This window comes from Phyllobates terribilis, unplaced genomic scaffold (genome assembly GCF_046119375.1).
Source record: "Phyllobates terribilis strain yellow unplaced genomic scaffold, ASM4611937v1 Scaffold_12__6_contigs__length_324123572, whole genome shotgun sequence".
In the NCBI taxonomy this organism is placed as follows: domain Eukaryota; kingdom Metazoa; phylum Chordata; class Amphibia; order Anura; family Dendrobatidae; genus Phyllobates; species Phyllobates terribilis.
This window is the reverse complement of record NW_027362772.1, coordinates 89,012,417-89,084,505: the sequence shown is the minus strand read 5'-3', so window position 1 is coordinate 89,084,505 and position 72,089 is coordinate 89,012,417. Positions and strand designations below refer to the sequence as shown.

Genomic DNA, 72,089 nt, shown 5'->3' with positions numbered 1-72,089 from the left:
GTAACTCAGGATCAGTAATGTAATGTATGTACACAGTGACTACACCAGCAGAATAGTGAGTGCAGCTCTGGAGTATAATACAGGAGGTAACTCAGGATCAGTAATGTATGTACACAGTGACTGCACCAGCAGAATAGTGAGTGCAGCTCTGGAGTATAATACAGGAGGTAACTCAGGATCAGTAATGTAATGTATGTACACAGTGACTGTACCAGCAGAATAGTGAGCGCAGCTCTGGGGTATAATACAGGAGGTAACTCAGGATCAGTAATGTATGTACACAGTGACTGCACCAGCAGAATAGTGAGTGCAGCTCTGGGGTATAATACAGGAGGTAACTCAGGATCAGTAATGTATGTACACAGTGACTGCACCAGCAGAATAGTGAGTGCAGCTCTGGGGTATAATACAGGAGGTAACTCAGGATCAGTAATGTAATGTATGTACACAGTGACTCCACCAGCAGAATAGTGAGTGCAGCTCTGGAGTATAATACAGGATGTAACTCAGGATCAGTAATGTAATGTATGTACACAGTGACTGCACCAGCAGAATAGTGAGTGCAGCTCTGGAGTATAATACAGGAGGTAACTCAGGATCAGTAATGTAATGTATGTACACAGTGATTGCACCAGTAGAATAGTGAGTGCAGCTCTGGAGTATAATACAGGAGGTAACTCAGGATCAGTAATGTAATGTATGTACACAGTGATTGCACCAGCAGAATAGTGAGTGCAGCTCTGGGGTATAATACAGGATGTAACTCAGGATCAGTAATGTAATGTATGTACACAGTGACTGCACCAGCAGAATAGTGAGTGCAGCTCTGGAGTATAATACAGGAGGTAACTCAGGATCAGTAATGTAATGTATGTGCACAGTGACTGCACCAGCAGAATAGTGAGTGCAGCTCTGGAGTATAATACAGGAGGTAACTCAGGATCAGTAATGTAATGTATATACACAGTGACTGCACCAGCAGAATAGTGAGTGCAGCTCTGGAGTATAATACAGGATGTAACTCAGGATCAGTAATGTAATGTATGTACACAGTGACTGCACCAGCAGAATAGTGAGTGCAGCTCTGGAGTATAATACAGGGGGTAACTCAGGATCAGTTATGTAATGTATGTACACAGTGACTGCACCAGCAGAATAGTGAGTGCAGCTCTGGAGTATAATACAGGATGTAACTCAGGATCAGTAATGTAATGTATGTACACAGTGACTCCACCAGCAGAATAGTGAGTGCAGCTCTGGAGTATAATACAGGATGTAACTCAGGATCAGTAATGTAATGTATGTACACAGTGACTGCACCAGCAGAATAGTGAGTGCAGCTCTGGAGTATAATACAGGATGTAACTCAGGATCAGTAATGTAATGTATGTACACAGTGACTGCACCAGCAGAATAGTGAGTGCAGCTCTGGAGTATAATACAGGAGGTAACTCAGGATCAGTAATGTAATGTATGTACACAGTGACTGCACCAGCAGAATAGTGAGTGCAGCTCTGGAGTATAATACAGGATGTAACTCAGGATCAGTAATGTAATGTATGCACACAGTGACTGCACCAGCAGAATAGTGAGTGCAGCTCTGGGGTATAGTACAGGATGTAACTCAGGATCAGTAATGTAATGTATGTACACAGTGACTGCACCAGCAGAATAGTGAGTGCAGCTCTGGAGTATAATACAGGATGTAACTCAGGATCAGTAATGTAATGTATGTACACAGTGACTGCACCAGCAGAATAGTGAGTGCAGCTCTGGAGTATAATACAGGATGTAACTCAGGATCAGTAATGTAATGTATGTACACAGTGACTGCACCAGCAGAATAGTGAGTGCAGCTCTGGAGTATAATACAGGAGGTAACTCAGGATCAGTAATGTAATGTATGTACACAGTGACTGCACCAGCAGAATAGTGAGTGCAGCTCTGGAGTATAATACAGGGGGTAACTCAGGATCAGTAATGTAATGTATGTACACAGTGACTGCACCAGCAGAATAGTGAGTGCAGCTCTGGGGTATAGTACAGGATGTAACTCAGGATCAGTAATGTAATGTATGTACACATTGACTGCACCAGCAGAATAGTGAGTGCAGCTCTGGGGTATAATACAGGATGTAACTCAGGATCAGTAATGTATGTACACAGTGACTGCACCAGCAGAATAGTGAGTGCAGCTCTGGAGTATAATACAGGATGTAACTCAGGATCAGTAATGTAATGTATGTACACATTGACTGCACCAGCAGAATAGTGAGTGCAGCTCTGGAGTATAATACAGGATGTAACTCAGGATCAGTAATGTAATGTATGTACACAGTGACTGCACCAGCAGAATAGTGAGTGCAGCTCTGGGGTATAATACAGGAGGTAACTCAGGATCAGTAATGTATGTACACAGTGACTGCACCAGCAGAATAGTGAGTGCAGCTCTGGAGTATAATACAGGAGGTAACTCCGGATCAGTAATGTAATGTATGTATACAGTGACTGCACCAGCAGAATAGTGAGTGCAGCTCTGGGGTATAATACAGGAGGTAACTCAGGATCAGTAATGTATGTACACAGTGACTGCACCAGCAGAATAGTGAGTGCAGCTCTGGGGTATAATACAGGAGGTAACTCAGGATCAGTAATGTAATGTATGTACACAGTGACTCCACCAGCAGAATAGTGAGTGCAGCTCTGGAGTATAATACAGGATGTAACTCAGGATCAGTACTGTAATGTATGTACATAGTGACTGCACCAGCAGAATAGTGAGTGCAGCTCTGGGGTATAATACAGGAGGTAACTCAGGATCAGTAATGTAATGTATGTACACAGTGATTGCACCAGCAGAATAGTGAGTGCAGCTCTGGGGTATAATACAGGAGGTAACTCGGGATCAGTAATGTAATGTATGTACACAGTGACTGCACCAGCAGAATAGTGAGTGCAGCTCTGGAGTATAATACAGGAGGTAAATCAGGATCAGTAATGTATGTACACAGTGACTGCACCAGCAGAATAGTGAGTGCAGCTCTGGGGTATAATACAGGATGTTACTCAGGATCAGTAATGTATGTACACAGTGACTGCACCAGCAGAATAGTGAGTGCAGCTCTGGGGTATAATACAGGATGTAACTCAGGATCAGTAATGTAATGTATGTACACAGTGACTGCACCAGCAGAATAGTGAGTGCAGCTCTGGAGGATAATACAGGAAGTAACTCAGGATCAGTAATGTAATGTATGTACACAGTGACTGCACCAGCAGAATAGTGAGTGCAGCTCTGGAGTATAATACAGGATGTAACTCAGGATCAGTAATGTAATGTATGTACACAGTGACTGCACCAGCAGAATAGTGAGTGCAGCTCTGGAGTATAATACAGGAGGTAACTCAGGATCAGTAATGTAATGTATGTACACAGTGACCGCACCAGCAGAATAGTGAGTGCAGCTCTGGAGTATAATACAGGAGGTAACTCAGGATCAGTAATGTATGTACACAGTGACTCCACCAGCAGAATAGTGAGTACAGCTCTGGAGTATAATACAGAAGGTAACTCAGGATCAGTAATGTAATGTAGGTACACAGTGACTGCACCAGCAGAATAGTGAGTGCAGCTCTGGAGTATAATACAAGATGTAACTCAGGATCAGTAATGTAATGTATGTACACAGTGACTGCACCAGCAGAATAGTGAGCGCAGCTCTGGAGTATAATACAGGATGTAACTCAGGATCAGTAATGTAATGTATGTACACAGTGACTGCACCAGCAGAATAGTGAGTGCAGCTCTGGAGTATAATACAGGATGTAACTCAGGATCAGTAATGTAATGTAGGTACACAGTGACTGCACCAGCAGAATAGTGAGTGCAGCTCTGGAGTATAATACAGGATGTAACTCAGTATCAGTAATGTAATGTATGTACACAGTGACTCCACCAGCAGAATAGTGAGTGCAGCTCTGGAGTATAATACAGGATGTAACTCAGGATCAGTAATGTAATGTATGTACACAGTGACCGCACCAGCAGAATAGTGAGTGCAGCTCTGGAGTATAATACAGGAGGTAACTCAGGATCAGTAATGTAATGTATGTACACAGTGACTGCACCAGCAGAATAGTGAGTGCAGCTCTGGGGTATAATACAGGATGTTACTCAGGATCAGTAATGTATGTACACAGTGACTGCACCAGCAGAATAGTGAGTGCAGCTCTGGGGTATAATACAGGATGTAACTCAGGATCAGTAATGTAATGTATGTACACAGTGACTGCACCAGCAGAATAGTGAGTGCAGCTCTGGAGGATAATACAGGATGTAACTCAGGATCAGTAATGTAATGTAGGTACACAGTGACTGCACCAGCAGAATAGTGAGTGCAGCTCTGGAGTATAATACAAGATGTAACTCAGGATCAGTAATGTAATGTATGTACACAGTGACTGCACCAGCAGAATAGTGAGCGCAGCTCTGGAGTATAATACAGGATGTAACTCAGGATCAGTAATGTATGCACACAGTGACTGCACCAGCAGAATAGTGAGCGCAGCTCTGGAGTATAATACAGGATGTAACTCAGGATCAGTAATGTAATGCATGTACACAGTGACTGCACCAGCAGAATAGTGAGCACAGCTCTGGAGTATAATACAGGAGGTAACTCAGGATCAGTAATGTAATGTATGTACACAGTGACTGCACCAGAAGAATAGTGAGTGCAGCTCTGGGGTATAATACAGGATGTAACTCAGGATCAGTAATGTAATGTATGTACACACTGACTGCACCAGCAGAATAGTGAGTGCAGCTCTGGAGTATAATACAGGAGGTAACTCAGGATCAGTAATGTAATGTATGTACACAGTGACTGCACCAGCAGAATAGAGAGTGCAGCTCTGGAGTATAATTCAGGATGTAACTCAGGATCAGTAATGTATGCACACAGTGACTGCACCAGCAGAATAGTGAGTGCAGCTCTGGAGTATAATACAGGAGGTAACTCAGGATCAGTAATGTAATGTATGTACACAGTGACTGCACCAGCAGAATAGTGAGTGCAGCTCTGGGGTATAATACAGGATGTTACTCAGGATCAGTAATGTATGTACACAGTGACTGCACCAGCAGAATAGTGAGTGCAGCTCTGGGGTATAATACAGGATGTAACTCAGGATCAGTAATGTAATGTATGTACACAGTGACTGCACCAGCAGAATAGTGAGTGCAGCTCTGGAGGATAATACAGGATGTAACTCAGGATCAGTAATGTAATGTAGGTACACAGTGACTGCACCAGCAGAATAGTGAGTGCAGCTCTGGAGTATAATACAAGATGTAACTCAGGATCAGTAATGTAATGTATGTACACAGTGACTGCACCAGCAGAATAGTGAGCGCAGCTCTGGAGTATAATACAGGATGTAACTCAGGATCAGTAATGTATGCACACAGTGACTGCACCAGCAGAATAGTGAGCGCAGCTCTGGAGTATAATACAGGATGTAACTCAGGATCAGTAATGTAATGCATGTACACAGTGACTGCACCAGCAGAATAGTGAGCACAGCTCTGGAGTATAATACAGGAGGTAACTCAGGATCAGTAATGTAATGTATGTACACAGTGACTGCACCAGAAGAATAGTGAGTGCAGCTCTGGGGTATAATACAGGATGTAACTCAGGATCAGTAATGTAATGTATGTACACACTGACTGCACCAGCAGAATAGTGAGTGCAGCTCTGGAGTATAATACAGGAGGTAACTCAGGATCAGTAATGTAATGTATGTACACAGTGACTGCACCAGCAGAATAGAGAGTGCAGCTCTGGAGTATAATTCAGGATGTAACTCAGGATCAGTAATGTATGCACACAGTGACTGCACCAGCAGAATAGTGAGCGCAGCTCTGGAGTATAATACAGGATGTAACTCAGGATCAGTAATGTAATGTATGTACACAGTGACTGCACCAGCAGAATAGTGAGTGCAGCTCTGGGGTATAATACAGGATGTAACTCAGGATCAGTAATGTAATGTATGTACACAGTGACTGCACCAGCAGAATAGTGAGTGCAGCTCTGGAGTATAATACAGGAGGTAACTCAGGATCAGTAATGTAATGTGTGTACACAGTGACTGCACCAGCAGAATAGTGAGTGCAGCTCTGGGGTATAATACAGGATGTAACTCAGGATCAGTAATGTATGCACACAGTGACTGCACCAGCAGAATAGTGAGTGCAGCACTGGAGTATAATACAGGAGGTAACTCAGGATCAGTAATGTAATGTATGTACACAGTGACTGCACCAGCAGAATAGTGAGCGCAGCTCTGGAGTCTAATAGAGGATGTAACTCAGGATCAGTAATGTAATGTATGTACACAGTGACTGCACCAGCAGAATAGTGAGTGCAGCTCTGGAGTATAATACAGGATGTAACTCAGGATCAGTAATGTAATGTATGTACACAGTGACTGCACCAGCAGAATAGTGAGTGCAGCTCTGGAGTATAATACAGGAGGTAACTCAGGATCAGTAATGTAATGTATGTACACAGTGACTGCACCAGCAGAATAGTGAGCGCAGCTCTGGAGTATAATACAGGATGTAACTCAGGATCAGTAATGTATGTACACAGTGACTCCACCAGCAGAATAGTGAGCGCAGCTCTGGAGTATAATACAGGAGGTAACTCAGGATCAGTAATGTAATGTATGTACACAGTGACTGCACCAGCAGAATAGTGAGCGCAGCTCTGGAGTATAATACAGGATGTAACTCCGGATCAGTAATGTAATGTATGTACACAGTGACTACACCAGCAGAATAGTGAGTGCAGCTCTGGAGTATAATACAGGAGGTAACTCAGGATCAGTAATGTAATGTATGTACATAGTGACTGCACCAGCAGAATAGTGAGTGCAGCACTGGAGTATAATACAGGAGGTAACTCAGGATCAGTAATGTAATGTATGTACACAGTGACTGCACCAGCAGAATAGTGAGTGCAGCACTGGAGTATAATACAGGAGGTAACTCAGGATCAGTAATGTAATGTATGTACACAGTGACTGCACCAGCAGAATAGTGAGTGCCGCTCTGGGGTATAATACAGGTTGTAACTCAGGATCAGTAATGTAATGTATGTACACAGTGACTGCACCAGCAGAATAGTGAGTGCAGCTCTGGAGGATAATACAGGATGTAACTCAGGATCAGTAATGTAATGTATGTACACAGTGACTGCACCAGCAGAATAGCGAGTGCTGCTCTGGAGTATAATACAGGATGTAACTCAGGATCAGTAATGTATGTACACAGTGACTCCACCAGCAGAATAGTGAGCGCAGCTCTGGAGTATAATACAGGAGGTAACTCAGGATCAGTAATGTAATGTATGTACACAGTGACTGCACCAGCAGAATAGTGAGTGCAGCTCTGGTGTATAATACAGGACGTAACTCAGGATCAGTAATGTAATGTATGTACACAGTGACTGCACCAGCAGAATAGTGAGTGCAGCTCTCGGGTATAATACAGGATGTAACTCAGGATCAGTAATGTAATGTATGTACACAGTGACTGCACCAGCAGAATAGTGAGTGCAGCTCTGGAGGATAATACAGGAGGTAACTCAGGATCAGTAATGTAATGTATGTACACAGTGACTGCACCAGCAGAATAGTGAGTGCTGCTCTGGAGTATAATACAGGATGTAACTCAGGATCCGTAATGTAATGTATGTACACAGTGACTCCACCAGCAGAATAGTGAGTGCAGCTCTGGAGTATAATACAGGATGTAACTCAGGATCAGTAATGTAATGTATGTACACAGTGACTGCACCAGCAGAATAGTGAGTGCAGCTCTGGAGTATAATACAGGATGTAACTCAGGATCAGTAATGTAATGTATGTACACAGTGACTGCACCAGCAGAATAGTGAGTGCAGCTCTGGAGTATAATACAGGAGGTAACTCAGGATCAGTAATGTAATGTATGTACACAGTGACCGCACCAGCAGAATAGTGAGTGCAGCTCTGGAGTATAATACAGGAGGTAACTCAGGATCAGTAATGTATGTACACAGTGACTCCACCAGCAGAATAGTGAGTACAGCTCTGGAGTATAATACAGAAGGTAACTCAGGATCAGTAATGTAATGTAGGTACACAGTGACTGCACCAGCAGAATAGTGAGTGCAGCTCTGGAGTATAATACAAGATGTAACTCAGGATCAGTAATGTAATGTATGTACACAGTGACTGCACCAGCAGAATAGTGAGCGCAGCTCTGGAGTATAATACAGGATGTAACTCAGGATCAGTAATGTAATGTATGTACACAGTGACTGCACCAGCAGAATAGTGAGTGCAGCTCTGGAGTATAATACAGGATGTAACTCAGGATCAGTAATGTAATGTAGGTACACAGTGACTCCACCAGCAGAATAGTGAGTGCAGCTCTGGAGTATAATACAGGATGTAACTCAGGATCAGTAATGTAATGTATGTACACAGTGACCGCACCAGCAGAATAGTGAGTGCAGCTCTGGAGTATAATACAGGAGGTAACTCAGGATCAGTAATGTAATGTATGTACACAGTGACTGCACCAGCAGAATAGTGAGTGCAGCTCTGGGGTATAATACAGGATGTTACTCAGGATCAGTAATGTATGTACACAGTGACTGCACCAGCAGAATAGTGAGTGCAGCTCTGGGGTATAATACAGGATGTAACTCAGGATCAGTAATGTAATGTATGTACACAGTGACTGCACCAGCAGAATAGTGAGTGCAGCTCTGGAGGATAATACAGGATGTAACTCAGGATCAGTAATGTAATGTAGGTACACAGTGACTGCACCAGCAGAATAGTGAGTGCAGCTCTGGAGTATAATACAAGATGTAACTCAGGATCAGTAATGTAATGTATGTACACAGTGACTGCACCAGCAGAATAGTGAGCGCAGCTCTGGAGTATAATACAGGATGTAACTCAGGATCAGTAATGTATGCACACAGTGACTGCACCAGCAGAATAGTGAGCGCAGCTCTGGAGTATAATACAGGATGTAACTCAGGATCAGTAATGTAATGTATGTACACAGTGACTGCACCAGCAGAATAGTGAGCACAGCTCTGGAGTATAATACAGGAGGTAACTCAGGATCAGTAATGTAATGTATGTACACAGTGACTGCACCAGAAGAATAGTGAGTGCAGCTCTGGGGTATAATACAGGATGTAACTCAGGATCAGTAATGTAATGTATGTACACACTGACTGCACCAGCAGAATAGTGAGTGCAGCTCTGGAGTATAATACAGGAGGTAACTCAGGATCAGTAATGTAATGTATGTACACAGTGACTGCACCAGCAGAATAGAGAGTGCAGCTCTGGAGTATAATTCAGGATGTAACTCAGGATCAGTAATGTATGCACACAGTGACTGCACCAGCAGAATAGTGAGCGCAGCTCTGGAGTATAATACAGGATGTAACTCAGGATCAGTAATGTAATGTATGTACACAGTGACTGCACCAGCAGAATAGTGAGTGCAGCTCTGGGGTATAATACAGGATGTAACTCAGGATCAGTAATGTAATGTATGTACACAGTGACTGCACCAGCAGAATAGTGAGTGCAGCTCTGGAGTATAATACAGGAGGTAACTCAGGATCAGTAATGTAATGTATGTACACAGTGACTGCACCAGCAGAATAGTGAGTGCAGCTCTGGGGTATAATACAGGATGTAACTCAGGATCAGTAATGTATGCACACAGTGACTGCACCAGCAGAATAGTGAGCGCAGCTCTGGAGTATAATACAGGATGTAACTCAGGATCAGTAATGTAATGTATGTACACAGTGACTGCACCAGCTGAATAGTGAGTGCTGCTCTGGAGTATAATACAGGATGTAACTCAGGATCAGTAATGTATGTACACAGTGACTGCACCAGCTGAATAGTGAGTGCAGCTCTGGGGTATAATACAGGATGTAACTCAGGATCAGTAATGTAATGTATGTACACAGTGACTGCACCAGCAGAATAGTGAGTGCAGCACTGGAGTATAATACAGGAGGTAACTCAGGATCAGTAATGTAATGTATGTACACAGTGACTGCACCAGCAGAATAGTGAGCGCAGCTCTGGAGTCTAATAGAGGATGTAACTCAGGATCAGTAATGTAATGTATGTACACAGTGACTGCACCAGCAGAATAGTGAGTGCAGCTCTGGAGTATAATACAGGATGTAACTCAGGATCAGTAATGTAATGTATGTACACAGTGACTGCACCAGCAGAATAGTGAGTGCAGCTCTGGAGTATAATACAGGAGGTAACTCAGGATCAGTAATGTAATGTATGTACACAGTGACTGCACCAGCAGAATAGTGAGCGCAGCTCTGGAGTATAATACAGGATGTAACTCAGGATCAGTAATGTATGTACACAGTGACTCCACCAGCAGAATAGTGAGCGCAGCTCTGGAGTATAATACAGGAGGTAACTCAGGATCAGTAATGTAATGTATGTACACAGTGACTGCACCAGCAGAATAGTGAGCGCAGCTCTGGAGTATAATACAGGATGTAACTCCGGATCAGTAATGTAATGTATGTACACAGTGACTACACCAGCAGAATAGTGAGTGCAGCTCTGGAGTATAATACAGGAGGTAACTCAGGATCAGTAATGTAATGTATGTACATAGTGACTGCACCAGCAGAATAGTGAGTGCAGCACTGGAGTATAATACAGGAGGTAACTCAGGATCAGTAATGTAATGTATGTACACAGTGACTGCACCAGCAGAATAGTGAGTGCCGCTCTGGGGTATAATACAGGTTGTAACTCAGGATCAGTAATGTAATGTATGTACACAGTGACTGCACCAGCAGAATAGTGAGTGCAGCTCTGGAGGATAATACAGGATGTAACACAGGATCAGTAATGTAATGTATGTACACAGTGACTGCACCAGCAGAATAGTGAGTGCTGCTCTGGAGTATAATACAGGATGTAACTCAGGATCAGTAATGTATGTACACAGTGACTCCACCAGCAGAATAGTGAGCGCAGCTCTGGAGTATAATACAGGAGGTAACTCAGGATCAGTAATGTAATGTATGTACACAGTGACTGCACCAGCAGAATAGTGAGTGCAGCTCTGGTGTATAATACAGGACGTAACTCAGGATCAGTAATGTAATGTATGTACACAGTGACTGCACCAGCAGAATAGTGAGTGCAGCTCTCGGGTATAATACAGGATGTAACTCAGGATCAGTAATGTAATGTATGTACACAGTGACTGCACCAGCAGAATAGTGAGTGCTGCTCTGGAGTATAATACAGGATGTAACTCAGGATCCGTAATGTAATGTATGTACACAGTGACTCCACCAGCAGAATAGTGAGTGCAGCTCTGGAGTATAATACAGGATGTAACTCAGGATCAGTAATATAATGTATGTACACAGTGACTGCACCAGCAGAATAGTGAGCGCTGCTCTGGAGTATAATACAGGAGGTAACTCAGGATCAGTAATGTAATGTATGTACACAGTGACTGCACCAGCAGAATAGTGAGTGCAGCTCTGGAGTATAATACAGGAGGTAACTCAGGATCAGTAATGTAATGTATGTACACAGTGACTGCACCAGCAGAATAGTGAGTGCAGCTCTGGAGTATAATACAGGAGGCAACTCAGGATCAGTAATGTATGTACACTGACTGCACCAGCAGAATAGTGAGTGCTGCTCTGGAGTATAATACAGGAGATAACTCAGGATCAGTAATGTAATGTATGTACACAGTGACTGCACCAGCAGAATAGTGAGTGCAGCTCTGGAGTATAATACAGGATGTAACTCAGGATCAGTAATGTAATGTATGTACACAGTGACTGCACCAGCAGAATATTGAGTGCAGCTCTGGGGTATAATACAGGATGTAACTCAGGATCAGTAATGTATGTACACAGTGACTACACCAGCAGAATAGTGAGTGCAGCTCTGGAGTATAATACAGGAGGTAACTCAGGATCAGTAATGTAATGTATGTACACAGTGACTGCACCAGCAGAATAGTGAGTGCAGCTCTGGAGTATAAAACAGGATGTAACTCAGGATCAGTAATGTAATGTATGTACACAGTGACTGCACCAGCAGAATAGTGAGTGCCGCTCTGGGGTATAATACAGGATGTAACTCAGGATCAGTAATGTATGTACACAGTGACTCCACCAGCAGAATAGTGAGTGCAGCTCTGGAGTATAATACAGGAGGTAACTCAGGATCAGTAATGTAATGTATGTACACAGTGACTGCACCAGCAGAATAGTGAGTGCAGCTCTGGAGTATAATACAGGATGTAACTCAGGATCAGTAATGTAATGTATGTACACAATGACTGCACCAGCAGAATAGTGAGTGCAGCTCTGGAGTATAATACAGGATGTAACTCAGGATCAGTAATGTAATGTATGTACACAGTGATTGCACCAGCAGAATAGTGAGTGCAGCTCTGGAGTATAATACAGGATGTAACTCAGGATCAGTAATGTAATGTATGTACACAGTGACTACACCAGCAGAATAGTGAGTGCAGCTCTGGAGTATAATACAGGATGTAACTCAGGATCAGTAATGTAATGTATGTACACAGTGACTGCACCAGCAGAATAGTGAGTGCAGCTCTGGAGTATAATACAGGAGGTAACTCAGGATCAGTAATGTAATGTATGTACACAGTGACTGCACCAGCAGAATAGTGAGTGCAGCTCTGAAGTATAATACAGGATGTAACTCCGGATCAGTAATGTAATGTATGTACACAGTGACTGCACCAGCAGAATAGTGAGTGCAGCTCTGGAGTATAATACAAGATTTAACTCCGGATCAGTAATGTAATGTATGTACACAGTGACTCCACCAGCAGAATAGTGAGTGCAGCTCTGGAGGATAATACAGGATGTAACTCAGGATCAGTAATGTAATGTATGTACACAGTGACTGCACCAGCAGAATAGTGAGTGCAGCTCTGGAGTATAATACAGGATGTAACTCAGGATCAGTAATGTATGTACACAGTGACTGCACCAGCAGAATAGTGAGTGCAGCTCTGGAGTATAATACAGGAGGTAACTCAGGATCAGTAATGTAATGTATGTACACAGTGACTGCACCAGCAGAATAGTGAGCGCAGCTCTGGAGTATAATACAGGATGTAACTCAGGATCAGTAATGTATGTACACAGTGACTCCACCAGCAGAATAGTGAGCGCAGCTCTGGAGTATAATACAGGAGGTAACTCAGGATCAGTAATGTAATGTATGTACACAGTGACTGCACCAGCAGAATAGTGAGCGCAGCTCTGGAGTATAATACAGGATGTAACTCCGGATCAGTAATGTAATGTATGTACACAGTGACTACACCAGCAGAATAGTGAGTGCAGCTCTGGAGTATAATACAGGAGGTAACTCAGGATCAGTAATGTAATGTATGTACATAGTGACTGCACCAGCAGAATAGTGAGTGCAGCACTGGAGTATAATACAGGAGGTAACTCAGGATCAGTAATGTAATGTATGTACACAGTGACTGCACCAGCAGAATAGTGAGTGCAGCACTGGAGTATAATACAGGAGGTAACTCAGGATCAGTAATGTAATCTATGTACACAGTGACTGCACCAGCAGAATAGTGAGTGCAGCTCTGGAGTATAATACAGGATGTAACTCAGGATCAGTAATGTAATGTATGTACACAGTGACTGCACCAGCAGAATAGTGAGTGCCGCTCTGGGGTATAATACAGGTTGTAACTCAGGATCAGTAATGTAATGTATGTACACAGTGACTGCACCAGCAGAATAGTGAGTGCAGCTCTGGAGGATAATACAGGATGTAACTCAGGATCAGTAATGTAATGTATGTACACAGTGACTGCACCAGCAGAATAGTGAGTGCTGCTCTGGAGTATAATACAGGATGTAACTCAGGATCAGTAATGTATGTACACAGTGACTCCACCAGCAGAATAGTGAGCGCAGCTCTGGAGTATAATACAGGAGGTAACTCAGGATCAGTAATGTAATGTATGTACACAGTGACTGCACCAGCAGAATAGTGAGTGCAGCTCTGGTGTATAATACAGGACGTAACTCAGGATCAGTAATGTAATGTATGTACACAGTGACTGCACCAGCAGAATAGTGAGTGCAGCTCTCGGGTATAATACAGGATGTAACTCAGGATCAGTAATGTAATGTATGTACACAGTGACTGCACCAGCAGAATAGTGAGTGCAGCTCTGGAGGATAATACAGGAGGTAACTCAGGATCAGTAATGTAATGTATGTACACAGTGACTGCACCAGCAGAATAGTGAGTGCTGCTCTGGAGTATAATACAGGATGTAACTCAGGATCCGTAATGTAATGTATGTACACAGTGACTCCACCAGCAGAATAGTGAGTGCAGCTCTGGAGTATAATACAGGATGTAACTCAGGATCAGTAATATAATGTATGTACACAGTGACTGCACCAGCAGAATAGTGAGCGCTGCTCTGGAGGATAATACAGGATGTAACTCAGGATCAGTAATGTAATGTATGTACACAGTGACTGCACCAGCAGAATAGTGAGTGCAGCTCTGGAGTATAATACAGGATGTAACTCAGGATCAGTAATGTAATGTATGTACACAGTGACTGCACCAGCAGAATAGTGAGTGCAGCTCTGGAGTATAATACAGGAGGTAACTCAGGATCAGTAATGTAATGTATGTACACAGTGACCGCACCAGCAGAATAGTGAGTGCAGCTCTGGAGTATAATACAGGAGGTAACTCAGGATCAGTAATGTATGTACACAGTGACTCCACCAGCAGAATAGTGAGTACAGCTCTGGAGTATAATACAGAAGGTAACTCAGGATCAGTAATGTAATGTAGGTACACAGTGACTGCACCAGCAGAATAGTGAGTGCAGCTCTGGAGTATAATACAAGATGTAACTCAGGATCAGTAATGTAATGTATGTACACAGTGACTGCACCAGCAGAATAGTGAGCGCAGCTCTGGAGTATAATACAGGATGTAACTCAGGATCAGTAATGTAATGTATGTACACAGTGACTCCACCAGCAGAATAGTGAGTGCAGCTCTGGAGTATAATACAGGATGTAACTCAGGATCAGTAATGTAATGTAGGTACACAGTGACTGCACCAGCAGAATAGTGAGTGCAGCTCTGGAGTATAATACAGGATGTAACTCAGTATCAGTAATGTAATGTATGTACACAGTGACTCCACCAGCAGAATAGTGAGTGCAGCTCTGGAGTATAATACAGGATGTAACTCAGGATCAGTAATGTAATGTATGTACACAGTGACCGCACCAGCAGAATAGTGAGTGCAGCTCTGGAGTATAATACAGGAGGTAACTCAGGATCAGTAATGTAATGTATGTACACAGTGACTGCACCAGCAGAATAGTGAGTGCAGCTCTGGGGTATAATACAGGATGTTACTCAGGATCAGTAATGTATGTACACAGTGACTGCACCAGCAGAATAGTGAGTGCAGCTCTGGAGGATAATACAGGATGTAACTCAGGATCAGTAATGTAATGTAGGTACACAGTGACTGCACCAGCAGAATAGTGAGTGCAGCTCTGGAGTATAATACAAGATGTAACTCAGGATCAGTAATGTAATGTATGTACACAGTGACTGCACCAGCAGAATAGTGAGCGCAGCTCTGGAGTATAATACAGGATGTAACTCAGGATCAGTAATGTATGCACACAGTGACTGCACCAGCAGAATAGTGAGCGCAGCTCTGGAGTATAATACAGGATGTAACTCAGGATCAGTAATGTAATGTATGTACACAGTGACTGCACCAGCAGAATAGTGAGCACAGCTCTGGAGTATAATACAGGAGGTAACTCAGGATCAGTAATGTAATGTATGTACACAGTGACTGCACCAGAAGAATAGTGAGTGCAGCTCTGGGGTATAATACAGGATGTAACTCAGGATCAGTAATGTAATGTATGTACACACTGACTGCACCAGCAGAATAGTGAGTGCAGCTCTGGAGTATAATACAGGAGGTAACTCAGGATCAGTAATGTAATGTATGTACACAGTGACTGCACCAGCAGAATAGAGAGTGCAGCTCTGGAGTATAATTCAGGATGTAACTCAGGATCAGTAATGTATGCACACAGTGACTGCACCAGCAGAATAGTGAGCGCAGCTCTGGAGTATAATACAGGATGTAACTCCGGATCAGTAATGTAATGTATGTACACAGTGACTGCACCAGCAGAATAGTGAGTGCAGCTCTGGGGTATAATACAGGATGTAACTCAGGACCAGTAATGTAATGTATGTACACAGTGACTGCACCAGCAGAATAGTGAGTGCAGCTCTGGAGTATAATACAGGATGTAACTCAGGATCAGATATGTATGTACACAGTGACTGCACCAGCAGAATAGTGAGTGCAGCTCTGGGGTATAATACAGGATGTAACTCAGGATCAGTAATGTAATGTATGTACACAGTGACTGCACCAGCAGAATAGTGAGTGCAGCTCTGGAGTATAATACAGGAGGTAACTCAGGATCAGTAATGTAATGTATGTACACAGTGACTGCACCAGCAGAATAGTGAGTGCAGCTCTGGAGTATAATACAGGAGGTAACTCAGGATCAGTAATGTAATGTATGTACACAGTGACTGCACCAGCAGAATAGTGAGTGCAGCTCTGGGGTATAATACAGGATGTAACTCAGGATCAGTAATGTATGCACACAGTGACTGCACCAGCAGAATAGTGAGCGCAGCTCTGGAGTATAATACAGGATGTAACTCAGGATCAGTAATGTAATGTATGTACACAGTGACTGCACCAGCTGAATAGTGAGTGCTGCTCTGGAGTATAATACAGGATGTAACTCAGGATCAGTAATGTATGTACACAGTGACTGCACCAGCTGAATAGTGAGTGCAGCTCTGGGGTATAATACAGGATGTAACTCAGGATCAGTAATGTAATGTATGTACACAGTGACTGCACCAGCAGAATAGTGAGTGCAGCACTGGAGTATAATACAGGAGGTAACTCAGGATCAGTAATGTAATGTATGTACACAGTGACTGCACCAGCAGAATAGTGAGCGCAGCTCTGGAGTCTAATAGAGGATGTAACTCAGGATCAGTAATGTAATGTATGTACACAGTGACTGCACCAGCAGAATAGTGAGTGCAGCTCTGGAGTATAATACAGGATGTAACTCAGGATCAGTAATGTAATGTATGTACACAGTGACTGCACCAGCAGAATAGTGAGTGCAGCTCTGGAGTATAATACAGGAGGTAACTCAGGATCAGTAATGTAATGTATGTACACAGTGACTGCACCAGCAGAATAGTGAGCGCAGCTCTGGAGTATAATACAGGATGTAACTCAGGATCAGTAATGTATGTACACAGTGACTCCACCAGCAGAATAGTGAGCGCAGCTCTGGAGTATAATACAGGAGGTAACTCAGGATCAGTAATGTAATGTATGTACACAGTGACTGCACCAGCAGAGTAGTGAGCGCAGCTCTGGAGTATAATACAGGATGTAACTCCGGATCAGTAATGTAATGTATGTACACAGTGACTACACCAGCAGAATAGTGAGTGCAGCTCTGGAGTATAATACAGGAGGTAACTCAGGATCAGTAATGTAATGTATGTACACAGTGACTGCACCAGCAGAATAGTGAGTGCCGCTCTGGGGTATAATACAGGTTGTAACTCAGGATCAGTAATGTAATGTATGTACACAGTGACTGCACCAGCAGAATAGTGAGTGCAGCTCTGGAGGATAATACAGGATGTAACTCAGGATCAGTAATGTAATGTATGTACACAGTGACTGCACCAGCAGAATAGTGAGTGCTGCTCTGGAGTATAATACAGGATGTAACTCAGGATCAGTAATGTATGTACACAGTGACTCCACCAGCAGAATAGTGAGCGCAGCTCTGGAGTATAATACAGGAGGTAACTCAGGATCAGTAATGTAATGTATGTACACAGTGACTGCACCAGCAGAATAGTGAGTGCAGCTCTGGTGTATAATACAGGACGTAACTCAGGATCAGTAATGTAATGTATGTACACAGTGACTGCACCAGCAGAATAGTGAGTGCAGCTCTCGGGTATAATACAGGATGTAACTCAGGATCAGTAATGTAATGTATGTACACAGTGACTGCACCAGCAGAATAGTGAGTGCAGCTCTGGAGGATAATACAGGAGGTAACTCAGGATCAGTAATGTAATGTATGTACACAGTGACTGCACCAGCAGAATAGTGAGTGCTGCTCTGGAGTATAATACAGGATGTAACTCAGGATCCGTAATGTATGTACACAGTGACTCCACCAGCAGAATAGTGAGTGCAGCTCTGGAGTAGAATACAGGATGTAACTCAGGATCAGTAATATAATGTATGTACACAGTGACTGCACCAGCAGAATAGTGAGCGCTGCTCTGGAGTATAATACAGGAGGTAACTCAGGATCAGTAATGTAATGTATGTACACAGTGACTGCACCAGCAGAATAGTGAGTGCAGCTCTGGAGTATAATACAGGAGGTAACTCAGGATCAGTAATGTAATGTATGTACACAGTGACTGCACCAGCAGAATAGTGAGTGCAGCTCTGGAGTATAATACAGGAGGCAACTCAGGATCAGTAATGTATGTACACTGACTGCACCAGCAGAATAGTGAGTGCTGCTCTGGAGTATAATACAGGAGATAACTCAGGATCAGTAATGTAATGTATGTACACAGTGACTGCACCAGCAGAATAGTGAGCGCAGCTCTGGAGTATAATACAGGATGTAACTCAGGATCAGTAATGTAATGTATGTACACAGTGACTGCACCAGCAGAATAGTGAGTGCAGCTCTGGAGTATAATACAGGATGTAACTCAGGATCAGTAATGTAATGTATGTACACAGTGACTGCACCAGCAGAATATTGAGTGCAGCTCTGGGGTATAATACAGGATGTAACTCAGGATCAGTAATGTATGTACACAGTGACTACACCAGCAGAATAGTGAGTGCAGCTCTGGAGTATAATACAGGAGGTAACTCAGGATCAGTAATGTAATGTATGTACACAGTGACTGCACCAGCAGAATAGTGAGCGCAGCTCTGGAGTATAATACAGGATGTAACTCAGGATCAGTAATGTAATGTATGTACACAGTGACTGCACCAGCAGAATAGTGAGTGCAGCTCTGGAGTATAAAACAGGATGTAACTCAGGATCAGTAATGTAATGTATGTACACAGTGACTGCACCAGCAGAATAGTGAGTGCCGCTCTGGGGTATAATACAGGATGTAACTCAGGATCAGTAATGTATGTACACAGTGACTCCACCAGCAGAATAGTGAGTGCAGCTCTGGAGTATAATACAGGAGGTAACTCAGGATCAGTAATGTAATGTATGTACACAGTGACTGCACCAGCAGAATAGTGAGTGCAGCTCTGGAGTATAATACAGGATGTAACTCAGGATCAGTAATGTAATGTATGTACACAGTGACTGCACCAGCAGAATAGTGAGTGCTGCTCTGGAGTATAATACAGGATGTAACTCAGGATCAGTAATGTATGTACACAGTGACTCCACCAGCAGAATAGTGAGCGCAGCTCTGGAGTATAATACAGGAGGTAACTCAGGATCAGTAATGTAATGTATGTACACAATGACTGCACCAGCAGAATAGTGAGTGCAGCTCTGGAGTATAATACAGGATGTAACTCAGGATCAGTAATGTAATGTATGTACACAGTGATTGCACCAGCAGAATAGTGAGTGCAGCTCTGGAGTATAATACAGGATGTAACTCAGGATCAGTAATGTAATGTATGTACACAGTGACTACACCAGCAGAATAGTGAGTGCAGCTCTGGAGTATAATACAGGATGTAACTCAGGATCAGTAATGTAATGTATGTACACAGTGACTGCACCAGCAGAATAGTGAGTGCAGCTCTGGAGTATAATACAGGAGGTAACTCAGGATCAGTAATGTAATGTATGTACACAGTGACTGCACCAGCAGAATAGTGAGTGCAGCTCTGAAGTATAATACAGGATGTAACTCCGGATCAGTAATGTAATGTATGTACACAGTGACTGCACCAGCAGAATAGTGAGTGCAGCTCTGGAGTATAATACAAGATTTAACTCCGGATCAGTAATGTAATGTATGTACACAGTGACTGCACCAGCAAAATAGTGAGTGCAGCTCTGGAGGATAATACAGTATGTAACTCAGGATCAGTAATGTATGTACACAGTGACTGCACCAGCAGAATAGTGAGTGCAGCTCTGGAGTATAATACAGGATGTAACTCAGGATCAGTAATGTATGTACACAGTGACTGCACCAGCAGAATAGTGAGTGCAGCTCTGGGGTATAATACAGGATGTAACTCAGGATCAGCAATGTATGTACACAGTGACTGCACCAGCAGAATAGTGAGCGCAGCTCTGTTGTATAATACAGGAGGTAACTCAGGATCAGTAATGTAATGTATGTACACAGTGACTCCACCAGCAGAATAGTGAGTGCAGCTCTGGAGTATAATACAGGAGGTAACTCCGGATCAGTAATGTAATGTATGTACACAGTGACTGCACCAGCAAAATAGTGAGTGCAGCTCTGGAGGATAATACAGGATGTAACTCAGGATCAGTAATGTAACGTATGTACACAGTGACTGCACCAGCAGAATAGTGAGTGCAGCTCTGGAGTATAATACAGGAGGTAACTCAGGATCAGTAATGTAATGTATGTACACAGTGACTGCACCAGCAGAATAGTGAGTGCAGCTCTGGAGTATAATACAGGATGTAACTCAGGATCAGTAATGTAATGTATGTACACAATGACTGCACCAGCAGAATAGTGAGTGCAGCTCTGGAGTATAATACAGGATGTAACTCAGGATCAGTAATGTAATGTATGTACACAGTGACTGCACCAGCAGAATAGTGAGTGCAGCTCTGGAGTATAATACAGGATGTAACTCAGGATCAGTAATGTAATGTATATACATAGTGACTGCACCAGCAGAATAGTGAGTGCTGCTCTGGAGTATAATACAGGATGTAACTCAGGATCAGTAATGTATATACACAGTGACTGCACCAGCAGAATAGTGAGAGCAGCTCTGGAGTATAATACAGGATGTAACTCAGGATCAGTAATGTAATGTATGTACACAGTGACTGCACCAGCAGAATAGTGAGTGCAGCTCTGGGGTATAATACAGGATGTAATGCAGGATCACTAATGTAATGTATGTACACAGTGACTGCACCAGCAGAATAGTGAGTGCAGCTCTGGGGTATAATACAGGATGTAACTCCGGGTCAGTAATGTAATGTATATACACAGTGACTGCACCAGCAGAATAGTGAGTGCAGCTCTGGGGTATAATACAGGATGTAACTCAGGATCAGTAATGTAATGTATGTACACAGTGACTGCACCAGCAGAATAGTGAGCGCAGCTCTGGAGTATAATACAGGATGTAACTCAGGATCAGTAATGTAATGTATGTACACAGTGACTGCACCAGCAGAATAGTGAGTGCAGCTCTGGAGTATAATACAGGAGGTAACTCAGGATCAGTAATGTATGTACACAGTGACTGCACCAGCAGAATAGTGAGTGCAGCTCTGGAGTATAATACAGGATGTAACTCAGGATCAGTAATGTAATGTATGTACACAGTGACTGCACCAGCAGAATAGTGAGTGCAGCTCTGGAGTATAATACAGGATGTAACTCAGGATCAGTAATGTAATGTATGTACACAGTGACTGCACCAGCAGAATAGTGAGTGCAGCTCTGGAATATAATACAGGAGGTAACCCAGGATCAGTAATGTATGTACACAGCGACTGCACCAGCAGAATAGTGAGTGCAGCTCTGGGGTATAATACAGGAGGTAACCCAGGATCAGTAATGTATGTACACAGTGACTGCACCAGCAGAATAGTGAGTGCAGCTCTGGATGATGTTTATAGTATGGAATACTTCTCTCCATGTATAATGTACAATACGGGGGTCTTGGTTGGGGGGGCGATCTTTCTCCCCGGTACATGTTAACCCCCACATGAGTAGTTATTTCAGGGGTCAGAGCACTGCGTTTTTCCCCAGCAGGCACACTCAGGGATCAGCGGCGCCCGGGGCAGATTACTCTGATCGGCTTCATCCTGATCCGTTATGATGTTATTAGCCGCTCGTTACTTTTCTTATTAAGTCGTTTTCTCCTGTGTTTCCTGCTGGCATCGCTGCTGTGCAGGCGGCAGCCACATCGCCGGCTACGGCTCAGCCCCCGGGTCATGTGACCACGGCAGATAACCGGCGGCTGCAGAGACTGGGACCCCGCGGGCCCCGGAGGAAACCCTCACTGACGCCAGAGGGGGATAAAGTCACTGGTCTGCCACATGACGGCGTCACTCAGGTGGAGCAATGGCGCTGAGGGATCACACAGGCCACCCAAGCCCCCACACACACGGGTCTCTGGGCACCACGAGCGCCAGTAACTTCCCAGAAGAATTGCAAACAACGGTCACAGGGCAGAAGATGGCGCTAAACGCCCAGGAAGAGACCGCCACAGAGGAGGGGAGGGGGGGGGGGGGGGGGTCACAGGCAGCACCGAGGAGGAAGGGAGGGGGGGGGGGTCACAGGCCGCACCGAGGAGGAAGGGAGGGGGGGGGGGGGTCACAGGCAGCACCGAGGAGGAAGGGAGGTCACAGGCAGCACCGAGGAGGAAGGGAGGAAGGGAGGGGGTCACAGGCCGCACCGAGGAGGAAGGGAGGTCACAGGCAGCACCGAGGAGGAAGGGAGGGGGGGGTCACAGGCCGCACCGAGGAGGAAGGGAGGGGGGGGTCACAGGCAGCACCGAGGAGGAAGGGAGGTCACAGGCAGCACCGAGGAAGAAGGGAGGGGGGGGGGGTCACAGGCAGCACCGAGGAGGAAGGGAGGGGGGGGGGTGTCACAGGCAGCACCGAGGAGGAAGGGAGGGGGGGGGGGTCACAGGCAGCACCGAGGAGGAAGGGAGGGGGGGGGGGTCACAGGCCGCACCGAGGAGGAAGGGAGGGGGGGGGGTGTCACAGGCAGCACCGAGGAGGAAGGGAGGGGGGGGGTCACAGGCAGCACCGAGGAGGAAGGGAGGGGGGGGGGGTCACAGGCAGCACCGAGGAGGAAGGGAGGGGGGGGTCACAGGCAGCACCGAGGAAGAAGGGAGGGGGGGGGGGGTCACAGGCCGCACCGAGGAAGAAGGGAGGGGGGGGGGTCACAGGCCGCACCGAGGAGGAAGGGAGGGGGGGGGGGGGGTCACAGGCCGCACCGAGGAGGAAGGGAGGGGGGGGGGGGGTCACAGGCAGCACCGAGGAGGAAGGGAGGGGGGGGGGTCACAGGCAGCACCGAGGAGGAAGGGAGGGGGGGGGGGGGTCACAGGCAGCACCGAGGAGGAAGGGAGGGGGGGGGGGGGTCACAGGCAGCACCGAGGAGGAAGGGAGGGGGGGGGGTCACAGGCAGCACCGAGGAGGAAGGGAGGGGGGGGGGGGTCACAGGCAGCACCGAGGAGGAAGGGAGGTCACAGGCAGCACCGAGGAGGAAGGGAGGGGGGGGGGGTCACAGGCAGCACCGAGGAGGAAGGGAGGGGGGGGGGGTCACAGGCAGCACCGAGGAGGAAGGGAGGGGGGGGGGGTCACAGGCAGCACCGAGGAGGAAGGGAGGGGGGGGGGGTCACAGGCAGCACCGAGGAGGAAGGGAGGGGGGGGGGGTCACAGGCAGCACCGAGGAGGAAGGGAGGGGGGGGGGTCACAGGCAGCACCGAGGAGGAAGGGGTCCTCAGTTGTTCACCAGCTCTGGGGTCCGCACCTCTCCCCCAGTACAGATGACATGAGCTCCGGCTCCTCCTCACCTCTTTAACCTGCGGTGTTTCCGGGCTCCTGGCTGTGAGCAGCGGCGCCGTATTCCGGGGTGTCGTATTCCGGGGTGTCGCGCTCAGGTGCCGCAGCCGCTCCTGGCCCCGCCCAGCTGGCAGACTGACCAATCAGCCGCTCGGTGACGTCACTGGGGTTACACGCTTGGACGTTCCCACGATGGTGTTTTCCCTCACATTATGTGAGTGGGGAGTTTTGTGCGTTTATTCTCTGGTGGGAGAAGCGGGGGAGCGACTAGTCACCGACTGCCAGCAGCGGTCCTGAGGACACGCCCCCAGGACACCGAGCGTCACCGGACAACGAATGCTCAGGACGGCCCGGGGCCACACTGCTCCCTACAGGAGCCCCAGATTATCGACCCGGGGGCCACACTGCTCCCTACAGGAGCCCCAGATTATCGACCCGGGGGCCACACTGCTCCCTACAGGAGCCCCAGATTATCGACCCGGGGGCCACACTGCTCCCTACAGGAGCCCCAGATTATCGACCCGGGGGCCACACTGCTCCCTACAGGAGCCCCAGATTATCCACCCGGGGGCCACACTGCTCCCTACAGGGGCCTCAGATTATCGACCCGGGGGCCACACTGCTCCCTACAGGAGCCCCAGATTATCGACCCGGGGCCACACTGCTCCCTACAGGAGCCCTAGATTATCGACCCGGGGGCCACACTGCTCCCTACAGGGGCCTCAGATTATCGACCCGGGGGCCACACTGCTCCCTACAGGGGCCTCAGATTATCGACCCGGGGGCCACACTGCTCCCTACAGGGGCCTCAGATTATCGACCCCGGGGCCACACTGCTCCCTACAGGGGCCTCAGATTATCGACCCGGGGGCCACACTGCTCCCTACAGGGGCCTCAGATTATCGACCCGGGGGCCACACTGCTCCCTACAGGGGCCTCAGATTATCGACCCGGGGGCCACACTGCTCCCTAAAGGGGCCTCAGATTATCGACCCGGGGGCCACACTGCTCCCTACAGGGGCCTCAGATTATCGACCCGGGGGCCACACTGCTCCCTACAGGGGCCTCAGATTATCGGCCCGGGGGCCACACTGCTCCCTACAGGAGCCCCAGATTATCGACCCGGGGGCCACACTGCTCCCTACAGGGGCCTCAGATTATCGACCCGGGCCCTATGGCAGGAGGGCTTTCTAGTGGCCACACGAGGGGTCAGTGCTGAGGAGTGAGGACCCCCATCCTCCCCCGGGACACAGGACACCGCAGGCGGCTAAAGCCTGAAACCTGGAGGGGCCGAGATGAAGGATCGCACCGGACTACAGGGGGCTCCAGGACCGGAGCGCAGGAAGCTGCGCCGATACACAGCAACAAACCCTCAGCTGCGAGAACCACGATGCCGAACACTACAGCCGCGCATCCAACCCCACCAGACACGGCCCCAGAGCCGCGCACCCAATCCCACCAGAGCCGGCCTCAGAGCTGCGCATCCAACCCCACCAGACATGGCCCCAGAGCCGCGCATCCAACCCCACCAGAGCTGCGCATCCAACCCCACCAGACATGGCCCCAGAGCCGCGCATCCAACCCCACCAGAGCTGCGCATCCAACCCCACCAGACATGGCCCCAGAGCCGCGCATCCAACCCCACCAGAGCCGCGCATCCAACCCCACCAGACATGGCCCCAGAGCCGCGCATCCAACCCCACCAGAGCCGCGCATCCAATCCCACCAGACCCGCCCCAGAGCCGCGCACCCAATCCCACCAGACACGGCCCCAGAGCCGCGCACCCAATCCCACCAGACACGGCCCCACAGCCGCGCACCCAATCCCACCAGACACGCCCCAGAGCCGCGCATCCAATCCCCCCAGAGCCGCGCATCCAACCCCACCAGACACGGCCCCAGAGCCGCGCATCCAATCCCACCAGAGCCGCGCACCCAATCCCACCAGACACGGCCCCAGAGCCGCGCACCCAATCCCACCAGACACGGCCCCAGAGCCGCGCACCCAATCCCACCAGACACTGCCCCAGAGCCGCATACACAATCACCCCAGAGCCGCGCATCCAACCCCACCAGACACGGCCCCAGAGCCGCGCATCCAATCCCACCAGAGCCGCGCATCCAACCCCACCAGACACGGCCCCAGAGCCGCGCATCCAATCCCACCAGAGCCGCGCACCCAATCCCACCAGACACGGCCCCAGAGCCGCGCACCCAATCCCACCAGACACGGCCCCAGAGCCGCGCATCCAACCCCACCAGACACGGCCCCAGAGCCGCGCATCCAATCCCACCAGACACGGCCCCAGAGCCGCGCATCCAATCCCACCAGACACGGCCCCAGAGCCGCGCATCCAATCCCACCAGACACGGCCCCAGAGCCGCGCATCCAATCCCACCAGACACGGCCCCAGAGCAGCGCACCCAATCCCACCAGACACGGCCCCAGAGCAGCGCACCCAATCCCACCAGACACGGCCCCAGAGCAGCGCACCCAATCCCACCAGACACGGCCCCAGAGCAGCGCACCCAATCCCACCAGACACGGCCCCAGAGCCGCGCAGTGCAGGACGGAGCACAGCACCATATAGAGGGCGGCGACCCCAGCATCAGTGCAGGACGGAGCACAGCGCCATATAGAGGGCGGCGACCCCAGCATCAGTGCAGGACGGAGCCCAGCGCCATATAGAGGGCGGCGACCCCAGCATCAGTGCAGGACGGAGCCCAGCGCCATATAGAGGGCGGCGACCCCAGCATCAGCGCAGGACGGAGCCCAGCGCCATATAGAGGGCGACCCCAGCATCAGCGCAGGACGGAGCCCAGCGCCATATAGAGGGCGACCCCAGCATCAGTGCAGGACGGAGCCCAGCGCCATATAGAGGGCGACCCCAGCATCAGCGCAGGACGGAGCACCGCCATATAGAGGGCGGCGACCCCAGCATCAGCGCAGGACGGAGCACAGCGCCATATAGAGGGCGGCGACCCCAGCATCAGCGCAGGATGGAGCACAGTGCCATATAGAGGGCGACCCCGGCATCAGCGCAGGACGGAGCCCAGCGCCATATAGAGGGAGACCCCAGCATCAGCGCAGGACGGAGCCCAGCGCCATATAGAGGGAGACCCCAGCATCAGCGCAGGACGGAGCACAGCACCATATAGAGGGCGACCCCAGCATCAGCGCAGAACGGAGCCCAGCGCCATATAGAGGGCGACCTCAGCATCAGTGCAGGACGGAGCACAGCGCCATATAGAGGGAGACCCCAGCATCAGTGCAGGACGGAGCACAGCACCATATAGAGGGAGACCCCAGCATCAGCGCAGGACGGAGCACAGCACCATATAGAGGGAGACCCCAGCATCAGCGCAGGACGGAGCACAGCACCATATAGAGGGAGACCCCAGCATCAGCGCAGGACGGAGCACAGCACCATATAGAGGGCGACCCCAGCATCAGCGCAGAACGGAGCCCAGCGCCATATAGAGGGTGACCCCAGCATCAGTGCAGGACGGAGCCCAGCGTCATATAGAGGGCGACCCCAGCATCAGTGCAGGACGGAGCACAGCACCATATAGAGGGCGACCCCAGCATCAGTGCAGGACGGAGCACAGCACCATATAGAGGGCGACCCCAGCATAAGCGCAGGACGGAGCCCAGCGCCATATAGAGGGCGACCCCAGCATCAGTGCAGGACGGAGCCCAGCGCCATATAGAGGGCGACCCCAGCATCAGTGCAGGACAGAGCCCAGCGCCATATAGAGGGCAGCGACCCCAGCATCAGTGCAGGACGGAGCCCAGCGCCATATAGAGGGCGACCCCAGCATCAGTGCAGGACGGAGCCCAGCGCCATATAGAGGGCGACCCCAGCATCAGCGCAGGACGGAGCACAGCACCATATAGAGGGCGACCCCAGCATCAGCGCAGGACGGAGCCCAGCGCCATATAGAGGGCGACCCCAGCATCAGCGCAGGACGGAGCACAGCACCATATAGAGGGCGACCCCAGCATCAGCGCAGGACGGAGCACAGCGCCATATAGAGGGCGACCCCAGCATCAGTGCAGGACGGAGCCCAGCGCAATATAGAGGGCGACCCCAGCATCAGCGCAGGACGGAGCCCAGCGCCATATAGAGGGCGACCCCAGCATCAGTGCAGGACGGAGCACAGCACCATATAGAGGGCGACCCCAGCATCAGTGCAGGACAGAGCACAGCACCATATAGAGGGCGACCCCAGCATCAGTGCAGGACGGAGCCCAGCGCCATATAGGGGGCGACCCCAGCATCAGTGCAGGACGGAGCCCAGCGCCATATAGGGGGCAGCATTATACATAGACCCTCAGCTCTGGGGAGGTCGGATACAACATACTTGTAATAGACATTACTGTGAACAAATGATGAGAGTTATAATCCCAATAATCTAGAACGGCACCATTAGCTTGAAGTAGTTAATGATTGCACCCCCCTCCCCCCCCCCCTTCATTTACATGGTCCTCCCAGGTTACAGTGGCATCAGCTGTAAGACCCCACAGTCATGGACCCCATACAAGTGCCACATCCAGTAACAGCGCTGCACTTCCCCCACTGACCAGCAGATGACCCTGCACACAAAGGTATCAGCCTGGGCTGAACTCCCTGCCTGGAGGGGATGAGATCAGGGCTTCTCACTGCGGGGCGCCCCCTGGTGGCTGCTGAGGAGCAGCTCAGTGATTTGCTCCAGATTACTGACTAGATCTCTTTCCACTTTGAGGAACCTGCATATTTTGATGACGAGAGAAAAAGATAAAATGGAGCGGAAACCTTGTGCGGTCCCTGACCACAAGCCTTTATACAGGAATACCGCCATGTGGTGCCACTGCTCTACTCGGATGCTGATGTCACTCACAAGTACAGGGTCACAGCAGCCCACTGGCCTCCCATACCATGGCCTCCTGCCCAACGCCATGCTACGTGGAGAAGGACATGCGTGCAATGCTCTGCAGCAGGATCAGTCAGGGGCCCTGTAATCTGCAGGTAATAGAGCCCACCACACCTGGACGGAGCCACACGAAGGGTCACCTGCAGCACCGGACAATGGCGGCTCAAATGTCCGAGCAACGAGCAGCTCAAATAACCAGAAGCCCCCTGAACGCGCAGCGGCCCTGTCCTCAGACCACGTAACGAGGGGGCCGCACATGATCCGTGTCAATGACCTCGGCGTGCAGGACGCAAGGAAATGCAGACAAAGCGTGTTCAGCGCATCCGTCATCACCCCGAGGCGCCGGAACGTTACATGGACGGCGGCATTTATCTGAGGGGCCTGAAACCCATCTAACCTGTCTGCCCACCCCTGGATACAAGGAGGGGCCCGAGAAGGACATGGTGTCAAGCAAGGTAGATCCTTTGTGGGAGGCCGATGGTCAGGAAAATATTAATATCAGGGACAAAATTGCAGAATATTAGCCCTTCTCTTAAGCAATGCGTTTGGAGGAAAGAGGAAAAGGTTCGTTAAGTTCAAAGACACTCATACAATTCCTGGCCACTAGCCATATCCAGATCGGCTCCGATATTAGATATGAAATATTATGAGTTCCATACATCCGGCAATAACGAGACCCAAATAGGTAGTGACCAAATCAGCCCAGGAATGTATAGGTAGTTTTCCAGGGCTGTAACCAAAATCAGGGAGCTGCAGCGCAAAAACACCAGAATAGCAGACTGCAGCTATGCGAAGTGTGATATCAAAATAAAGATAAAATCATAAGGGAAAAAATGGCATAGTGTGCAAGCTTCTGCGATCAACGGGCAATGAGTTATCGCAGAAGTTAGCATTTCTAATAAAAATGTACAGGCTGGAGACCGGCCGACATGATGTCACCACAAGGGGCGTGTGGCCAGATCTCCCCTCAGGTATAAGAGAATCAATGGAGAAGACAGGAGCACTCATTGCCGGGGGGGGGAATAAGAATTATAAGCAACGGGTCCTGTTCAATAACAGCATATTCTAACCGGGAGCCCCTCCTCCACCTATATTGAGTTGTCGCAGCGAACTTTATCGTGTAAGTTTCACTTTTTTATCCTGTTTTATTTTATGTAACTGCCTATGTATTTTAATGTCCCCTTTAACATCCTTGTATATATATTTTTCCTAAACACTGCCTCCCTTTTGGATTAAATATAAAATGTAATAGTTCCGTTTCTTTTGTTCTGTAATCGTTCCCTTCCCCGAAGCCATATACACTACCAAAACGCAGGCGTCCGGCCAGGCCTGTATTATATTTCAAACTCGGCCGGTGGTGGCAGAGAGTATTAATAATTGGGCTATCGTGAAGCTGACAGTAACAGTACGGAGGGTGTACACACGGATTCCAGGCTGTGGAGCCCAGGGTGTTGCGCCATACACTCACTGGTCGCTTACCGATACCTACATAGAGAGTAGTCTGGATCGCGTGCTCGCGACTCCGGACGAAATACGGACAGCGTGGCGGCACGGGTAGATATTGCGTGATCTCCCCGGTGTCGTCCTGACTGTGTGTGGGTGGAATCCCTGACAAATTGGTGGCAGCGGTGGGATATTACAGAACATCAGTGGCTGGATTGAGCAATCATTCCTGTCACTGAAAACTTGCACGGTTCTTGCGAGAATTCTGTGGAGTTTTAAGAAATCAGACTCTGTTTTAATATTTTTTATCTGGGACATTACTATACGTGTAGCAGTTGCATCCCCCCTTCTCTTGTTTTTCTATCCCATCTTTTATTTGGCAATAATGGCTACACGTGGAGAGCCCTGGTATCACCAGCAGACGAAGCCCACTCTCATCGCCCTCTGTGAGCTGAGGCAGATTGATCCCACGGGCAAAAACAAGGCCCAAATGATTGCTGAACTGTTGCAAGGAGCTGCAGAGCCCGTCCGACAGCAGAGCCCTGATGGGGCGGCCAGCCAAGGCCCGGATGGCGCTGCTGCAGGAGTCCCACCTGTAATTGCCAGCCATACCCGCAACCAGGGTAGTGTGGACCCCCACCTGCAGATGGCCTTGGAGCAGCTCGCCGCAGATGATCGTGAGGGACGACTGCAGCTGATCCTGAAATTCCAGGAGCGAGCAGAGCAACGGGCCCAAGCTGACCGAGAGGAGTGCCAGGCACAAGCTGGCCGAGAGGAGCGCCAGGCCCAAGCTGGCCGAGAGGCTGCTGAGCGCCAGGCCCAAGCTGGCCGAGAGGCTGCTGAGCGCCAGGCCCAAGCTGGCCGAGAGGCTGCTGAGCGCCAGGCCCAAGCTGGCCGAGAGGCTGCTGAGCGCCAGGCCCAAGTTGGCCGACAACACCAGCTGGAGCTAGCCCAGATTCAGAAGGAGTCGCCCTCTACGCAGACCCGTGAGTCCAACAGTGCCAACTGCTTTAAACCCCGTCCTGAGCACTTCCCTGTGATGGAAAAGGATGGGGACTTGGACACATTTCTGCGAGGCTTTGAAAAGGCCTGCAGGCAGTATCAGCTGCCCACCGACCAGTGGGCAAGGTACTTAACTCCAGGACTCCAAGGAAAAGCCTTGGAGGTGTTAGCTTTCCTCCCTCGAGAACAAGATTGAGACTATGAGGCAGTCAAGCAGGCCCTGATAAAAAAGTATCAGCTGACTCCGGAGGTTTACCGGAAAAAGTTCAGAGCCCTCCAACGTGGACCACAGGACACCTACAGCGATGTGGTAGACGGGCTCAGAACCAACTTTGAGCAGTGGATCCGAGGACTGTCAGTCACCACCTTCGTGGACCTGAAGGATCTGATGGTGAAGGACCAGTTTCTTAATCTTTGCCCAGTGGAGGGGAGACAGTTTGTGCTTGACCGGGAGCCGAAGGAAGCCGCCAAAGCAGCCCAGATAGCGGATACCTATGAGGCCAACCGCACACCAGAGGTGCGGAAGTCAGCCACCACCAGCTGGAAAGGGGGTAAGCCGACAACCACCCCCAGTGCTCCAGCCAGCCGGCCCTCAGTGGGTCCTGCCCCATCTTTTATCACCCGGCCCGCATCTGACTCCCGTAAGTGCTATACATGCGACAAGACTGGTCATATCAGCCTCACCTGCCCGCAGAGGCAGAAGAAGAACCCCACGCCTAAGGCCCAGGGGTCTGCTGCAGCAGTTCTTTTTTTGGGGGGGGGGGGGGATCTGTGACAATTTGCAATCAGTCACCGTGGGTGATAAAGTCACTATGGGGCTCAAGGATACCGGAGCCGAACGGACCCTCATCCGCCCTGAGTTGGTGTCCCCCGAAGATCTTATCCCTGGGAAAACCCTGACTGTCACCGGGATTGGGGGTGTTCACCGTCCTTTGCCCATGGCCCGGGTTTTCCTAGACTGGGGTGCGGGGAGGGGATTGCGGGAAGTGGGGGCGTCAGAGAACCTCCTGACCAATGTTTTATTGGGGACTGATCTGGGACGGTTGATTGCCCAATATGTTCCTGACAACCCCCCCAGATCTGATATGTCATATAATGCCACTGTCGATGACGTCTGTGATGAGAATGCCAGTGATATGAACACTAATATGATGTATAATGATGACATGTATTGTGGTAACGGAGTGCTCAGCCACGTCGCCCGGCGGGGTGATGTTTCTGAGGACCCCCAAGACGGGGCCAGCATGAGTGCTGAGGGCGATGGGAGCAGGCCCGGGAACCTTGAAGCCAGTGGTCCCGTGCCGCCGCCCAGTGTCACGACGGACTGACTGGGCCGGTGGCAGCTGCCCCATGACTGGCACGGCTCCTGGGGGATGGTGGGGAGGTGGTGCCTCCAGCCAGTCAGGCTGATGGTAAGAGTTTGTTGTCCTCCGGGAAGACGGCCTACATAGCTGCTGTCACCCGGAGTATGAGTACCCAGAATGCACGCGATGCGCTGCCTTCTGGGCCCTCATCCCATGGTGGGACAACAGAAGTGGCTGTGGACCCAGAGCCGGTCCCAGATGGTTCCAGTGAGGTTGAGGCCCCAACGTCGCTTCTGGCTACCTCCAGCCAGGAGTTCCAGGCGGCTCTGCACAAAGATGTCAGCCTAGAGGCGTTAAGGGACCTCGCGGGGAAGCCCATCTCCGAATCCGATAAGGAGAGGGTATACCGAGAAACAGTCCCCTGTAACCCCCAACAGGAGTGGATGAGGGAGAGACAGCTGGTCGTGCCCTATCAGTTTAGGGAGGAGTTGTTGCGGATCGCCCATGAGATTCCTCTGGCCGGACACTTGGGTGTCTGCAAAACCAAGGCCCGGCTGTCACACCACTTCTTTTGGCCCCAAATGGGGACAGACATTGCCAACTACTGCCGCTCCTGTATCACGTGCCAAAGAGTGGGGAAATCGGGGCGTGCCCCCAAGGCTCCCCTGATCCCTTTGCCCGTGATAGAGGAGCCGTTCCAGAGGATTGCTGTGGACATCATTGGCCCGCTGGCCATCCCCAGCAGCTCTGGAAAGCAGTTCATCCTTACTGTGGTAGACTATGCTACCTGGTACCCAGAGGCAGTAGCTCTGTCCTCCATTCGAGCCGATAAGGTGGCGGATGCCCTGCTGGCCATTTTTTCACGGGTAGTATTTCCCAGGGAGATGCTCACCGACCAGGGGACTCAGTTCATGTCTCACCTAATGGAAGCTCTGTAAGAAAATGCAGGTGCAGCACCTGGTATCGAGCTCGTATCACCCACAGACCAATGGTTTGTGTGAGCGATTCAATGGTACCCTTAAGCAGATGCTTAAGATGCTGGTCGAGTCCCATGGGCGCGACTGGGAGTGGTACCTCCCACACCTGCTCTTTGCTTACAGAGAGGTTCCACAGGCCTCAACGGGGTTCTCCCCCTTCGAGCTCCTGTATTGCCGTCGAGTCCGAGGGCCCCTTGGTCTGGTGAGAGAATCCTGGGAAGGGGAACTGAACACCCCCAAAGTGTCCGTCATAGAGTATGTCATGCGGCTCCATGATAAAATGCAGGCAATGACGCAGCTGGTGCATGAGAATATGGTGCAGGCCCAGGCCAGCCAGAAGCTGTGGTACGAAGTGGGTCAGAAGGTGTGGGTCCTAGTCCCAATGACCCAGAACAAGCTTCAGGCGGCTTGGGAAGGCCCATACCCCATATGCCAGCACCTCAATGACGTGATCACCATTGACCATGCCAGGAAGAGGCAGAAGGTCTTCCACGTCAACATGATGAAAGCTCATCATGACAGGGAAGCCTGTGCCCTTCCTGTATGTAGCGTCCCTGAAGAAGGCGAGACAGAAGTCCTGGTGGACTTACTGGCCGCTGCCCGGGACGGAGGGTCTATTGAGGACGCGGAATTCAACCCGCAGCTATCCACGGACCAGAAGTCCCAGCTGCGAGAGGTGTTCCGGCCTTACTTGACCCTCTTCACGGGCGTCCCCGGGAGGACGCAGCTCGCTGTCCACCAGGTGGACACGGAGTCACCCCCCAGTCCGTCAATCCGCTTACCGGGTCTCTCTAGAGGTGCAGAAAGACATGAAGGCGGAGATAGATGAGATGTTGGACCTAGGGGTGATCCAAAGGTCAAAAAGTGCATGGGCCTCACCTGTAGTCCTGGTCCCGAAAAAGGACCGGACCACCTGGTTCTGCGTGGACTACAGGAGGCTAAATGCCATCACAGCTCCTGATGCGTACCCGATGCCACGCATCGATGTGCTGCTGGATCGCTTAGCCGGGGCAAGGTACTTGATCATCATGGACCTGAGTCGAGGATACTGGCAGATTCCTCTGACTCAGGAGGCCCAGGAGAGGTCTGCCTTCATTACACCGTTCGGGCTGTATGAATCCCTCGTCATGCCTTTTGGCATGAGGAATGCACCTGCCACTTTCCAACGATTAGTCAACCAGCTGCTCGAGGGACTGGAGGGGTTTGCGGTTGCGTACCTAGATGACATTGCAGTCTTCAGTCCCACCTGGGAGGAACACCTGGCGCACCTGGAGCAGGTGCTCAGGTGGGTCCAGGGCGCTGGGTTGACTATCAAGCCTGCAAAGTGTCAGGTAGGCATGACGGAGATGCAGTACCACGGACACCGAGTGGGTGGCGGAACTCTGAAGCCAGAGCCCGGGAAGGTCTATGCCATCACCTCCTAGCCCTCCCCCAAAACCAAGAAGCATGTGATGTCCTTCTTGGGTATGGCAGGGTACTATAGGAAGTTTGTTCCCAACTATAGTGCCCTTGCTAAGCCTCTGACGGACCTCATGAAAAAGAAGCTGCCGCAGACAGTCGACTGGACAGCTGACTGTGAGCGGTCCTTCATGGCACTGAAAGCTGCCCTGGCCAGTTCCCCAGTTCTGCAGGCCCTGGACTTCGCCCGGCGGTTTGTAGTCGAAACGGACACCAGTGCGTTTGGCATGGGTGCTGTGCTCAGCCAGGTAAATGGGCATGCAGTGATGTTCCTCAGCCGCAAGCTCTTACCCCGGGAAGTGGCTTACGCCACTGTGGAGAAGGAGTGCCTCGCTATAGTGTGGGCCCTGCGGAAGCTGCAGCCCTATCTATACGGGCGCAACTTCACCATAGTGACTGACCACAACCCCCTCAGCTGGCTGCATCGGGTGTCCGGTGACAGTGGGAAACTACTGCGGTGGAGCCTGGCTCTACAGCAGTACGATTTTACCATTCAGCACAAGAAGGTTAGTGAACATGGCAACGCCGACGGACTGTCCCGTCAAGGAGAGACCGAGGAGGTAGTCTTAAAAGGGCGATCTGTAAATCACCCCTTACGCCACCTCAAAGAGGGGGAGATGTCAGGACAAAGACAAAGCGTGTCCAGCGCATCCCCCCCGAGGCGCCGGAACGTTACATGGACGGCGGCATTTCTCTGAGGGGTCCGAAAAACATCCAACCTGTCTGCCCACCCCTGGATACAAGGAGGGGCCGGAGAAGGACATGGTGTCAAGCAAGGTAGATCCTTTGTAGGAGGCCGATTGTCAGGAAAATATTAATATCAGGGACAGATTTACAGAATATTAGCCCTTCTCCCATGCCTCTCCTGTAGAGTTTGTCCACAGATGACAATTATACTGTGTCTTCCTGCAAATTATCCCCCACAGCCAAAAGGCTTTACACATGAAGTGTCACAAGCTAAAATGCAAATGTATTTCCTCTTAACAGACCTGAGATAGATGGACACCTTCTCCCAAGCAATGAGTTTGGAGGAAAAAGGAAAAGGTTCGTTAAGTTCAAAGACACTCAAACAATTCCTGGCCACCAGCCATAGCCAGATCGGCTCCGATATTAGATATGAAATATTATGAGTTCCATACGTCCGGCAATAACGAGACCCAAATGGGTAGTGACCAAATCAGCCCAGGAATGTGTAGGTAGTTTTCCAGGGCTGTAACCAAGATCAGAGAGCTGCAGCGCAAAAAACACCAGAATAGCAGACTGCAGCTATGTGAAGTGTGATATCAAAATAAAGATAAAATCATAAGGGAAAAAATGGCAGTGTGCAAGCTTCTGCGATCAACGGGCAATGAGTTATCGCAGAAGTTAGCGTTTCTAATAAAAATGTACAGGCTGGAGACCGGCCGACATGATGTCACCACAAGGGGCGTGTGGCCAGATCTCCCCTCAGGTATAAGAGAATCTATGGAGAAGACAGGAGCACTCATTGCTAGGGGGGGAATAAGAATTATAAGCAACAGGTCCTGTTAAATAACAGCATATTCTAACCGGGGAGCCCCTCCTCCAGCTATATTGAGTCGTCGCAGCGAACTTTATTGTGTAAGTTTCACTTTTTTATCCTGTTTTATTTTATGTATCTGCATATGTATTTTAAGGTCTCCTTTGTAACATCCTTATGTATATATTTTTCCTAAACACTGCCTCCCTTTTGGATTAAATATAAAATTTAATAGTTCTGTTTCTTTTGTCCTGTAATCGTTCCCTTCCCCGAAGCCATATACGCTACCAAAACGCAGGCGTCCAGCCAGGCCTGTATTATATTTCAAACTCGGCCGGTGGTGGCAGAGTATTAATAATTGGGCTATCGTGAAGCTGACCGTGACTGTACGGAGGGCGTTAAACACGGATTCCAGGCTGTGGAACCCAGGGTGTTGAGCCATACACTCACTGGTCGCTTATTGATACCTACGTAGAGAGTAGTCTGGATCGTGTGCTCGCGACTCCGGATGAAATACAGACAGCGTGACGGCACGGTGAGATATTGCGTGATCTCCCCGATGTCATCCTGACTGTGGGTGGAATCCCTGACAAATTGGTGGCAGCGGTGGGATACTGTGTGATCCTGCCGATGCCGTCCCCGACACCGATGCTAAGGCCAGCGCCCCAGAGAGATTCCGAGAAACCCTGATTACCCTGGAAAATACTGCCATAATGATTGTCCTACTCCGGTATCAGAGCGATCGATGTGGCAGCGCGGCGCCAGATACTGCTAGAGGAGCCATACCGAGGAGTAGTCGTCTCTGGGGCGCTGGCCTCAGCCTCCCACAAAGGATATGCCTTACTGGCCTCCTTATATCCGGGGGAGGCAGACCGGGTGGATTGAGTTCAGGCCCCCGACCAGAGAATGGCGCCTCAGATCAAGGCACGACGGGGTGATAATGTCAGCAGGGGACCCTCAAGAGGCATGGACCACCACACTGCAGGTGGTAACAGGGCCAATTCACTTATGGGACCTATTGGAGGGGAACACAGAATGTTACAGGGCAACAGGACACCACTCCTGAAATCAGTAAGAACATGGACAGAAGGATCCCGCACACCCAAGGGTCGGCCGCGGCACCTCTGGAAGATTCCAGCTACACTTCTGCAGAATTGGAAAATGATTTATAGTCATCATCCGTCTATGGATTAGTCATCACTTTATACCGGAGATTTCCTGAACTCGTGGGCACAGCGCGGTCCCTGACGGGCGCAAGTCGGGGAGGTCACTGCAGCAGGGTCCTGTGCACAACGCAGTATCTCCCCACACAAAGGGGCCATAGTGAGCCTCCCTCAGACCACCAGCACCCTAAAAAACAAAAGGAGACCCAGACCTCCCTGAAGACACCATCCAGTACAGATCTGCAGATCATTCCTCCATCCTGTTCCTGACATACATAGTCTGCAGATCATTGCTCTTATTGCAACATCTGCAATGAGGAGGACATGCAATCAGATGGTGCAGTCATTAGACGTGGGGCAGCCGCCATTTGCTGGATCTGCAGACCTCAGGTGACGGGCAGGATGGCACGCGAGGGGGGGGGGATTTTATTATCCAAATTACTGGCTAAACAATGCTGCAATACCCCAGTCACCCAGGGGGAATCCGGACCCCCTCAGTGTATGAGGGTTGTACATGCCTGGGCGGTGGTGGCCCCATGATATAGGACAGTACAGTGGCCTCTTTGGGTTGGAGCAGCCCCCCCACAGATGGTGGAAGGATGCGGGCACAGGAGCCTGTTCAGCAGCCTCACTGTAAGGTCAGACGGCCATAGATTCGCTCATCTGATTGAATCTGGTCAATTATGCAAATTACCCTGCAATCACTCTCGTCAGTACCGGCACATTGAGACCCAATTCTCTCAGATGAGCAGAAGATGAAGACCTTTTTTCTTATCCATTCTGTGAGTGCACGATATCGGGCTGCAATGAGTTCATCAGAGTGCATTCTCAGGACTTCAACAGCCGACAGCGATATGGGGGAGCTGTGCGAGACCAACATTGATCCGAGTGCGATCCGATGTGCTGTCAGATTACATTTAGACCCAATAATGGTGTGAGTGAGCCCTTACACAGAGGCATCTAGCTTTGTACAGAAAAAGTAAACGATTGGCACAGACCATGGCCAACATGTCACAAGCTGCTAGCACTCACCTCAGCTGCTCCTCCATCGCAGCATCTCCCAGCGTACAGCTGAGCCGACAGTCAACTTCCCTACAGAAATGGTGACTGTCTACCAGGTTTAGGTGACACCAGATTGGACATTAGTGAGGTTGGCACATACTGTAATGTCATGCTGTCAACTGACCATGTCAATGAATTAACCCTTTACAGAAGAGTGCAGTGAGCGGCACCTGAGAGTCATTGGTGAATCCCACTAATAGACTCATCAGGAATGAGCAATGTTACAGAGCCAGAGGATGCGGTACCAGCAGTGCCGGGCTACAGATACATCATTGGTAACCCATAGCAAGACATGGACGTTAGAGGGGCAGCAGCCGCCTCCTTGGTGGAGTGAAAATGGCGCAGAAGAGGGAGGAACCCGCATGTAGAAGGTCCGGATCTCTGAACAGACCAAAAGCTCCTCTGGGGAGTCAAAAGGGGCTCAGGACAGTCTAGACCCCCCGTCAATGGTGCTGGCTGAAGCCCGAGGCCCCCGAACCCACCGGCAACCACATGATGTACCAAACATGGCTCATGTACAAGGACTGGCAGCTACAGAGAGGATGGGGTAAGGATTCACATCTACAGTGGTGGCCAAAAGTATTGGCACCCTCAGCCTAATACTTTGTTGCACAACCTTTAGCCAAAATAACTGGGAACAACCGCTTCCGGTAACCATCAATGAGTTTCTTACAATGCTCTGCTGGAATTGTAGACCATTCTTCTTTGGCAAACTGCTCCAGGTCCCTGATATTTGAAGGGTGCCTTCTCCAAACTGCCATTTTGAGATCTCTCCACAGGTGTTCTATGGGATTCAGGTCTGGACTCATTGCTGGCCACCTTAGAAGTCTCCAGTGCTTTCTCTCAAACCATTTTATAGTGCTTTTGGAAGTGTGTTTTGGGTCATTGTCCTGCTGGAAGACCCATGACCTCTGAGGGAGACCCAGCTTTCTCACACTGGGCCCTACATTATGCTGCAAAATTTGTTGGTAGTCTTCAGACTTCATAATGCCATGCACACGGTCAAGCAGTCCAGTGCCAGAGGCAGCAAAGCAACCCCAAAACATCAGGGAACCTCCGCCATGTTTGACTGTAGGGACCGTGTTCTTTTCTTTGAAGGCCTCTTTTTTTTTTCCTGTACACTCTATGTTGATGCTTTTTCCCATCTACTTCTGTCTCATCTGACCAGAGAACATTCTTCCAAAACGTTTTAGGCTTTCTCAGGTAAGTTTTGGCAAACTCCAGCCTGGCTTTTTTATGTCTCGGGGTAAGAAGTGGGGTCTTCCTGGGTATCCTACCATACAGTCCCTTTTCATTCAGACGCCGACGGATAGTACGGGTTGACACTGTTGTACCCTCGGACTGCAGGGCAGCTTGAACTTGTTTGGATGTTAGTCGAGGTTCTTTATCCACCATCCGCACAATCTTGCATTGAAATCTCTCGTCAATTTTTCTTTTCCGTCCACATCTAGGGAGGTTAGCCACAGTGCCATGGGCTTTACACTTCTTGATGACACTGCGCACGGAAGACACAGGAACATTCAGGTCTTTGGAGATGGACTTGTAGCCTTGAGATTGCTCATGCTTCCTCACAATTTGGCTTTAGGACAATTCTTTTTGTGTTTTTTCATTGAAGACAAGTTAAATAAAGATAATAATACCAAAGAATTTGTGATTGCAATCATTTTCAGGAAGAAACGGAGTGTTATCTGACAGAATTGCAGGGGTGCCAATACTTTTGGCCAGCACTGTATGCCCATGACTCACTTATGTATTGTCATACATCTCTTCAAAGAGGGTGGAGGCGACAGGTGAGGTGATATGAGGGCACCTGAGCGAATAATCTGCAGACAAAGGAGGAGGTGGGAGTAATGCTCTGCAGGGGGACAATGCTCGGTGGAAGGTTCTCACACAATCTACATCTGCATACAATGTGCATTCATCCAAAGGACACTTCATAGTGTCAATGAGTCCCTGGTCACAGGTGGAAAATCCTCCAGGGCCCCAGCTGTAGTGGCCCCCCACTCACCTCAGTGGAGGAGACTACATGTGTGGGGTGATGAGTGGGTGCCCCTTCATGTGTGGGATATTAATACTGACACCAGGGCAGTAAAGATGTATAAGGATTGACGGCTCAGGGGACATTTTAGGGTTCAGGTTATCTGACGTCTCCACCACAGGAGGTCACCTACAGAACGTCGTGGAGTATGAGTAGTAATGTGTCCGTGCAGCAGACTCCGATCAGCTCCAACCTCCGTGCAGAACCCACAAAACCATCAGCAAGGTCCCATTATGATGTATGGAGAGCCCACCCTGATCGTACACATGAGAAGCTCCACGGATGGAAATGGATGAAGATCGCATCCACTCGATCAGAAGCCCATGAGGGTGGCGATAGATGCCGGCCCAGTACATTGTGCAGGAATGGTCGATGGTTCCACTTTGCCTTCTGTTGTGCGGCATTTTTGCTGTAAGCTTCCACGAGTTCTGGAAGAGTCTCGTTACAGATGTGGCATCGGCTCGTTCTCGTCAGCACTAAACACTTCTTATAAATGGCTCAAGATTTAGCCTACAAGATTCTGGTGGCATCCTATGCACGTCCCCATCCACTACTGATGCGCCATTCGTTGACCACAAGGGATTGCACAATGTGCCTGTTGGCTACGTGCAGCATCTCAACCCCGTGCAGCATCTCAACCCCGTGCAGCATCTCAACCCCGTGCAGGGACGCCATGGTGAGGTCAGCTGACCCATCAACCCCAGGAACCCTACGCTTCTAGGCTTTGGATATTTGAGTGTCGCCTGCCCAAGCTCTGCAGAGGGGCATGGGCACTCAGATATAAAGGGGATAGCTTTCTGACTCTGGGGGTCCAACCTCTGCAGCAGAGACTACTCCAGTCATTGTCTATGGCCGTGCCAGTAATAGCTGAGGTCAAGCATGTGCAGAGCCCCCTTCTTGGGAGCACTGGGGGGAGGAGGTCGCAGCTGGCCAATAGCCATAGACTATCCCTGTAATTATTGGATGCAGCCAATTATTGATAGCAGGACAGAATGGCGTGGCAAATAGCGGAGAGCGCACGGTGGTCCGATTTCACCAGGAATCCCGGCCCCCCCATCGTGCCCGGACTTGTGAGGGGGGATACACTGCTCTCGATAACATGGTCAGCAACGAGTCTCGTGACCAAGAACAGAAACATGGAAAAAAATACATCGAAAAGGGAAACTGCAGCTTCCTGGAATGTCTTATCTATGGAGCGGCGTCTGGTGCCAGCGCTCCACGGGACATCGAGGGGCCGCAGACTCAACGCCCCCCCGCTGCTGTAGGAACCCAACACTAACAATTTATCTGGTTTAATCTTGGAATCTTTTGAACCAAGAAATCCAGCACCAGATCCATACGACCAACCCGACAGCGGCAGCCATAGCAGCCAAGGGCGACTGCGGTGGGCAACACTGGCACACGACACCAGCCATCAGATGCCTTGTGTCACACCCCGCGGAGCAGCGCAGCATGGAGTCCGCCATCACCACCACGCACCAATCACAGCCCTCATCTCATTCTAGTCTTACAGAAGAGCTGCGCTGTGATTGGATCTGCCCCCTAGGGGTAGAAGCTGGTAGACCCGGGCCCCCCCCCTCACACCCAGGGCGTCAATATCCAGACAGCAACGACGGCAGCCACAAAGGAGCGGAGTCCCAGCGACGGACACCGCCTCACACCGGCCGCAGCAATGGGGGCGCCTCGTCCTCTACAGGCGGACCTGCACCATGGACTCTGATCATAGAGGGGGCGCGTGGTGCCCTCATCTTCCCACTGCACAGGAGGATGGCGCATGCTGGAACTGGGGGTCCAATCCTTCTCACTCCCATTCCGCCTTGTTCGCCAGGTGGGGGGAGGGGGTGCAAATCCAAAACCGCTGAGCACCATACACCCAGGGCTGAAGTACAGGGGGGACGCAGTTATTGGGGGACCCACGGTCACATCCATCATTGCTCTGACAGGGCTGAGGACGGCAGCGGTTACTAAAGTAAGTACACCCCTGATCCCTGCCGAGGGTTAATTCTCACTGAAGTTACTTAATAAACTACTGGGTCCAAAAATCAGGAAGGTGGAGCCAAAAACAGCGAACCGTGCGACGTCCGCCACCATCGTTATATAGTAACCTGGGGGGCTCAGACTGGAGCCATGTTGCCCCCCATAGACTAGGTTTACAGAGCATGCTGCAGATCAGGGACGGACAGGAAAGTCAAGTGCAGGAAGAACCTTCCAGAAGACGACGCAGAGTCAGGACCACTACCGGGGTCCGATCAGGAGCGTTAGCCCCCCAGTCACAATGTGGGCGTCCGGCCCCCAGAAAGCAGATAGAAAGTGCAGACACCAGGAGCCCAAAACTGCCCCCAGCGCCACCCGGGCCCCGGATCAAAGGGACCACCGCTACCCCACCCCCCAACCCACCACAGGGACCACCGCTACCCCCCCACCACAGGGACCACCGCTACCCCCCCCACCACAGGGACCACCGCTACCACCCCCCACCACAGGGACCACCGCTACCACCCCCCCCACCAGACTACAGGGACCACCGCTACCCCCACACCCTCCACCAGACCACCACTACCCCCCCCCCCCCCCCCAACTACAGGGACCACTGCTAAACCACCACCAGCACCACCAGACCACAGGGACCACCACTGACCCCCCAGGGAGTTTCTGGGTGTCAATGAGGGTCGGCTCCTTGCTCGGGCTGAGGATGGGGGGAGTCAGCAGAGGGTGGGGGGCTGGGACCTGCAGGGAGGACACATTTGCATCTTGAGGGGCTGTCCTCCTCCTCCTCATCCTCCTCCTCCTCTCCTCCTGCTCCGGGAACTTCTTTTCTCCTTGAACTTTTTCTTCAGCTTCAGTCACAAGTTGCTGATAACTCAGGGAGCAGGTAAGACGCCCATCACCCTGCGCGACCACCCTGCGGCGCGACCACCCTGCGGGCTTCTCATGCTGGCGGTCCCTGAGCCTGGCGTTAATTCTCCGTAGTATTTAGGGGGCGATCTCATGTTGGGGGTCCCTGGTTTAGTTCTGGGCAGAGATTAGGTCGCGTGATCTGTTCGCACCGCTCGCTCTGCAATCTCATCGTACGATCACTCGGTCTGCCCGGCCACTGTCACTTCACTGCCGATCTCCCTCCACCTAAAGATCTGTAGGGGGTTAATCACATCCGACCAAATGGGGGCTACACTCCGGGGTCTGTGCCGGGCGTTGGGGAGGGTGGGTGGTCGCTGCCTCTTTTGGTCCCTCCATAGGCTGATAACGAGGAGCAGCCCCCAGATTCTGTATGATCCCCCCTACCCCAGCTCCGATCTGCGGCAGATAAAGAACAGTTAATGATTAAACGATGAGAGAGAGAAAAGAGAGAGAGAAAAGAGAGAGAGAAAAGAGAGAGAGAAAAGAGGGAGAGAAAAGAGGGAGAGAAAAGAGGGAGAGAAAAGAGGGAGAGAAAAGAGGGAGAGAAAAGAGGGAGAGAAAAGAGGGAGAGAAAAGAGGGAGAGAAAAGAGGGAGAGAAAAGAGGGAGAGAAAAGAGGGAGAGAAAAGAGGGAGAGAAAAGAGGGAGAGAAAAGAGGGAGAGAAAAGAGGGAGAGAAAAGAGGGAGAGAAAAGAGGGAGAGAAAAGAGGGAGAGAAAAGAGGGAGAGAAAAGAGGGAGAGAAAAGAGGGAGAGAAGAGAGAGAGGGAAAAGAGAGAGAGGAAAAGAGAGAGAGGGAAAAGAGAGAGAGGGAAAAGAGAGAGAGGGAAAAGAGAGAGAGGGAAAAGAGAGAGGGAAAAGAGAGAGGGAAAAGAGAGAGAGGGAAAAGAGAGAGAGGGAAAAGAGAGAGAGGGAATAGAGAGAGAGAAAAGAGAGAGGGAAAGAGAGAGAGGGAAAGAGAGAGAGGGAAAGAGAGAGAGGGAAAGAGAGAGAGGGAAAGAGAGAGAGGGAAAGAGAGAGAGGGAAAGAGAGAGAGGGAAAGAGAGAGAGGGAAAGAGAGAGAGGGAAAGAGAGAGAGGAAAGAGAGGGAAAAGAGAGGAAAAGAGAGGGAAAGAGAGGGAAATAGAGAGGGAAAAGAGAGGGAAAAGAGAGAGGGAAAAGAGAGAGGGAAAAGAGAGAGGGAAAAGAGAGAGGGAAAAGAGAGAGGGAAAAGAGAGGGAAAAGAGAGGGAAAAGAGAGAGAGAAAAGAGAGAGAAAAGAGAGAGAAAAGAGAGAAAAGAGAGAGAAAAGAGAGAAAAAAGAGAGAAAAAGAGAGAAAAAAGAGAGAGAGAGAGAGAAGGAAAAGAGAGAGAGAAGGAAAAGAGAGAGAGAAGGAAAAGAGAGAGAGAAGGAAAAGAGAGAGAGAAGGAAAAGAGAGAGAGAAGGAAAAGAGAGAGAGAAGGAAAGAGAGAGAGAAGGAAAGAGAGAGAAGGAAAAGAGAGAGAGAGAAAGAGAGAGAGAAAAGAGAGAGAGAAAAGAGAGAGAGAAAGAGAGAGAGAAAAGAGAGAGAGAAAAGAGAGAGAGAAAAGAGAGAGAGAAAGAGAGAGAGAAAAGAGAGAGAGAAAAGAGAGAGAGAAAAGAGAGAGAGAAAAGAGAGAGAGAAAAGAGAGAGAGAAAGAGAGAGAGAAAAGAGAGAGAGAAAAGAGAGAGAGAAGAGAGAGAGAAAAGAGAGAGAGAAAAGAGAGAGAGAAAAGAGAGAGAGAAGAAGAGAGAGAGAAAAGAGAGAGAGAGAAAGGAGAGAGAAAAGAGAGAGAGAGAAAAGAGAGAGAGAGAAAAGAGAGAGAGAAAAGAGAGGGAAAAGAGAGGGAAAAGAGAGGGAAAGAGAGGGAAAAGAGAGGGAAAAGAGAGGGAAAAGAGAGGGAAAAGAGAGGGAAAAGAGAGGGAAAAGAGAGGGAAAAGAGAGGGAAAAGAGAGAGGGGGATGGGGGGAGAGAGAGAGGGGGGGGAGAGGGGAGAGAGGGGGGGGGAGAGAGGAAGGAAGAGAAAACAGAACCAGAGTGATACAATTTAACAAGGGACCATGTGACTGCAGGTGCGAGGAGACTACAATCTATTACTCCCTGTTATCAGCCACTACTGGGGGAGGTGACTGCAGGTGTGAGGAGACTACAATCTATTACTCCCTGCTATCAGCCATTTCTGGCTTTCTAGTGTTGATCAGTGAGCTCAGCCCCTGTACCGCTGCTGCCCCCGTACTGACTAGTGTCGCCCTCGCAGACCCCTGTACTCGGACCCCAGCTGGCCGATTGTGCTGTATGGGGCAGGGGGGAGTCTGGACCGTAGCAGCTCCTGTGGATATTGGGGGTTGAGGTGTCGACATTGCGAGGGGCTTCACCTAGAGGACCATCGGCTCCGGAGGGAGGAGGACGGGGCCCCCACAATGCACAAGGTCGATGGCTTCCATGCGGAGGAAGTGTGTGATCCCCCTGGAGCAGCCTCCGCCATGGGGGGGCACCACTGACCTACTTGGCTCTGTCCTGCTGCTGTGGAGGGGGCCGAAAAACAGAGGGCCAATCAATAGAGGCCACAGGAAGGGTAACCCATTAGCTGCAGCCCAGAGGCTCGGATACATAGGAGGGCACTGCCCAGCACTGAGGCCGCCAACAGCCGCAGTGTTCTCAGGGTCCCGGGGGGGGCGACCCGGCTGTTCAGGACACCGCTCCCTGCTGGTCTACGGAGGGGCTGACCCCTGCCATCAGCAGAGCATGGGTAGGGCCGCACCCCCGGACTCCAGCACGTGCCCCCCCGGACTCCAGCACGTCTACTTTATTCATTTCCCATTTGTAGTGTAAAATACAGATGTGGGCGCATCTATTGGGGGTGTGGAGTCCCTGTCCACCTGTGGAACGTGACTATCAGTGGCGTCCTGCAGATTTGGCGCCAATCCAGGAGCTTCCCCTCCCCCATGTTATAGACTATACGAGCCTGACACCGCCCTGATGTATATACAGATATACCAGCACCTGAACCCCGCTCTCCTGACAGCTCCTATGGGGAGGGGGGCAAGTCCTGTATGATGAAACCATGCATCTAATCCCACCCTGTGAGATACTGTATGACGAGGCCATGCATCTAATCCCATCAAGTGACATACTGTATGACGAGACCATGCATCTAATCCCACCCTGTGAGATACTGTATGACGAGACCATGCATCTAATCCCACCCTGTGAGATACTGTATGACGAGACCATGCATCTAATCCCACCCTGTGAGATACTGTATGACGAGGCCATGCATCTAATCCCATCAAGTGACATACTGTATGACGAGACCATGCATCTAATCCCACCCTGTGAGATACTGTATGACGAGACCATGCATCTAATCCCACCCTGTGAGATACTGTATGACGAGACCATGCATCTAATCCCACCCTGTGAGATACTGTATGACGAGACCATGCATCTAATCCCACCCTGTGAGATACTGTATGATGAGACCATGTATCTAATCCCACCCTGTGAGATCCTGTATGACGAGACCATGCATCTAATCCCACCCTGTGAGATACTGTATGACGAGGCCATGCATCTAATCCCATCAAGTGACATACTGTATGACGAGACCATGCATCTAATCCCACCCTGTGAGATACTGTATGACGAGACCATGCATCTAATCCCACCCTGTGAGATACTGTATGACGAGACCATGCATCTAATCCCACCCTGTGAGATACTGTATGACGAGACCATGCATCTAATCCCACCCTGTGAGATACTGTATGATGAGACCATGTATCTAATCCCACCCTGTGAGATCCTGTATGACGAGACCATGCATCTAATCCCACCCTGTGAGATACTGTATGATGAGACCATGTATCTAATCCCACCCTGTGAGATCCTGTATGACGAGACCATGCATCTAATCCCACCCTGTGAGATCCTGTATGACGAGACCATGCATCTAATCCAACCGTGTGAGATACTGTATGACGAGACCATGCATCTAATCCCACCGTGTGAGATACTGTATGACGAGACCATGCATCTAATCCAACCGTGTGAGATACTGTATGACGAGACCATGCATCTAATCCCACCCTGTGAGATACTGTATGACGAGGCCGTGCATCTAATCCAATCGTGTGAGACACTGTATGACGAGACCATGTATCTAATCCCACCGTGTGAGATACAGTATGACGAGACCATGTATCTAATCCCACCCTGTGAGATACTGTATGACGAGACCATGCATCTAATCCAACCGTGTGAGATACTGTATGACGAGACCATGCACCTAATCCCACCCTGTGAGATACTGTATGACGAGGCCATGCATCTAATCCCACCGTGTGAGATACAGTATGACGAGACCATGTATCTAATCCCACCCTGTGAGATACTGTATGACGAGACCATGCATCTAATCCAACCGTGTGAGATACTGTATGACGAGGCCATGCATCTAATCCAACCGTGTGAGATACTGTATGACGAGACCATGCATCTAATCCCACCCTGTGAGATACTGTATGACGAGACCATGCACCTAATCCCACCGTGTGAGATACTGTATGACGAGACCATGTATCTAATCCCACCGTGTGAGATACAGTATGACGAGACCATGTATCTAATCCCACCGTGTGAGATACTGTATGACGAGACCATGCATCTAATCCAACCGTGTGAGATACTGTATGACGAGACCATGCACCTAATCCCACCGTGTGAGATACTGTATGACGAGACCATGTATCTAATCCCACCGTGTGAGATACAGTATGACGAGACCATGTATCTAATCCCACCCTGTGAGATACTGTATGACGAGACCATGCATCTAATCCAACCGTGTGAGATACTGTATGACGAGGCCATGCATCTAATCCAATCGTGTGAGATACTGTATGACGAGGCCATGCATCTAATCCCACCCTGTGAGACACTATGACGAGACCATGTATCTAATCCCATTATGTGAGATACAGTTTAGGACTCTCTGCTTTGTATCTGGGGGTCCGTACGATCCTGTACATGCTGTAGTCGCCCCCCGCAGCGCCGGCTCACTGATCTCAGACGCTTAATCTTAGGAATTATCATATCAGGTGACGGTAAATCCAGGATCTGCTGACAGAAGCGGCTCCGCATCTGGCAGCTCCGTCCTGGTGCCCACTACACCCTGCACGGGGGTCTGCAGCCTCAGAGGCCGGCTGTACCCCATTATGGCGCTGACCAGCGAGATGCATTTGCTCATCACCACCATCGTCTGCTCCATGGCGGCCATGATTGTGCTCTGGGGTCTCTGCTACTTCACCTGCAGATTATCAGGGTAAGTACCCGGCCGAGGGGCAACAGCAGAGGTGGGGGGCCGCACCAGAAGAGAGGCTGCTACCAGAGCACAACTCCCAGGGGCTCCACATGGGAAACTAGAATACAGTATACCAACTGCAGCCTGTAGTGTAAAGAATGGAGGCTTCAGCCCAGTAAACTCAGCACAAAATATAAAGCTGGAGAGAAAAAAATCAAAATAGAAGAATCATTGCAGAAGGGCAATAAAGTATCCATCCTGAAAAATACTGCCCCCTGTGTACAAGACTACGACTACTATAATACTGCCCCCTATGTACAAGAATATAACTACTATAATACTGCTCCCTATGTACAAGAATATAACTACTATAATACTGCCCCCTATGTACAAGAATATAACTACTACAATACTGCTCCTATGTACAAGAATATAACTACTATAATACTGCTCCCTATGTACAAGAATATAACTACTATAATACTGCTCCTATGTACAAGAATATAACTACTATAATACTGCTCCCTATGTACAAGAATATAACTACTACAATACTGCTCCTATGTACAAGAATATAACTACTATAATACTGCTCCTATGTACAAGAATATAACTACTATAATACTGCTCCTATGTACAAGAATATAACTACTATAATACTGCTCCCTATGTACAAGAATATAACTACTATAATACTGCTCCCTATGTACAAGAATATAACTACTATAATACTGCCCCTATGTACAAGAATATAACTACTATAATACTGCTCCCTATGTACAAGAATATAACTACTATAATACTGCTCCCTATGTACAAGAATATAACTACTATAATACTGCCCCTATGTACAAGAATATAACTACTACAATACTGCCCCTATGTACAAGAATATAACTACTATAATACTGCTGCTATGTACAAGAATATAACTACTATAATACTGCTCCTATGTACAAGAATATAACTACTATAATACTGCCCCCTATGTACAAGAATATAACTACTACAATACTGCTCCTATGTACAAGAATATAACTACTATAATACTGCCCCTATGTACAAGAATATAACTACTATAATACTGCCCCTATGTACAAGAATATAACTACTACAATACTGCCCCTATGTACAAGAATATAACTACTATAATACTGCCCCTATGTGCAAGAATATAACTACTATAATACTGCCCGCTATGTGCAAGAATATAACTACTATAATACTGCCCGCTATGTACAAGAATATAACTACTATAATACTGCCCCTATGTACAAGAATATAACTACTATAATACTGCTCCTATGTACAAGAATATAACTACTACAATACTGCTCCTATGTACAAGAATATAACTACTATAATACTGCTGCTATGTACAAGAATATAACTACTATAATACTGCTCCCTATGTACAAGAATATAACTACTATAATACTGCTCCCTATGTACAAGAATATAACTACTATAATACTGCCCCTATGTACAGGAATATAACTACCATAATACTGCCCCTATGTACAAGAATATAACTACTATAATACTGCTCCCTATGTACAAGAATATAACTACTATAATACTGCTCCCTATGTACAAGAATATAACTACTATAATACTGCTCCTATGTACAAGAATATAACTACTATAATACTGCCCCCTATGTACAAGAATATAACTACTATAATACTGCTCCCTATGTACAAGAATATAACTACTATAATACTGCTCCCTATGTACAAGAATATAACTACTATAATACTGCCCCTATGTACAAGAATATAACTACTATAATACTGCTCCTATGTACAAGAATATAACTACTATAATACTGCTCCCTATGTACAAGAATATAACTACTATAATACTGCTCCCTATGTACAAGAATATAACTACTATAATACTGCCCCTATGTACAAGAATATAACTACTATAATACTGCTCCTATGTACAAGAATATAACTACTATAATACTACTCCTATATACAAGAATATAACTACTATAATACTACTCCTATATACAAGAATATAACTACTATAATACTGCCCCTATGTACAAGAATATAACTACTACAATACTGCTCCTATGTACAAGAATATAACTACTACAATACTGCTCCTATGTACAAGAATATAACTACTACAATACTGCTGCTATGTACAAGAATATAACTACTATAATACTGCTCCCTATGTACAAGAATATAACTACTATAATACTGCTCCCTATGTACAAGAATATAACTACTATAATACTGCCCCTATGTACAGGAATATAACTACCATAATACTGCCCCTATGTACAAGAATATAACTACTATAATACTGCTCCCTATGTACAAGAATATAACTACTATAATACTGCTCCCTATGTACAAGAATATAACTACTATAATACTGCTCCTATGTACAAGAATATAACTACTATAATACTGCCCCCTATGTACAAGAATATAACTACTATAATACTGCTCCCTATGTACAAGAATATAACTACTATAATACTGCTCCCTATGTACAAGAATATAACTACTATAATACTGCCCCTATGTACAAGAATATAACTACTATAATACTGCTCCTATGTACAAGAATATAACTACTATAATACTGCTCCTATGTACAAGAATATAACTACTATAATACTGCCCCCTATGTACAAGAATATAACTACTATAATACTGCTCCCTATGTACAAGAATATAACTACTATAATACTGCTCCCTATGTACAAGAATATAACTACTATAATACTGCTCCTATGTACAAGAATATAACTACTATAATACTGCCCCCTATGTACAAGAATATAACTACTATAATACTGCTCCCTATGTACAAGAATATAACTACTATAATACTGCTCCCTATGTACAAGAATATAACTACTATAATACTGCCCCTATGTACAAGAATATAACTACTATAATACTGCTCCTATGTACAAGAATATAACTACTATAATACTGCCCCCTATGTACAAGAATATAACTACTATAATACTGCTCCCTATGTACAAGAATATAACTACTATAATACTGCCCCTATGTACAAGAATATAACTACTATAATACTGCTCCTATGTACAAGAATATAACTACTATAATACTGCCCCCTATGTACAAGAATATAACTACTATAATACTGCTCCCTATGTACAAGAATATAACTACTATAATACTGCTCCTATGTACAAGAATATAACTACTATAATACTGCTCCTATGTACAAGAATATAACTACTATAATACTGCCCCCTATGTACAAGAATATAACTACTATAATACTGCCCCCTATGTACAAGAATATAACTACTATAATACTGCTCCTATGTACAAGAATATAACTACTATAATACTGCTCCTATGTACAAGAATATAACTACTATAATACTGCCCCCTATGTACAAGAATATAACTACTATAATACTGCCCCCTATGTACAAGAATATAACTACTATAATACTGCTCCTATGTACAAGAATATAACTACTATAATACTGCCCCCTATGTACAAGAATATAACTACTATAATACTGCCCCCTATGTACAAGAATATAACTACTATAATACTGCTCCCTATGTACAAATATATAACTACTATAATACTGCCCCTATGTACAAGAATATAACTACTATAATACTGCCCCCTATGTGCAAGAATATAACTACTATAATACTGCCCCCTATGTACAAGAATATAACTACTATAATACTGCCCCCTATGTACAAGAATATAACTACTATAATACTGCTCCCTATGTACAAATATATAACTACTATAATACTGCCCCTATGTACAAGAATATAACTACTATAATACTGCCCCCTATGTGCAAGAATATAACTACTATAATACTGCCCCCTATGTACAAGAATATAACTACTATAATACTGCCCCCTATGTACAAGAATATAACTACTATAATACTGCCCCCTATGTACAAGAATATAACTACTATAATACTGCTCCCTATGTACAAATATATAACTACTATAATACTGCTCCTATGTACAAGAATATAACTACTATAATACTGCTCCTATGTACAAGAATATAACTACTATAATACTGCTCCTATGTACAAGAATATAACTACTATAATACTGCTCCTATGTACAAGAATATAACTACTATAATACTGCCCCTATGTACAAGAATATAACTACTATAATACTGCTCCTATGTACAAGAATATAACTACTATAATACTGCTCCTATGTACAAGACTATAACTACTATAATACTGCTCCTATGTACAAGAATATAACTACTATAATACTGCCCCTATGTACAAGAATATAACTACTATAATACTGCCCCTATGTACAAGAATATAACTACTACAATACTGCCCCTATGTACAAGACTATAACTACTATAATACTGCTCCTATGTACAAGAATATAACTACTATAATACTGCTCCTATGTACAAGAATATAACTACTATAATACTGCTCCTATGTACAAGAATATAACTACTACAATACTGCCCCTATGTACAAGAATATAACTACTATAATACTGCCCCTATGTACAAGAATATAACTACTACAATACTGCCCCTATGTACAAGACTATAACTACTACAATACTGCCCCTATGTACAAGACTATAACTACTATAATACTGCTCCTATGTACAAGAATATAACTACTATAATACTGCTCCTATGTACAAGAATATAACTACTATAATACTGCTCCTATGTACAAGAATATAACTACTATAATACTGCTCCTATGTACAAGAATATAACTACTACAATACTGCCCCTATGTACAAGAATATAACTACTATAATACTGCCCCTATGTACAAGAATATAACTACTATAATACTGCCCCTATGTACAAGAATATAACTACTACAATACTGCCCCTATGTACAAGACTATAACTACTATAATACTGCTCCTATGTACAAGAATATAACTACTATAATACTGCTCCTATGTACAAGAATATAACTACTATAATACTGCTCCTATGTACAAGAATATAACTACTATAATACTGCCCCTATGTACAAGAATATAACTACTATAATACTGCTCCCTATGTACAAGAATATAACTACTATAATACTGCTCCTATGTACAAGAATATAACTACTATAATACTGCCCCTATGTACAAGAATATAACTCCTATAATACTGCCCCCCGGTTGAGCGCGCGTTAGGGCATTGGGGTATAATGGCCCCTTTGTACGCTCGCGGTGCCTTCCTCTGACCCTTCGTCTCCCGGTTGTGCCAGGGTTTATTTTCGGCTGTGACCAGGATTTTCTGCTTTCATCTTTCCATCTATAAATCTGCAGTAATGAGGGGTCGGGGGATTCGCTGTTTGCTCTCGGCCGCCGCAGATTGCGGGAAGCAAAGGCTGCCATTTATGTGAATATCTGGGATTATTCGGCTTTCATGCCGGAGTCCGGCTCTGCCCAATACTCATCATCCTCCCCCATTGGCAGGGCGGCACATAAGGTGCTGGAGCTGTTCTGACGCACAGGATGGACGCGAGGCGGTGGGCACTAATGCTGGTCATCAAGCTGGTCATGGCACAGGAATTCCCAGGTAAGAGGGGCTTCGAGCAACTAAACCTGCACTACATCAGATCTCATCCTCCAGAGCTGCACTCACTATTCTGCTGTTACAGACACCATTAACTTGACGTGCCACAGTGTAAGGACTTCAGGCAGAATGGCGAGTGCAGCTCTTGAGGTGACTGGAGTTGATGAGGACCATGGTTGCACAGTAGGAGGTTTCTGGCCTGTTTGTTACAATGTATCAGTGCAGCTAATCAATGACACCCAGGCTGTTTATAGATTGGAAACATTTGTAACAAACCCTCAGATGTGAGACGTTTTAAAGGGGCATTCTCAAGTTTGAAAGTTCTCTTGCCCATGGGATAGGGAACAGCCCAATTTCTCGGGGTCCGACCACTGGAGCCGCCACTGATCCTGAGAAATGGGGCAGTGTAAATAGTCAACCACAGCTACAGCCACGTAGAGCCACAGTCCTCAGGATTGGGGGTCACAGAAGTTGCCCCCAGACATTTGGGTCAGGACCGGCCTGATAGTGGGGGGTGAACAGGAAGGTTCTCGTCACCGACTGACTTCTGTGATGAAGTAAAGGCCATGAGTCCCAGCACCGCTGCCTCCCGCTGGTGGAGCGGCCTTCAGTGCCCCGGCACAGCCGCCTCCCGCTGGTGGAGCAGCCTTCAGTGCCCCGGCGCCTCCCGCTGGTGTAGCAGCCTTCAGTGCCCCAGCACAGCCGCCTCCCGCTGGTGTAGCAGCCTTCAGTGCCCCGGCACCGCCACCTCCCGCTGGTGGAGCGGCGTTCAGTGCCCCTGTAACCAGCTCTGCCCCCCGCTGGTGGAGCGGCCTTCAGTGCCCCAGCACCGCCACCTCCCGCTGGTGTAGCAGCCTTTAGTGCCCCGGCGCCTCCCGCTGGTGTAGCAGCCTTCAGTGCCCCGGCACCGCCACCTCCCGCTGGTGGAGCGGCGTTCAGTGCCCCTGTAACCAGCTCTGCCCCCCGCTGGTGGAGCGGCCTTCAGTGCCCCAGCACCGCCACCTCCCGCTGGTGTAGCAGCCTTTAGTGCCCCGGCGCCTCCCGCTGGTGTAGCAGCCTTCAGTGCCCCGGCACAGCCGCCTCCCGCTGGTGGAGCGGCCTTCAGTGCCCCGGCACCGCCACCTCCCGCTGGTGGAGCGGCCTTCAGTGCCCCTGTAACCAGCTCTGCCCCCCGCTGGTGGAGCGGCCTTCAGTGCCCCGGCACAGCCGCCTCCCGCTGGTGGAGCGGCCTTCAGTGCCCCTGTAACCAGCTCTGCCCCCCGCTGGTGGAGCGGCCTTCAGTGCCCCAGCACCGCCACCTCCCGCTGGTGGAGCGGCCTTCAGTGCCCCTGTAACCAGCTCTGCCCCCCGCTGGTGGAGCGGCCTTCAGTGCCCCGTCACAGCCGCCTCCCGCTGGTGGAGCGGCCTTCAGTGCCCCTGTAACCAGCTCTGCCCCCCGCTGGTGGAGCGGCCTTCAGTGCCCCGTCACAGCCGCCTCCCGCTGGTGGAGCGGCCTTCAGTGCCCCTGTAACCAGCTCTGCCCCCACAGAGCAGGAGAAGGACCCCGAGTACTGGCGGACCCAGGCCCAGGACACGCTGCGACGAGCGCTGGAGCTGCAGCGACTCAACACCAAGATCGCCAAGAACGTCATCATGTTCCTGGGAGACGGTGAGACCCGGCGACACCGCAGTGTGGGGGCTGGGCGGGCGCCATGCCACTTATTAATCACCCCCTTGTTGATGCCAGGCATGGGGGTTCCAACAGTCACAGCTACGCGGATCTTAAAGGGCCAGCTCGCTGGAAAACCTGGAGAAGAGACGGTGCTGGAGATGGACAAGTTCCCATATGTGGCTCTAGCGAAGGTGAGCGGGGTCCGGGGGGCAGAGGGGGCATTGGCTTTATCAGGCATCACAGGGCAGAGACCACCAGACATGGGGGCATCATTGTGGGGGCGGCCCACGATTTCTGTACACTGAGACCCTCACTCGTCCTCCTCCGTTCTGACCCCGCAGACGTATAACACCAACGCTCAGGTCCCCGACAGCGCCGGCACCGCCACCGCCTACCTGTGCGGAGTGAAGGCCAACGAGGGGACGGTCGGCGTGAACGCGGCTGCGGTGCGAGGTCTGTGCAACACCACCAAGGGCAACGAGGTCACCTCCATCCTGAGATGGGCCAAAGACGCAGGTGAGCACAGAGCGGGGTCCGGGCCCCCCACCAGGTGCACGAGACAAGTGCATCCACCATGATGGCGGCACAACAGGCACTCCCCTCCCCCCAAGACCTGGACCAGTGTGTCCCACAGGTGACCCAAGATGGACGGCCAGCACCCGGACCCCAGGACAGGTCTGCCAGATGTGCAAGCAGCCATCCTAGTGGTCACCAGCAGACATCCCCCGCCCCCCCCCCATCACTGGCTCCCCCCATACAGCCCCATCATTACTAGTAAACCCAGCACATGTAACGGACACTGAACAGCTCATCCTGGGCCTCCTGGTTCATGAACAGCAGCAGACCAGGGCGAGGATGAGGACAGTGGGTGACCTCATGACGGCAGCAGTCGGCGCTCACCAGGAGTCTCATTACAGGGAAGGCGGTCGGGGTGGTGACCACCACCAGGGTGAACCACGCCACGCCCAGCGCCGCCTATGCCCACTCGGTCAACCGCGACTGGTACTCCGATAACGAGATGCCCAAAGACGCAGTGGAGGACGGGTGCAAGGACATCGCCTGGCAGCTCATGGCCAACGTCCCGGACATCGAGGTAAGACGGGGAAACATTGGGGGCTCCACGACACATAAGGGGACAGGGGTTGGGGGCTCTGCACATGAAGGTCAGGGGCGAGGAAACATGAAGGTCAGGGGTGAGGGGCTCCACACATGAAGGTCAGGGGTGAGGGGCTCCACACATGAAGGTCAGGGGTGAGGAGCTCCACACATGAAGGTCAGGGGTGAGGAGCTCCACACATGGTGGAGGGGGCTCGCAGGTAATAACTTACGGTTTTAGACGATTCTGGTCGGAACCAAATCTGGAACAGAAGAAGCTTCACTGGAAGAGAAGAGGAAGCCTCATGAGACCCCCGACCCCATTATCACTCATTACAGGTCATCATGGGCGGGGGCCGGAAGTATATGTTCCCCAAGAACACCCCCGACGTGGAATATCCGAGCGATGAGAAGGCGAATGGCACAAGGCAAGACGGACTGAACCTGACCCAAATGTGGAGGGAGAAGAAGCCCAGCAACAAGGTAACGGGGGCAACCAGCCTCAGGGGGTCCTCCAAGTCAGGGGCCACCTGGAAATTACACCCCAGTATAGAACAACTCAGACTATACACACATCTATATATATACACCACTGGCAAGAGAACCAAGTCACAGGCTCCGCAAATGTGGTCACTCACCTGCTCGAGAGAACGCAGAAGACACAGCCTCCACCTCCATCCCGAGGGAAACTGCAGATAGTCACCTCTAGAAAACACAAGACATTCACACATTAGTGGACAAGGCAGGGGGTAGTCTCCCCACAATCTACACAGCAAATAACCCCTTCACATCAGGAGGGAGCACAGCTCGGAGTACAATTTTCGCATTCTGCTGCCTAAATCCACCACTAGGGCGAGCTCCCTGTATACAGAGATACATGATAAGATTCTGTCTGCAGCCACCACTAGGGGGAGCTCCCTGTATACAGAGATACATGATAAGATCCTGTCTGCAGTCACCACTAGCTGGAGCTCCCTGTATACAGAGATACATGATAAGATTCTGTCTGCAGTCACCACTAGGGGGAGCTCCCTGTATACAGAGATACATGATAAGATTCTGTCTGCAGCCACCACTAGGGGGAGCTCCCTGTATACAGAGATACATGATAAGATCCTGTCTGCAGTCACCACTAGGGGGAGCTCCCTGTATACAGAGATACATGATAGAATCCGGTCTGCAGTCACCACTAGGGAGAGCTCCCTGTATACAGAGATACATGATAAGATCCTGTCTGCAGCCACCACTAGGGGGAGCTCCCTGTATACAGAGATACATGATAAGAGCCTGTCTGCAGCCACCACTAGGGGGAGCTCCCTGTATACAGAGATACATGATAAGATCCTGTCTGCAGCCACCACTAGGGGGAGCTCCCTGTATACAGAGATACATGATAAGATCCTGTCTGCAGCCACCACTAGGGGGAGCTCCCTGTATACAGAGATACATGATAAGATCCTGTCTGCAGCCACCACTAGGGGGAGCTCCCTGTATACAGAGATACATGATAAGATCCTGTCTGCAGCCACCACTAGGGGGAGCTCCCTGGATACAGAGAAACATGATAAGATCCTGTCTGCAGCCACCACTAGGGGGAGCTTCCTGTATACAGAGATACATGATAAGATCCTGTCTGCAGCCACCACTAGGGGGAGCTTCCTGTATACAGAGATACATGATAAGATCCTGTCTGCAGCCACCACTAGGGGGAGCTTCCTGTATACAGAGATACATGATAAGATCCTGTCTGCAGCCACCACTAGGGGGAGCTTCCTGTATACAGAGATACATGATAAGATCCTGTCTGCAGTCACCACTAGGGGGAGCTCCCTGTATGAAGAGATACATGATAAGATCCTGTCTGCAGTCACCACTAGGGGGAGCTCCCTGTACACAGAGATACATGATAAGATCCTGTCTGCAGCCATCACTAGAGGGAGCTCCCTGTATACAGAGATACATGATAAGATTCTGTCTGCAGCCACCACTAGGGGGAGCTCCCTGTATACAGAGATACATGATAAGATCCTGTCTGCAGCCACCACTAGGGGGAGCTCCCTGTATACAGAGATACATGATAAGATCCTGTCTGCAGCCACCACTAGGGGGAGCTCCCTGTATACAGAGATACATGATAAGATCCTGTCTGCAGCCACCACTAGGGGGAGCTCCCTGCTGGGTGATGCGACATGCGGCTCCTCCTCCCCCCACAGGCCGCTCATTATGTCTGGAGTCGGGAGCAGCTGATGGCTCTGAGGCCGCAGGATGTGGACTACCTTCTTGGTAAGTGCTGCAGGCTCGGGCCCGCAGGGGGCGCTACAGTCTGGACCTCATGTCTTCTGTTCCAGGTCTCTTTGAGCCGGGAGACTTGGTGTATGAACTGGACAGGAACGCGACTACTGACCCCTCCCTCCCCGAGATGGTGAGAGTCGCCATCAGTATCCTGAAGAAGAACCCCAACGGCTTCTTCCTGCTGGTGGAAGGTGGGTGACTGGTCGGTGGACCCCAGATATTACACCGCACATGTCCACCCCGCAGGGGGCGCCACTCACCAGTCTGCTGTTTTGAGTCAGGTGGGCGCATTGACCATGGGCACCACGAGGGTAAAGCCAAGCAGGCGCTCCACGAGGCCGTCCAGATGGACCTCGCCATCGGCCTTGCCGGGGACATGACGTCTACAGGCGACACGCTGACCGTGGTCACCGCCGACCACTCCCACGTCTTCACGTTCGGCGGCTACACGCATCGTGGCACCTCCATCTTCGGTGAGTTGGAGGCTCTGCATGGAGACTGGTGGGGGCGAGCGGCGCCCTGAACATGCCCGATCATACACCCCAACCCCTCCATATTGTCCATTGCAGGTTTGGCTCCAACTCTGAGCGACATCGACCAGAAGCCCTTCACATCCATCCTGTACGGGAACGGCCCCGGGTACCGCGTGGTCGCCGGCAACCGCGAGAACGTCTCCACCGTGGACTACAGTGAGTACCGCCATTAACCACCATCACCAAGACCGCTGCTGACAATCAGTGAAGTCTGCACTGAAAACCTGTCCTGCTGCCCAACTCACAGCTGAGGCCTCGTTACAATGTATCAGTGAAGTGATGGAGACAACAAAGCTCCATTCTGGTGATTAGTTACAATGTATCAGATCAGCGCAATTGTAACAAGGTGATCACCGCACACACCCTTCACTGACCAGAAGCAGCGGTCCGGGCGATGGTGGTCCTGTGAGACCGGGCCCCCGACCCCTCACAGCCGCCATGTTCTTCCAGCTCAGACGTCCTACCAGGCGCAGTCCGCGGTTCCTCTGCGGCAGGAGACGCACGGTGGAGAGGACGTCGCCGTTTTCGCCAAGGGCCCGATGGCGCATCTGCTGCACGGCGTCCACGAGCAGAACTACATCCCGCACGTCATGGCGTACGCCGCCTGCATCGGGCAGAACCTCGGGCACTGCCGGCCAGCGAGCGCCGGGCGCAGCACCCAGACCTCCCTCACCCTGCTGACCGGCACCCTCGCCCTGCGGCTCGCCCTGTGCTGACCTCCGACCTCACGCTGCTCCGGCTCTGCTACACCGTCCAGCGGGAAACAAGGGATAAAGCCAAAGCCACTAATGAGCGGAGCCCGGACCCCAATAACCACCGTCCTGGTGACAGTACAGCTGCCATCACCAGCTCTCTCTGCGGACCCCATAGTCTGGATGAAACCCCCTCCACGGGGTAACCACGGCGGCCGAGGCACGGACTGGGGGCCGATCGGACATTTATTGGATTCTATTTCTGTAAATAAAAGATGTAAAAGTGAAAAATGTCAAATCGGAGGAACGACCGCACCGAATGTGAGCCACCACCAGGGGGCCATATATAATAACGCTCCCCTCCTGCAGGGGGCGCCACCTGCCCAGTAATACCGGGGGAGGGCAGAAAGAGGCGACATGGCGGAGGGTTTCCAGCCGCTGGATCTTGGCCTGAAAACACGGAGCAGCCACACGCCATTAACCACGTCTGCCCCGAGCGAGGGAGATACTGCCGGAGAACAACAAGACCCCCACACACTGCAAGACCCCCACACACTGCAAGACCCCCACACACCTGACGGCAAGAAACCAGGGTCACGACAGCAAAGTCAGAAACTCATCCTCCAGAGCGGCAGTCACTATTCTGCTGTTACATCGTGTCTTATCCTCCAGTCACCTCCAGAGCTGTAGTCACTATTCTGCTCTTACATCCTGTCTTATCCTCCAGTCACCTCCAGAGCTGCACTCACTATTCTGCTGTTACATCGTGTCTTATCCTCCAGTCACCCCCAGAGCTGCACTCACTATTCTGCTGTTACATCGTGTCTTATACTCCAGTCACCTCCAGAGCTGCAGTCACTATTCTGCTGTTACATCGTGTCTTATCCTCCAGTCACCTCCAGAGCTGCAGTCACTATTCCACTGTTACATCGTGTCTTATCCTCCAGTCACCTCCAGAGCTGCAGTGACTATTCTGCTGTTACATCATGTCTCATCTTCCAGTCACCTCCAGAGCTGCAGTCACTATTCCGCTGTTACATCGTGTCTTATCCTCCAGTCACCTCCAGAGCTGCAGTCACTATTCCACTGTTACATCATGTCTCATCTTCCAGTCACCTCCAGAGCTGCAGTCACTATTCCACTGTTACATCAAGTCTTATCCTCCAGTCACCTCCAGAGCTGCAGTCACTATCAGTATTCGGTCAGTATTTTTTCTCAGGAGACAAAACCAGATGGGAACAATCAGAGAAAAGGTCTAATAGAAACAAGTCACCAATTCTGTATCTATCACCCACTGCTGAGAGCGAATACCGATAGTGGGGCCCGCGGCCTCATACCGACAGTGGGGCCCGCGGCCTCATACCGACAGTGGGGCCCGCGGCCTCATACCGACAGTGGGGCCCGCGGCCTCATACCGACAGTGGGGCCCGCGGCCTCATACCGATAGTGGGGCATGTGGAGTAATAACCTGCAGGAAATCTCAGTCAGGAGGTGGAGGAGCGATGTGCTGCAGACCTGTACAGGTCAGCGGTGTAATAACCTGCAGGATCTCAGTCAGGAGGTGGAGGAGCGATGTGCTGCAGACCTCTACAGGTCAGCGGTGTAATAACCTGCAGGATCTCAGTCAGGAGATGGAGGAGCGATGTGCTGCAGACCTGTACAGGTCAGCGGTGTAATAACCTGCAGGATCTCTCAGTCAGGAGGTGGAGGAGCGATGTGCTGCAGACCTGTACAGGTCAGCGGTGTAATAACCTGCAGGATCTCTCAGTCAGGAGGTGGAGGAGCGATGTGCTGCAGACCTGTACAGGTCAGCAGTGTAATAACCTGCAGGATCTCTCAGTCAGGAGGTGGAGGAGCGATGTGCTGCAGACCTGTACAGGTCAGCGGTGTAATAACCTGCAGGATCAGTCAGTCAGGAGGTGGAGGAGCGATGTGCTGCAGACCTGTACAGGTCAGCGGTGTAAACCTGCAGGATCTCTCAGTCAGGAGGTGGAGGAGCGATGTGCTGCAGACCTGTACAGGTCAGCGGTGTAATAACCTGCAGGATCAGTCAGTCAGGAGGTGGAGGAGCGATGTGCTGCAGACCTGTACAGGTCAGCGGTGTAATAACCTGCAGGATCTCTCAGTCAGGAGGTGGAGGAGCGATGTGCTGCAGACCTGTACAGGTCAGTGGTGTAATAACCTGCAAGATCTCTCAGTCAGGAGGTGGAGGAGCGATGTGCTGCAGACCTGTACAGGTCAGTGGAGTAATAACCTGCAGGATCTCTGAGTCAGGAGGTGGAGGAGCGATGTGCTGCAGACCTGTACAGGTCAGTGGTGTAATAACCTGCAGGATCAGTCAGTCAGGAGGTGGAGGAGCGATGTGCTGCAGACCTGTACAGGTCAGTGGTGTAATAACCTGCAGGATCAGTCAGTCAGGAGGTGGAGGAGCGATGTGCTGCAGACCTGTACAGGTCAGCGGTGTAATAACCTGCAGGATCTCTCAGTCAGGAGGTGGAGGAGCGATGTGCTGCAGACCTGTACAGGTCAGCGGTGTAATAACCTGCAGGATCAGTCAGTCAGGAGGTGGAGGAGCGATGTGCTGCAGACCTGTACAGGTCAGCGGTGTAATAACCTGCAGGATCTCTCAGTCAGTCAGGAGGTGGAGGAGCGATGTGCTGCAGACCTGTACAGGTCAGTGGTGTAATAACCTGCAAGATCTCTCAGTCAGGAGGTGGAGGAGCGATGTGCTGCAGACCTGTACAGGTCAGTGGAGTAATAACCTGCAGGATCTCTCAGTCAGGAGGTGGAGGAGCGATGTGCTGCAGACCTGTACAGGTCAGTGGAGTAATAACCTGCAAGATCTCTCAGTCAGGAGGTGGAGGAGCGATGTGCTGCAGACCTGTACAGGTCAGTGGAGTAATAACCTGCAGGATCAGTCAGTCAGGAGGTGGAGGAGCGATGTGCTGCAGACCTGTACAGGTCAGTGGTGTAATAACCTGCAGGATCTCTCAGTCAGGAGGTGGAGGAGCGATGTGCTGCAGACCTGTACAGGTCAGTGGTGTAATAACCTGCAGGATCAGTCAGTCAGGAGGTGGAGGAGCGATGTGCTGCAGACCTGTACAGGTCAGCGGTGTAATAACCTGCAGGATCTCTCAGTCAGGAGGTGGAGGAGCGATGTGCTGCAGACCTGTACAGGTCAGCGGTGTAATAACCTGCAGGATCAGTCAGTCAGGAGGTGGAGGAGCGATGTGCTGCAGACCTGTACAGGTCAGTGGTGTAATAACCTGCAGGATCTCTCAGTCAGGAGGTGGAGGAGCGATGTGCTGCAGACCTGTACAGGTCAGTGGTGTAATAACCTGCAGGATCTCTCAGTCAGGAGGTGGAGGAGCGATGTGCTGCAGACCTGTACAGGTCAGTGGTGTAATAACCTGCAGGATCAGTCAGTCAGGAGGTGGAAGAGCGATGTGCTGCAGACCTGTACAGGTCAGCGGTGTAATAACCTGCAGGATCTCTCAGTCAGGAGGTGGAGGAGCGATGTGCTGCAGACCTGTACAGGTCAGTGGTGTAATAACCTGCAGGATCTCTCAGTCAGGAGGTGGAGGAGCGATGTGCTGCAGACCTGTACAGGTCAGCAGTGTAATAACCTGCAGGATCAGTCAGTCAGGAGGTGGAGGAGCGATGTGCTGCAGACCTGTACAGGTCAGCGGTGTAATAACCTGCAGGATCTCTCAGTCAGGAGGTGGAGGAGCGATGTGCTGCAGACCTGTACAGGTCAGTGGTGTAATAACCTGCAGGATCTCTCAGTCAGGAGGTGGAGGAGCGATGTGCTGCAGACCTGTACAGGTCAGTGGTGTAATAACCTGCAGGATCAGTCAGTCAGGAGGTGGAGGAGCGATGTGCTGCAGACCTGTACAGGTCAGTGGTGTAATAACCTGCAGGATCTCTCAGTCAGGAGGTGGAGGAGCGATGTGCTGCAGACCTGTACAGGTCAGTGGTGTAATAACCTGCAGGATCAGTCAGTCAGGAGGTGGAGGAGCGATGTGCTGCAGACCTGTACAGGTCAGTGGTGTAATAACCTGCAGGATCTCTCAGTCAGGAGGTGGAGGAGCGATGTGCTGCAGACCTGTACAGGTCAGTGGTGTAATAACCTGCAGGATCAGTCAGTCAGGAGGTGGAAGAGCGATGTGCTGCAGACCTGTACAGGTCAGCGGTGTAATAACCTGCAGGATCTCTCAGTCAGGAGGTGGAGGAGCGATGTGCTGCAGACCTGTACAGGTCAGTGGTGTAATAACCTGCAGGATCTCTCAGTCAGGAGGTGGAGGAGCGATGTGCTGCAGACCTGTACAGGTCAGCAGTGTAATAACCTGCAGGATCAGTCAGTCAGGAGGTGGAGGAGCGATGTGCTGCAGACCTGTACAGGTCAGCGGTGTAATAACCTGCAGGATCTCTCAGTCAGGAGGTGGAGGAGCGATGTGCTGCAGACCTGTACAGGTCAGTGGTGTAATAACCTGCAGGATCTCTCAGTCAGGAGGTGGAGGAGCGATGTGCTGCAGACCTGTACAGGTCAGTGGAGTAATAACCTGCAAGATCTCTCAGTCAGGAGGTGGAGGAGCGATGTGCTGCAGACCTGTACAGGTCAGCGGTGTAATAACCTGCAGGATCTCTCAGTCAGGAGGTGGAGGAGCGATGTGCTGCAGACCTGTACAGGTCAGTGGTGTAATAACCTGCAGGATCTCTCAGTCAGGAGGTGGAGGAGCGATGTGCTGCAGACCTGTACAGGTCAGTGGTGTAATAACCTGCAGGATCTCTCAGTCAGGAGGTGGAGGAGCGATGTGCTGCAGACCTGTACAGGTCAGCGGTGTAATAACCTGCAGGATCTCTCACTCAGGAGGTGGAGGAGCGATGTGCTGCAGACCTGTACAGGTCAGTGGTGTAATAACCTGCAGGATCTCTCAGTCAGGAGGTGGAGGAGCGATGTGCTGCAGACCTGTACAGGTCAGTGGAGTAATAACCTGCAAGATCTCTCAGTCAGGAGGTGGAGGAGCGATGTGCTGCAGACCTGTACAGGTCAGCGGTGTAATAACCTGCAGGATCTCTCAGTCAGGAGGTGGAGGAGCGATGTGCTGCAGACCTGTACAGGTCAGCGGTGTAATAACCTGCAGGATCTCTCAGTCAGGAGGTGGAGGAGCGATGTGCTGCAGACCTGATACAATTACAGCCCAGCAGTGGGCGTTGTCACTCACCTGAGAGCGGGGGAGGAGCTGACCCCTGCCTCCCCTCCTCATTTATAGGGGCAGGAGGGGCCACTAATCAGCAGCTCATGTTAACCCTTTGTGTGATGGATGTCTGAGCGATCACACTGCAGGAAATCCAGATACAGGGCTGGGGGCGCCAAGACTTCTGCACCAATCACTCTGTAAGAATAAACCTGCGGACACCCCCATCATCCGCAAGACCACCCTCACCCTCATACAGATGTGTATATACAATCACCACTAGAGGGGGCTCCTCACATACAGATGTGTATATACACAGTCACCACTAGAGGGGGCTCCTCACATACAGATGTGTATATATACAGTCACCACTAGAGGGAGCTCCTCACATACAGATGTGTATATATACAGTCACCACTAGAGGGGGCTCCTCACATACAGATGTGTATATATACAGTCACCACTAGAGGGGGCTCCTCACATACAGATGTGTATATATACAGTCACCACTAGAGGGGGCTCCTCACATACAGATGTGTATATACAGTCACCACTAGAGGGAGCTCCTCACATACAGATGTGTATATATACAGTCACCACTAGAGGGGGCTCCTCACATACAGATGAGTATATATACAGTCACCACTAGAGGGGGCTCCTCACATACAGATGTGTATATATACAGTCACCACTAGAGGGGGCTCCTCACATACAGATGTGTATATATACAGTCACCACTAGAGGGGGCTCCTCACATACAGATGTGTATATATACAGTCACCACTAGAGGGGGCTCCTCACATACAGATGTGTATATATACAGTCACCACTAGAGGGGGCTCCTCACATACAGATGTGTGTATATACAGTCACCACTAGAGGGAGCTCCTCACATACAGATGTGTATATACAGTCACCACTAGAGGGGGCGCCTCACATACAGATGAGTATATATACAGTCACCACTAGAGGGGGCTCCTCACATACAGATGTGTATATATACAGTCACCACTAGAGGGGGCTCATCACATACAGATGTGTATATATACAGTCACCACTAGAGGGGGCTCCTCACATACAGATGTGTATATATACAGTCACCACTAGAGGGGGACCCTCACATACAGATGTGTATATATACAGTCACCACTAGAGGGGGCTCCTCACATACAGATGTGTATATGTACAGTCACCACTAGAGGGGGCTCCTCACATACAGATGTGTATATATACAGTCACCACTAGAGGGGGCTCCTCACATACAGATGTGTGTATATACAGTCACCACTAGAGGGGGCTCCTCACATACAGATGTGTATATATACAGTCACCACTAGAGGGGGCTCCTCACATACAGATGTGTATATATACAGTCACCACTAGAGGGGGCTCCTCACATACAGATGTGTATATATACAGTCACCACTAGAGGGGGCTCCTCACATACAGATGTGTATATATACAGTCACCACTAGAGGGGGCTCCTCACATACAGATGTGTATATATACAGTCACCACTAGAGGGGGCTCCTCACATACAGATGTGTGTATATACAGTCACCACTAGAGGGAGCTCCTCACATACAGATGTGTATATACAGTCACCACTAGAGGGAGCGCCTCACATACAGATGAGTATATATACAGTCACCACTAGAGGGGGCTCCTCACATACAGATGTGTATATATACAGTCACCACTAGAGGGGGCTCATCACATACAGATGTGTATATATACAGTCACCACTAGAGGGGGCTCCTCACATACAGATGTGTATATATACAGTCACCACTAGAGGGAGCTCCTCACATACAGATGTGCATATATATACAGTCACCACTAGAGGGGGCTCATCACATACAGATGTGTATATATACAGTCACCACTAGAGGGAGCTCCTCACATACAGATGTGCATATATATACAGTCACCACTAGAGGGAGCTCCTCACATACAGATGTGTATATATACAGTCACCACTAGAGGGAGCTCCTCACATACAGATGTGTATATATATACAGTCACCACTAGAGGGGGCTCCTCACATACAGATGTGTATATATACAATCACCACTAGAGGGGGCTCCTCACATACAGATGTGTATATATACAGTCACCACTAGAGGGGGCTCCTCACATACAGATGTGTATATATACAGTCACCACTAGAGGGAGCTCCTCACATACAGATGTGTTTATACAGTCACCACTAGAGGGGGCTCCTCACATACAGATGTGTATATATATACAGTCACCACTAGAGGGGGCTCCTCACATACAGATGTGTATATATACAGTCACCACTAGAGGGGGCTCCTCACATACAGATGTGTATATACAGTCACCACTAGAGGGGGCTCCTCACATACAGATGTGTATATATACAGTCACCACTAGAGGGGGCTCCTCACATACAGATGTGTATATATACAGTCACCACTAGAGGGAGCTCCTCACATACAGATGTGTATATATACAGTCACCACTAGAGGGGGCTCCTCACATACAGATGAGTATATATACAGTCACCACTAGAGGGAGCTCCTCACATACAGATGTGTATATATATACAGTCACCACTAGAGGGGGCTCCTCACATACAGATGTGTATATATACAGTCACCACTAGAGGGGGCTCCTCACATACAGATGTGTATATATACAGTCACCACTAGAGGGGGCTCCTCACATACAGATGTGTATATATACAGTCACCACTAGAGGGAGCTCCTCACATACAGATGTGTATATACAGTCACCACTAGAGGGGGCTCCTCACATACAGATGAGTATATATACAGTCACCACTAGAGGGGGCTCCTCACATACAGATGTGTATATATACAGTCACCACTAGAGGGGGCTCATCACATACAGATGTGTATATATACAGTCACCACTAGAGGGAGCTCCTCACATACAGATGTGCATATATATACAGTCACCACTAGAGGGGGCTCCTCACATACAGATGTGTATATATACAGTCACCACTAGAGGGAGCTCCTCACATACAGATGTGCATATATATACAGTCACCACTAGAGGGGGCTCATCACATACAGATGTGTATATATACAGTCACCACTAGAGGGAGCTCCTCACATACAGATGTGCATATATATACAGTCACCACTAGAGGGAGCTCCTCACATACAGATGTGTATATATACAGTCACCACTAGAGGGAGCTCCTCACATACAGATGTGTATATATATACAGTCACCACTAGAGGGGGCTCCTCACATACAGATGTGTATATATACAGTCACCACTAGAGGGGGCTCCTCACATACAGATGTGTATATATACAGTCACCACTAGAGGGGGCTCCTCACATACAGATGTGTATATATACAGTCACCACTAGAGGGGGCTCCTCACATACAGATGTGTATATATACAGTCACCACTAGAGGGGGCTCCTCACATACAGATGTGTATATATACAGTCACCACTAGAGGGAGCTCCTCACATACAGATGTGTATATACAGTCACCACTAGAGGGGGCTCCTCACATACAGATGAGTATATATACAGTCACCACTAGAGGGAGCTCCTCACATACAGATGTGTATATACAGTCACCACTAGAGGGGGCTCCTCACATACAGATGAGTATATATACAGTCACCACTAGAGGGGGCTCCTCACATACAGATGTGTATATATACAGTCACCACTAGAGGGAGCTCCTCACATACAGATGTGTATATATACAGTCACCACTAGAGGGGTCTCCTCACATACAGATAGGTATATATACAGTCACCACTAGAGGGGGCTCCTCACATACAGATGTGTATATATATACAGTCACCACTACAGGGGGCTCCTCACATACAGATCTGTATATACAGTCACCACTAGAGGGGGCTCCTCACATACAGATGTGTATATATACAGTCAACACTAGAGGGGGCTCCTCACATACAGATGTGTATATATACAGTCACCACTAGAGGGGGCTCCTCACATACAGATGTGTATATATACAGTCACCACTAGAGGGGGCTCCTCACATACAGATGTGTATATATACAGTCACCACTAGAGGGAGCTCCTCACATACAGATGTGTATATACAGTCACCACTAGAGGGGGTTCCTCACATACAGATGTATATATATACAGTCACCACTAGAGGGAGCTCCTCACATACAGTTGTGTATATATACAGTCACCACTAGAGGGGGCTCCTCACATACAGATGTATATATATATACAGTCACCACTACAGGGGGCTCCTCACATACAGATGTGTATATATACAGTCACCACAAGAGGGGGCTCCTCAAATACAGATGTGTATATATACAGTCACCATTAGAGGGGGCTCCTCACATACAGATGTATATATATACAGTCACCACTAGAGGGAGCTCCTCACATACAGATGTGTATATATACAGTCACCACTAGAGGGAGCTCCTCACATACAGATGTGCATATATATACAGTCACCACTAGAGGGAGCTCCTCACATACAGATGTGTATATATACAGTCACCACTAGAGGGAGCTCCTCACATACAGATGTGTATATATATACAGTCACCACTAGAGGGGGCTCCTCACATACAGATGTGTATATATACAATCACCACTAGAGGGGGCTCCTCACATACAGATGTGTATATATACAGTCACCACTAGAGGGGGCTCCTCACATACAGATGTGTATATATACAGTCACCACTAGAGGGAGCTCCTCACATACAGATGTGTATATACAGTCACCACTAGAGGGGGCTCCTCACATACAGATGTGTATATATATACAGTCACCACTAGAGGGGGCTCCTCACATACAGATGTGTATATATACAGTCACCACTAGAGGGGGCTCCTCACATACAGATGTGTATATACAGTCACCACTAGAGGGGGCTCCTCACATACAGATGTGTATATATACAGTCACCACTAGAGGGGGCTCCTCACATACAGATGTGTATATATACAGTCACCACTAGAGGGAGCTCCTCACATACAGATGTGTATATATACAGTCACCACTAGAGGGGGCTCCTCACATACAGATGAGTATATATACAGTCACCACTAGAGGGAGCTCCTCACATACAGATGTGTATATATATACAGTCACCACTAGAGGGGGCTCCTCACATACAGATGTGTATATATACAGTCACCACTAGAGGGGGCTCCTCACATACAGATGTGTATATATACAGTCACCACTAGAGGGGGCTCCTCACATACAGATGTGTATATATACAGTCACCACTAGAGGGAGCTCCTCACATACAGATGTGTATATACAGTCACCACTAGAGGGGGCTCCTCACATACAGATGAGTATATATACAGTCACCACTAGAGGGGGCTCCTCACATACAGATGTGTATATATACAGTCACCACTAGAGGGGGCTCATCACATACAGATGTGTATATATACAGTCACCACTAGAGGGAGCTCCTCACAAACAGATGTGCATATATATACAGTCACCACTAGAGGGGGCTCCTCACATACAGATGTGTATATATACAGTCACCACTAGAGGGAGCTCCTCACATACAGATGTGCATATATATACAGACACCACTAGAGGGGGCTCATCACATACAGATGTGTATATATACAGTCACCACTAGAGGGAGCTCCTCACATACAGATGTGCATATATATACAGTCACCACTAGAGGGAGCTCCTCACATACAGATGTGTATATATACAGTCACCACTAGAGGGAGCTCCTCACATACAGATGTGTATATATATACAGTCACCACTAGAGGGGGCTCCTCACATACAGATGTGTATATATACAGTCACCACTAGAGGGGGCTCCTCACATACAGATGTGTATATATACAGTCACCACTAGAGGGGGCTCCTCACATACAGATGTGTATATATACAGTCACCACTAGAGGGGGCTCCTCACATACAGATGTGTATATA

The 72,089-nt window shown here is 49.4% G+C and overlaps 1 protein-coding gene and 1 pseudogene across 1 annotated transcript; both read left to right on the top strand.

Moving 5' to 3' along the window:
- The first annotated feature begins 29,140 nt into the window (after positions 1 to 29,140).
- On the top strand, positions 29,141 to 32,150 carry LOC141171710 (uncharacterized; annotated as a pseudogene).
- Positions 32,151 to 43,660: 11,510 nt separating this feature from the next.
- LOC141172168 (alkaline phosphatase-like) lies at positions 43,661 to 61,244 on the top strand. Its single transcript, XM_073656082.1, has 12 exons — positions 43,661 to 43,802; positions 54,591 to 54,693; positions 56,219 to 56,338; positions 56,417 to 56,532; positions 56,683 to 56,857; positions 57,259 to 57,434; positions 57,776 to 57,919; positions 59,650 to 59,719; positions 59,785 to 59,919; positions 60,010 to 60,201; positions 60,298 to 60,417; positions 60,712 to 61,244. The coding sequence occupies exons 2-12, from the start codon at positions 54,630 to 54,632 to the stop codon at positions 60,975 to 60,977; spliced, it is 1,578 nt and encodes a 525-aa protein (XP_073512183.1). The 5' UTR covers positions 43,661 to 43,802; positions 54,591 to 54,629; the 3' UTR covers positions 60,978 to 61,244.
- The last annotated feature ends 10,845 nt before the right edge of the window (positions 61,245 to 72,089 follow it).

What these genes read in the sequence shown, in the direction of transcription:
- LOC141172168 (XM_073656082.1), top strand. Translation starts at nt 54,630, where the DNA reads ATGGACGCGAGGCGGTGGGCACTAATGCTGGTCATCAAGCTGGTCATG. An exon ending in CATCATGTTCCTGGGAGACG is followed by an intron (nt 56,339 to 56,416) that starts GTGAGACCCGGC and finishes TGTTGATGCCAG; the next exon opens with GCATGGGGGTTCCAACAGTC. An exon ending in AGAAGAAGCCCAGCAACAAG is followed by an intron (nt 57,920 to 59,649) that starts GTAACGGGGGCA and finishes CTCCCCCCACAG; the next exon opens with GCCGCTCATTATGTCTGGAG.